The sequence below is a fragment of the Phasianus colchicus genome, chromosome Z (assembly GCF_987193195.1).
Source record: "Phasianus colchicus chromosome Z, bPhaCol1.hap1.1, whole genome shotgun sequence".
NCBI lineage: Eukaryota > Metazoa > Chordata > Aves > Galliformes > Phasianidae > Phasianus > Phasianus colchicus.
Window position 1 is genome coordinate 1,656,717 of NC_143476.1, and position 58,197 is coordinate 1,714,913.

Genomic DNA, 58,197 nt, shown 5'->3' on the forward strand with positions numbered 1-58,197 from the left:
GACGCTGGGTGATTTTCTCAGCACAGAAATACTAAGCTTTCAACCTCCATTCACTGCAACTTTATGATCTGCTGATTCATAAACCTGCCACTACAGCTTACTTCCATAAACTCAGCCTGAAACTGCTTTAGTGCAATCGTGTCTGGTCTATTAGCTCACACGTTATCTTGATCTTTTGAAGATGGCAGCAGCTGCATGTCCTCGACACAGAATAGCAAAATACAAAAACAATCCTCTCTATTCGTGCACACAATATCTGTTAACTTGCTGCATGGGATCAGATACGAACTCTGCAGCAGAAAGAAATGAATGTGTGTTCAGCCTGTTTGGTAAATAAACCCAGAGCTCAGAGCAGGGCTGTGTCACAGGGGCAGGTCTATGAGTCAGCAGATCACAATGTGATTATCTGATGAGAAAATTACTTATGGAGAGAGAATTTAGGTCTGCTTTAAGGGAATGCTTAAGCAAGGAAGTTTTAATTTCATTTTCCATAAATGTCCATGACAGAAAAATAAATACGTAAATAAATAAAATTAAGTGTACCTAAAGAAAGGGAAAACGAAAAAGATTAGAAGATTTTTTTTCCCTGGAATTACAAATTAAGAACCAGAAGATCTCTCAGTACATACTTCTGTTAGTTTATTTCCTTCAGCAACTACCCATGGCCTACTTGAAGACACACAGTAGGAAAATATTAAAAAATAAAGGACTTTACATACACCTACACAATCTATTCAGAGACTCTAACAGAAGAAATGATTTTCTTTCTGTAATTCCTAAATGCAAGTTTGGTATTCACAATAGGAAACAAAGAGCAAGAGAGAATAGTGACAGTCACAAGGTGGAAAACGAGATGCAAAGATTCACCACTGGTAATACAAGAAGACTGGGAAACGTTTTTAATGGTTTTCTCTGTTGCAATTCATGGAGGAAAAGCAAAAGTGGCCCAGTGTCTCTCCTGGAGACCACGCTGTTACTTACTCATGTAACTTGTTTCCTTTGTGTGTCATGTGCAAAGAGAAATAAAGCTCTCCTTGCGTGTGTTTAATTCAAACCTGGAGCGGCAGGAAGAATGCTGTTATCTGTCCCCAGTGCGCATCCTGCTGACTCAGACGTGTGAAGTCACAAGCAGAACTGAGGAAGCAAGAAATGCTTTCACTACAGCTGAGGTCTGCACATTCTGCACTGCGTCTGCTGGACACCATCAAAGGTCTCAGTAGGGGATGAAGGAGGATACATCTTCAGCAGCTCCACATCTGGCAAACTGTCTGGAAAGCTAAGTTCACACAGTTGAAGCTGCCTGAAGCACAGCAGCAGATGGCGTTACAGACAGATGCCAGGAAAAAAAAGTGTTATTTTCTGCAAACATATACAAGCACTGAAATGCTGCTAAGATGAAAAGGTTACTACATCATGCACTAGTTGCTTGTTGCTTTTTCAAGAACAAGAGCACAAGTTTAAACTTTTCCTTATTTCCTTGACAAATGGCTAAGATAAAATAAAACTATGTTTTAATTTATGCACTAAAAGAAACACTACAACAGCAAAAATGAACAACTTGGTTTTTATTTTATTTATTTATTTTTTTTCTCTCCCCCTCCTTTTTAACCTTAGAATATTATACAGGGAAGAACCACTGGTGTCCCCACACAATATGACATAACCCCACTGACACAGCAGTATTAGTTAATGTCTTTTTTTTAAGGCTGCCAAATATGCAAACAGAAACAGGCTAGACTTCTAATGTGGCCGAATATTTCCCTTTCCAGATAACAACTCCATTAATCTTAGAGCCAAGAAATCTGCAGCATTTTTTATTTAATGGAAGTCTAGATACACTATCTATGAGGTTTGTAAGTTCTTACGTATAAAGAATACAATAATTGTTAATCACAGGAGCCTCAGGGCAAGAACATTTCAGCAGGTCTTCATCCAGCTTCAGAAATTGCAGGCGTAAGGATCCAGGTCACTTAAAGGCTGGTCAGTCTCAGTTCAGTCCCTGGGAAAACAACATAGCAAAATGTTGTGATCAGCGGTGCAAAGTCCAACTGGCAGCCAGAAACTACAGCACCCTTCAGGGGCTGACACTGAAGTTCATACTGTTTAATGTCCTCATTATTAACCCCAATGGCAGGACAATATGCATTCTCAGCAAGTCTGCAGACAACTCTAGATTAGGAGGAACAACCAAGTTGGTACCTGAACAGAAGACTCAGAGCAGGTGGAGCCAGGCTGAGCAAAATTCTTAATAGATGTGCAGAACAGCAGGGGGAAAAAAGGCTGTGGACAGAGTTTGGAACACAGGAAATTCCAATTAGATATAAGGAAAATATTTTCATTATAAGGATAGTCAAACACTGGAACGTGTTCAGACAGCTTTTGGGATCTCCAGCCTTGGAGTTGTTGAACACTCAATTAGAAACCTCCCTGAGCAAACTGATATAATCAGACCCTCTCTGAGCAACAGATTGGATTAGATGGCATCCAAAGGTCTCCTTCAACCTAAATAATTCAATGATTCTATGATTCTAATTGATTTCAAAATTCTTCACCATTAGTATAGCCAGGAATCTTCCTTTGAAGCATCTAACCCCCAACTGCATAAGAGATGGGATACCAACTGCTTTACACATCTTTAGATCCCAAAGCCTGTTCTAAATGAGTGAGCAGAGCAGGACCCAGAGGCATGCTCAGAGTTTGCCTGCATGTCCCTGAAAGACTGATGTGTGATTGATGTGCCTGTGGCTGAGCGTGAGTGAGTCCATGTGGCATAGCACACTGGCTGTAAGGTTGCTTTAAGGCTTACCTCAAAAGACAATAGACTTAACCCTAAGGCATCTTCTGTCCAATCCAGTATGGCTGTTCCTGTCTGTTTAACAGAAAAACTCTTCTAGTGGGATTTTTAAACAAACAGCAAGGTATCTTGAAAAACAGGGAAAAGAAGTAACCATGCACAAAGAAATGCAGTCATTCACTGTTTTGTCTGGATATCATTTGATGGCCCTTCTTAGGTCAGTGTTCTCTTTTTACAGTCTCTTAATCTGAAAAGATATTTATCATACTACAGAAAACCACCTACACTTTCTCAAAAGTATTCAGAGCAAAGACAGAAATGGCTGATCTTATTAACATAATTTTATATATACGTGTATGCATATAGTAGAAGTTCTTTGAAGATGGTGTCTGCATATGCACTGACATTTTAAGTGGGATACAGCTGCATCAATCTGGAGAGGACATGTAATGCTTTAACATTAATTCCTAACTTCTTGGTAATATTTCCTTACACTTCTTTGAGCTCATTTCTACTGATATTCTCAATCTATATTGTAGGACACAGCTCGAAAAGTTTCCCTCTCTAAGAATACAGGTTAATAGTTTATTTGAAGAATGAAATGTACTGCAGTTTGTTTTGCATGGAATGGCAGGTTAGAGCAATAATGAACTCAGTGAAGGGCTATAAGCAGAGAGGAGCAATGCTGGCAGGATGTCACGATAGACCAGCACAGTGCAGAGGGATGTTCTTGTTGAGCACAAGAAAGACTGCCCAATTGACTTCTTCCATAACTTGATGAAAGAGTCAATAGTGTGCTGCAAGTTCTATTCAAGTAGAAAAGATTGTAGTCCCTAATGAAATAGAGGGAAAAGGAATCTAGAAGATTGAGAAATGGGAAAAAAAAAAAAAAAAAAAAGAGGTTAGATTTTAAATATGTAGACTGATGTCTATGGGGAGAATAATTCAAAAGATATATATCATTTGTTTGGAATATTTTAAAATATGTAGGGTAAAAATATTCCAATTTGTGCCTGAAGATCAAAATAGCTATCTGCTTGCAGTGCAACATTGATACATAAAGCACTGTGATTGTGGGAACCTGGAAGATATGAACACATGCTAGGAGATATAAAAATCTGTATTCCATTGGGCTGCACTGTGGCTGAAGAGCCCTTCTCTTTCCTACAGACTTTTAACAAATGAAAAATTAAACCTGCACTCAACACATACTGACATTTTTAGTGCCAAGGACACAAGTTAATATATGCTAAGGATATTTCTGATCTAATATTGGGCAGCCCTTTGGGTCATTGAGAAAATGACCTTTCTCCCTTCTACCACATATTTCCCAAATCCCTTTCTTTTATTTTTTATGCCATTGTCTACAGAAACATGTGGGAGAGGTTGACAGAACTGTGTTTGTTCAGTGTTGGGATGTGGAAGGGGGCCAGACCATATCTTCAACTGGCTAGTGGGAGGCTAGCAGAACAAGACTCATCACTTCTTGAAGATTCATAGAGAAAAAGACAAAGGACAAGAGACACTGCTTGCAAGAAGAGGAATTATGACTGGATGTTAGAAAAATATCTTGTAACAAAAATTGTAGTCAAAATCTAGAACAGGTTCTTTCATAAAGGTTGTGAGACCTCCATCCTTGAAGATACTCAGAGCTTGACTGGTTAAGCCTTCAGCACCCAGATCTAGCCTGTACCTGATTTTGAACAGGACATTAGATTAAATGACCTCCAGAGGTCCTTTACATCCTATATAATTCTGTGGTTCTAATAGACACCTGGAGGAGAAACCCACACATCTGATAGCTTTCCCAAACCAACAGTGCCCACAAGATGAAAATAGGAGACATATCTGGGGCCTAGTTCTGCAGGCAATTACATTAATCACTGCACGTAGTCATCAGACTCTTTTTTCCATAGCTTTCTCATGGCTAACAGTATTTGAAAAGTGAAAATCAAAAGCTGAACTATCTCCACTGGAAAAGAAGAGTACTCTTCTTGCTGCTTGTCTTCAGGCTTATTTTGACTATTTTTCATAAAAACTTTTGAACATAGGGAAAAAAACCTAGTAATATGCCAAATGTATGGTCTGTTTTCCTAGTGAGAAAAATTCCTATAATCTCGTAGAACTTGCTTAAGAATATCCCTTATCTCCTACTGATCAACTTTGGATTTGCAAGGGCTCAGAGGCAAGAAAGTCTTATTAATAAGAATGCACAATGAACATCTAAAGTACTTTTGCTCAGCTGTAGCAGTGTATGACACTAGCAATAGCAAATTAGGAAATTTTACTCAGGTGTCGTAAGCCTACCATGCAATCATAAAATTGGTATTTTCTGCCTAGGGCTCTCACTGCTATCAGGTTGAATTCAGCACAATGCTAAAAAAACATGTAAGTATCAAAATAGCAGCAAGTGTACCTCTCAAAAATAAATTTAACAAAGAGCAAGAAAAATCACAGAGCTCCTTCAGTCGAGGACAAGTTATTATACTCACAAACATAAATACAAACCCCTATATTAAAATAAGGGCAAGGTTGATTCACAGGTCCACAGGGATATTTATTTTATACTGTAGTGGGATAGTAAGTCATAAAGCAGTAAAAAATAAACGTGACATTCATCTGGCACAGAAATAGCTCTGTTGTTGTTTTTTTCTTGGTTTACCTTATGCAGCTATAACAGCTATATCCCTTGTTCCCATCGATGCTGGCATACAGACAGGAGTTTTGCTGCTTGCCCTGCCAAATCCAGTCTTCCAGTCCCATGGTTGCAGGAGAGAGAGCCTGGAAACCCTGGGCACATGTGACAACAGCTTATAATCACAGAATAGACAGAGGAAGTTCTGCTGTTACACTTCCACTACTGGAAATCCCTGAATTAGAGTAGAGATTAGTAGAGATGTTGGAATCATAGAATCAGAATGGTTTGGATTGGAGGAGACCTCAAAGCCCACCCAGCCCCAACCCCTGCCGTGGGCAGAGCTGCCCCCCCCAGCTCAGGCTGTGCAGGGCCCCATCTATTGCTCAGTTTCATCTTGATAACATCCTCAGTTTAATCTCCAGTTAGACCTTGTTCCTAAGGTGATGTTTCACGCTGTATCACTACTCTTCTCTATAGGTTAGAGACTCAGAGGTAGGAAAATGTAGGCATAGAGACTTTCTATTATTGGCTGATATTCTGACAGCAGATAAATTTGGATTGCTTCCTTTTCACAGAATCACAGAATTGCCAGGGTTGGAAGGGACCTCAAGGATCATTAATCTCCAACCCCCCTGCCACATGCAGGGCCACTAACCATCCCACCTAATGCTAGACCAGGCTGCCCAGGGCCCCATCCAATCTTGTCCTTTTCCTTCATGGATTCTTGAAATACTTAGAAATTCTTCCTGTATTCTTACGTGTATTAAGAGCTAGACTATGTATAAAAGGCAACATTTTTCTATTTCCCCTTTGGAACCAGACTAACTCCATTGAGGCTTATGCAGAGCTCATTCCCACAGAAGATACAAAAAGATAGGAGAAGTCTCTCTCGAGAAGGAAACCCTACCAAAACTGCCCAGATTGTCAGATACCCTTATTACTCCTACCATGTCCAAACACCTGCTACTAAATGACAAATTTAGACACCGCTGTATGGATCTGGGCTGGGTCACTTTATGGTGACTGAGTTTAGTCTGGTGGTGCATGACTAAATAACATTTCTGCATCTCCAAATCCCCACAGTATTGGCATATGAGAAGCAAGGATAACATTACAAAAGAGGCAGGGATCCTAGTCACTGGTCAGGAAAGACTCTGTAGACAACACTTCTGAAAGACACTAAGGCAGCAATGTCAGACTGTATTGTGTGTGACAGAAATCACTTCTGTTCCCTTTAGTAATTGTTCTGACTGTTACATGGACCCATGGACTGGAATGTGTATATACAAATTAAGAAGGTACCACCCTGGCTCCCTGCAGCTCAAAGTTCAGGACAACCAAGAGATAAAGACTGGTTCCTTCCCAATAGTATCAAAAGAAACAATAAATAGGAAGTCTACACAACTGGTGACATAAAAAAATAGTTGAAATACAATTTTAGTGCTTTTGAAAACTTACTATCACACAAAGTTTGGTTTCCTAGAATAAAGATGTAGTGAATTATGCCTCTTATTTAAATAAATTGGCAGAATTTTTTCCATCTGTGGGATCATAACATAGCAAATCTGGCTCCCCAGAGTCCTCATACCCTGTATAAGACAGCAATATCTGTAAGATTCGGCACAGTTTTGGATATAAACAGAACAGGTGCAATTCAGACAGAGACAAAGCCATAGAATGAACTTCCCACTCCTTTATCAGCTTCTTGGGGATTGGTGGCTTTTGTCCTTGGCAAATTGCACGTGTAAAGTTGTTTGAGAACTCCACTGCAGCCTTCCACTTTGCAGAACAGGTGCAGATTCATTCTGAGGGCAGAACATAGCAAGGCCATGAGGCTTTTTTGGACAAGAATACTTGCTGAATACCTGAACGCCCTACGTCACCTGCTGCCAACAAGCATCTGAAGACAATCAGTTCTTCACAGAGACAAGTCTCCCTTTGTGTAGGAAAGGTAATCAGTAACCTTGTTACTAGTCATTAGACTTACAAAAGAAATAGTTTATTGTATTTTATTTTGATTGAAAGACTCTAATACGTGAGATACAGTTTAATAATATTATGCCATGACATTATTAAAAATTATTAAACTTCCCTAATGAAACTTTCTGCTGATGTGAATAAGCTAAACCAATTTTGTCGCTCCTAGAGGAAAAGACTCAGGAATGTTTGGGTGTTATGAACAAGAACTGTACCTGATTATTTCATTCTCTATGAACATCAAGTCTACGTTTTTTTATATGTTGCTCTCAGCTAGCAATGAAAGCCATTTTCAGGTTATCAGTGCTGTCAAAGGTTTTCTAAGAGTGAGGTTTTTCCCTATTTGTATCAGTACTTGCCTCCAGGCAGGCACCTTCTTGCTTTATCAAAGATGCTAACATTTATGCTCAGCAAAGTAGAATGCATGCTAACCCAAGCAGACCAGATGATACTCCAGCCCACAGGTATCACACTTCAGGGCCAGTGAGTTTTGAGAAAGGCAAGAAAATTCTCCCCAGCTTGCTACAAGAAGGGAAAATTCACAGAGAAGAGCTCACCAACTGATGCTTTCAGGGGGGAAAGAAAGAAACAACCCAAATAAAATCAAACATATCCATCAAATAACTATCATCTAATTTGGGAACAGATATCCCAAGAATATGTATATATATATATGAGCAAAACAAATTGATCTTTTAGTTGTAAACACTGGAAGGAAAGAAAATATTCTTTTCTTGGTTGATTCCCACACTGCTCCACTGAGTAAAAGTGCTAACACAAGACAGGTAGGGAACACAGAAAGATCTGTAATGCTCAGTCTGACTCATCTTTCATTTTACGTTGAGATAAATTATCTAGGTGAATAATTAGCGTGACGAAACTGATAATGGCACTTACTGCCATTCTTACCAGTATCTAAACAAGGACTATAAGAAAGAAGAGGACAGACTCCTTAGCAGTACCTGCTGTGATAGGACAGGGGGAGTTTTAAACTAAAAGGAGAGATTTAGATTGCACATACGGAAAAAGATTTTTACAATAATAGTAGTGAGTCACTGGAACATGTTGTCCAGAGAGGAGGTGGCTGCCCCGTCCCTGCAGACATTCAATGTCAGGCTGGATGGGGCACTGAGCACCAGATCATTGCAGGGGTGTTGGACAAGATGACCTCTGCAGGTTTCTTCCAACTCAAACAATTCTCTGATTCTATAATTAAATCACGAGCTGTTTTTTGCCTGCAGGACAACGTGCTCTAAGGAGCAGAGGTAATGTTATTTGAATACATAAAAAGTACATCCTAGTAATATAACTTTTCTGAATCAAAAGTGGTCTAGTGAAGGTACAAATATCTGACATTATTCATCTGTTTTCTGTTTTGCCTCAGTCTCCTGAAAAGGTCTCCTCAGCACGTGGGGAAGGCTTTCACACTCTTTCTGGAAAACCAGCACATCTCTGTGACTCGCTGAAGTGCTCTACACTAATGCCCACGTCATGGGAACAAAAGCATGAAATGGAGGCCTGTATGCAGTGAAAGGGCTATGACTTCATCAGAATGCAGTGGGATACCTCACATAATTAGAGCCTATTAGATAACTGGAAGAAACCTCTTGTTTGCACAGCCTAATAAATACAAAAGAGACAATGCAGTCCAGCACAATCGGAAACAATCCAGATTTCTGGAGTGCACTGATGATCTTGACACAGGTGATCAAAAGATCAAGTGTAGATATCCTGACTAAACTCAAACATAAGCAGCAACAGATGACCCAGGACAAACACAGAGTCATTATTCCAACCAAAGTCCATCTGGAGGCGAATCTGGTGAGGGACATAAAAGGCAACAGGAAAGACTTCTACAGGTACACAGGCAGGAATATGAAAACTAGGGAAAATAAGGGCTCAATGCTGAATGAAGAAGGAACCCTTTGCAGAACACTGAAAAGAATGAGGTATTCAGTGTCTTTCTTACCCCAGTCCTTCCTGGTAAGACTGGTCTTTAGGAATTCCTGACTCTTGAGAAAAGAGGGAAGCTCAGAAGCCAAATAAAGACCTATCCTGAGCAGAGGACAATCAGGTTAGCATGCATTTCAATAAAACAGGACGTGAGCCCAAGGAACTTGATGGAATGCACCTAGTGAAGGGAGCTGCTCATGGTAAGGCCTCTTAATTATCCTGGAAAAGTGGAGCAGGTTGCCCTGACATGTGTTGGCATCACTATGCAAATGATATGGCTATGATGGCTTTAGATACTCAAATGAACAAAGCCCTGAGCAACTTGGTCTGACCCCAAAGCTTGTCCTACGGTGGGACAGAGACTTCCTGAAGCCCCTTTCCAATCAGATTACTGTGAGGTAGTAGCATCTCATGGTCACTTGCTCTCCATAGTCACTGGCATCACCTGGATAAAGAGAGGCAGGCAGTTGCATGGCTTTCATGCTCTGCTTACCTACTTAGGTGTGGAATTTCCACCTACAGGCATCTTATTTCACTTACAATATCTGATATTTTCTGTAATTTATTCAGCCGCTGTTCCATGAGCCTCTGTTCTCTGTCATTCCTATGTGATTTGTGCACTGTTAGTAGAGTCCTGAAAATTTCCCTTCCACCTACTTTCTAAGCTGTCCACAGCCTTTTTTAATCTTTATCCCACTTTATCTTATTCAACTTCAACTCCTCAAAAAAAAAAAAAAAGCCATGTTTAAGCTCTAAGAAGTGATCCGTGTATTTCACAAGTGTCAAAGTAGCTCACTAATTTCCATATGAGCAGCTATTGGAAACAAATTCTTCAGTCACTTTGCTAGGGCTTTAGGCATTCACAGTTGTTAGAACAAAGAAGAGAATCCCAGTCTGGAAGCCAAGCTGTAAACTTGGCACACAAATGGCATTAAGGAGATGAGCTTTAAAAGCCACATGCCTCAAAACTAAATACTGCAAGCATGGACTGTAAGACCTGTAAGACTTTATGAAGCATTGTATAGTTTCTAGCTTTTAAAAAGGACACATGCAACATCACGTTCCAAAAATAGTTTTGCTCATCTAGAAATAAGATGATTTGTAAGTAGTCAATAAATAGACAGTATTCAAATATTGCTATAAATGAAAAGGGTTTATTTTATCACTTTGAAAAAGGGTATAATTATACCCTTTGTCTTAAATTTTAAATATATTATGTACCTATATTTTTAATATATAGTACTTAACAACAGTGCTTGTATAAAGCTGGATTTTTTAGTAGGAACATAATTCTGAAAGAAAATTAGAGAAACATAGAAAATTACAGAAAAATAGGAAATATTTCAGTAGCAATTAGTGGCAATGCAGAATGCCTATGGGGTCCAGGAAAATGTGACAATAATGCTGATCAATATATTACTCCAATAACAAGCTGAACCAGATACCTCTAACTAAAAGCCTTCACCAAGATGTTTTTGGTTTAATTTGGTTCAGATTTGTTGTGTGAATTCCTTTTATCATATAGCTGTGTTGCCTGACCTGTACTTAGTGTAGGAATTCCAGCCTGCTGTGATTTTTGGTTTTGCTTTTGTCTTTGCTTATTTGTTCAATGAGTGCAAGAATGTACACTCACAGGAACTAATGAGATAATTTGTAAACCTGTCAGCAAAAGACATCAGCATTAATCTAGTGGTGGTCTGGTAAAAGAGAAGATAATCTCACATGAAACTTCCACATTTGCTCTGCATATTTCCTCCTTTATGCCTCTTTGCCTGTAGCACCACGCAGTGTGTAAACTCTGAAGCACGTGTGGTATTCCATCTCTAGCACTCCTATTCTTGGCATGAGTGTCTGCTTCAGAGCAGAGAGACTTTAGGAGACTTCTCAAGGATACAGCTGATCCAAAACCCACAGGGGCGATACGATTCTTAGCAACAATAGCATGTTTTTGAGGAAGCATTAAGTGGCAAAGTGGTACCCTGTCACTAATGCTTTATATATTTCTTTCTTTCTTTTTTTTTTTTTTTAAGAGGAACTGAAGAAAGCAACCCTTTGTCCAACTTCAAATCTCCTAGTTTTATTATTCAGCCTTTCTCTCACTGGCTTTATTGTTGTTGTATTTTTCCTACTGACATTCTCAGTAGAAGTATCTGGGAAAAAGACTGTACAAATGAGTGGAAGCAGAGGGGATATGAAAGACAAGAAAAATGGTTTTATAATAATCCATGAGGACAGTTTCCCACTGGGAAGAAAATCATTGGAGGGAAACTACTACATGAAATTGAGGTGACTGGGATGCTTGGATAGCTACCGTCTTATTTGTATTATGAGTTACCAGAAAATTAATGGCCTATTATGAGTAAGAGCAATCTACATCATTACTCTGTTAATTGGCACACCTTACTGGTATCTGCAGGGTTCCACACTGGATATTTGATGATTCATCAGTGGTGTGCACAACAACGGGCCTTTGGGATGGTAAGAGTTTTTTGCCTTGCACTGTTTCAGGGCCCAGAGATGAGTGACCTTTGTTTCATCTTTTCTCGGGTCCTTTGTGTCTCGTGGTACAGCCATCATCTTTTCTAAAACAAAAAACAGAGAAAAACGAATATTTAGGAATCCTTACAGATACTGTACAGATGGCTGGTTTAGTGACAGCTGTTAGAAGAGAGTTTAAGCCACAGTTCTATGCCATGTTGTCATTTTCTCAATTCCCTGAAGACCGACTAAATAATAAAGATGAAAAAAAAAATATTAATCATTAGGATTTAAAGAGAATCTTCACAACTGGCTTACACAATAGAGAGGAGAAAGCCTTGTAGGGAATAGGGCAGGAGAAGCCCATGGCATCATACATACATATTACGTATGGATTACATAAATCCATTGACAGTAAGACAAAACACGGCTTAAACTGAAGTACAGAAGAATCCTAGCAGACATGAGGAAGAATAAACAGAGCTAATTAAACAATGAGATGTACTGTTGGTTCAACAAACAGGATCTACGTCATCTGAGAGCTTCAATAACAAGTTAGACAGTGGTAAAGAATGATATACATCTGTGGTTGATCCTGTCTTTCTAGGCACTGATGGAGTAGACGGTACCTTAAGGCATCTCCTGACATTTCATACTTCATAACATGTATCTTCAGCTTTAAGTACTGGAAGTATCTGAGCTCTTTTTAACAGAATGGACTGCTCTTGAACATTTGTGAGCTGATGAAAAATACCTTATGAACTTTTTCCACGAGAAAAGTTATTTAATTAATGTTGCATTACTGCATATTGTTATTTTGCTTTATTTTAATCAACATTTTGGTTTTCAAGGGTTGGGTTCCTTCCACGTGAGGACTCATTTCCCAGTAAGTAGTAAAGCTTTGAGAAAACTTTCTGTGTAAAATTCTGACAGTAGAAAGCAACCTGATGTAGGAACCTGCGTGAACATTTACATCTGAGATGTCACTGATAAGAAAGATTTAGAGACCTTGGAAGTTATATTTTCTGCCACAAAGATTTCAGCGAGGCCAGTGGCAATATAAGTTACTACCATATCATCCAGATGATTAAATGCCACTTAAATGTTTTAAGGACAAGGAATAGTTCTGCTGCTTATCTATTCTGTTCATTATCTTTCTCCTTAGCTCGTAAAGCAATAGGATAACAATTTCATTTGTATGACAGTGATAACTGTCCAGCAGGAACAAGCCTGAGATCATCAATTCATTTCCCAAAAGCCATCCATTACTTAATCACAGCACGTTTAACACTGGGATAAAGCTCAGTCACATACATCAACCATGTTATGCTTTCCTAATTGGAGACTTCAGTAGATAGTGTTTACATTAACTGTACATGAAATTCTGTTAATGAGTTTCTGATTCCTCCTCATGTTTGATACTTATACAAACACTTTAAACGTGGGCAAATATTGCACAATGATATCTGTATGTCTGTAAATTCTCCTTCAACACATTGTTCATGTTCTTTTCATGTAAATTTGAAAGCTCACTCTATGGCAGTTTGTAAGCAGAAAAAAAAATAAGATAGGACTACTTCTATTCTTTGAACATAGATTTCTGAACAGAAAGTTACATCAATGTACTCACATTTATAGTGAAAGCCATTTGTGGGATTAATGAATCTCTGAACCAAGGAAAAGACATCACACAGGTGATTTGGATTATTACACATTACAAATTAATAGAAAGGCTGATAGTCATAGTAATTAACTCAAAAGCAACTCACAGATCGAGCATACACTGTGGCAAAGCCCACTTCCAGATGATTCATAAATAGAAGAGAGCAAACTGATTAATCATTGTCCTGTGAAAAAGGTTTGCCAAACTCTCTTATTGTACTTCTTTTCAGCTTCATCATTCCCTTGCATCTCTATTCCCCTTTCTTCACAGCAAGGACCTCCGTTATCTCCAGTGCGTGGACCTGCAAGGAGGTACTGTTGGCTGTAGCTTAAATGCAGCTCATCTACGATAGATGAGAAAGAGTAAAGCTAAAAAGAAGCCTAAAGCTTGTGGTTATACTAACTTTGATGAGAACAGAGTATGGATGAATGGTGACTGTGTGAAGGTCAGCAATTTCTGCAAAAGGAAAAGACAAAAAACATTAAAGACAGCACACCAGTACTGAGAAATCAGTCGTACAGAGTGATCAAAGGGAATGAGAGGAAACTGAGCATGAGACATATTTGTGACTCATTGCAATATAACCAATAGAATGTATTACAAATTAACAAGTCATTATAGAAATTGACAATCATACAGTAAGAGAAGCATAAAAGGTCTCAAAAAATCACATATGTAAAGCAGTTTATGTAAAACAACTAAAAAGATGTAGAAGAAAAGAATACTACAGTAAAATATCTATTTGTCTTTTCAAGAAAGTACAACAGTCACATTAAAATCTTCTAAAGTGAAAAAGATGACGTTGCTAAAGAGTGAGTCCTTCAAAGATGTATTCATGTACATGAACAGTCCCACTTTAACACATGGAAACACTTACGTGAGTAAAACTCTCAGCAAATGTTTCAGGAGAACTTTGTGTCTTCTAACTTCCCATTTTTTCTTACATCTATTCATTTACCTCCATCAGCATTAGCAGCAGTACTAATATTGGTTGATGTGCTGTAGTATCATTTACTCACAATTTCCATGTACTTCTATGGGTAGCAGAGGAGTTACTGAACTCAGGTAGTCCCTACGTGAATGCCCAGATCTTCCAGGAAGATCTTCCAGGTTGTGGATGCCCCATCCCTGGAGGTGTTCAAGGCCAGGCTGGATGGGGCCCTGGGCAGCCTGGTCGAGTACTAAATTTGGAGGATGGTGGCCCTGCCTGTGGCATGAGGGTTGGAGCTTCATGATCCTTGAGGCCCCTTCCAACCCAGGCCATTCTATGATTCCATGATTCTGTGATTCCAAGCCATGGTAGCATAAGCTGCTTTTCAGGGACAACTAGAAGGCCAGCTGTCTGCTCAGTTCCATCATTCTTCCCACAGAAATTGCATACCCAAACTGACTGCTAGCAGACAGTCAGACATCATATATTCACCATTTTTTTGCTACTGAAATAGAGGTTCAGTGTGATCCCTGTTGAGCAGACAGCCAGGTGAGCTTTCTGACTGCCTCTCACCACTCACACCATGAAGCAGAGTTATGCAAAGAAAATACTGCTGCCAACATCCAAAATACACCTGCAATTTGGGGCATCATCACATCCACTCTTACAGACAACACCCCCCAAATCCTTTTCACCTTTTCCCAGCAGATTCTCTTAGTACTTTTGCCCCAGTGTTTCCCTCGTGGAGGATTCTTACCCCACTAGTCTTGACAGAGAGTGGAAAAAATGTGATGAAGCAAGCATACTCACAGCGTTTGGTAGAAATCCATGGTGCTTTAGTCTGTAGGGGTAAAAATCAATGATGCTTTTTCACTTAGCAGAGGCATCTCACACATGATATATAGAAATTTTTGGCTCCGTGTATGTGATCTGAACACTAAAATTTTCATTTCTTTCTCCTGTTCTCCACTGCGTTACATTTAATTTTTCCTTAACTGAGCAATATTGTGCAGTTGCAGTCATTACAACTGTTCTCAGTCTGGATGTACCTTTGGAGGTCAATACTAATTATTCTGCCATACATCCCCCATTTCAGAACTGCAAGCAGCTTTCATGTCTTCTCTATGGTTCTTCAGTTACTCCAGAAAAAGGTATTAACTCACCCTACAAGTCTTGCCATGGGGCTGTTCTGCCATTCATACAAAGAAAACTGTCTTTCTTCTCCGCAGAGTGCAATGAATTTTTCATCTTCTCACCTCACAGTTATATCTCTCAAAGAATAAAAGTAAATACAACATTAGTGAGGAATCAGTAACAGTAGGTCAGCTATAAATACTTGTAAATGGGAAACATCTAGTGAACATCTTTGGAATTACAACATTACAGCGTTCTGATTTTAGGAAAGTTACAATTAAGCTCCACTTCAATACAACCAGCTCTATATTACAAACTCAACAAAAACGTATGGTGGAGCAGAAGTCCTACTCAGTGCACCTCGTGCCTTTTACCCAGTTATTCAGATACAGCACTGTCACAGTGCTGGCCTGGTTCAACCTGGTTCCCTGACTAAATGGCACAGGGGGACCCTGTGATGGGTCTAAAAACAAAACAGCAGCAACGAGCTAAGGGAGAAAATTAATTCACTAAGCATTAGAGCACAGTGTCAGAGAATGCAATAGAACACAATACAATTGGAATTGTAGCTGATACATTAAATAAACAAGAGACAGGCCTTACTCTAATGTTGAAGGTGAGACAGCTAGGGAGCATACACTGCAGAGCCAAGCAGAAAAAGAAGTCTCATGACTCCCAGTTTTCTCTTTTCCTTTAAACACAAAATGGAAATGGAACAGTGAGGTATTCTGGGAGATACAGTTCATTCTTTCTCTTCTGTGAAATGTACCTGGAACTATCAACAATCCATGGAACTGAAGCCTTAACTCTTTAACTCCCCGTGCATTACCTGATGTTATGATGTGGAATATCAATAGCAAAAATCTTGAAACCACAACAAGTGTGCCAGGGGACAACATCAGGACCAACATTGTCTATCTTCATTAATGACCTTAATTAGGGTTAGGGTTAGTTGACCTTAATTGGTATTCACCCAAAAGCTAATATTAAAATCCACCCCATCTTCATTCTTATTTTCATCTTTATAGGTCAAAAGTACTTAAGATAATCTGTGATCCTGAGCAGATCCCAAGCAGCAGCCCAAATACAAAGTGACGTAGAATAGAAAAAAAAGGATATGCAATAACTATTTCTCCTGCTATCATAGAATCACTGAGGGCGGAAAAGACCTGCAAGATCATCACCAATATTTCTCAATAAACCACGTCCCTCAACACAACATCTGAAAGTTCCTTGAATGCCTCCTGGGTCGGTGACTCCACCACCTCCCCGGGCAGCCCATTCCAGTGCCTGCCCACTCTTTCAGAGAAGTACTATTTCCTAATGTCCAACCTGAAGCTCCCCTGGTGCAACTCGAGGCCATTTCCTCCAGTCGTGTCACTAGTTACATGGGAGAAGAGGCCGAGACCAGCTGGCTACAACTTCCCTTCAGGTAGGTAGAGAGAGCTATAACGTCTCTCCTGAGCTTCCTCTCCAGCAGATTGAACAATGCCAGCTCCCTCAGCCAAGTTGGTAACAGCCTACACCACTCTGTTAAAGAGAGGAGCTGCATAATATTGTGGCAGATTAAAATTACTCAAGTACCCCAATAGGCAGGAAGGTAAATATTAAAACTAAAGTCCAGTGGGATCAAAAGAACCAAACATATAATTTCCAATCGTGCAAATTTTAATTTCATTATTAGGGAGTCCCAAACTTCATGGAAACCAGGAGGATTCACCTCTTAAATAGATTTTACTAAAGGTGTTTTATCACAGAGTTCTGCACTGAGCTCTCAGGTTTCCTATAAAGCTGCAAGGAAATCTGCCCCTCCAGCAAGTCTGTTACCTTGAACACATCCCATGTCACAGTGCATTTGGGAAGAGTGACAACTGCTAACTCTCCTTGTACACTTGTGTGTGCATTTACCCTAGAGGTCTCCCTGTAAGCAGGAAGCAAAGGCTGTCATTGCTCCAGATGTGTGATAATACGAGATCAATGTCTGAAGCAGCCTGTCTGACAGTGAATCTCTGCTTTGAGGAAGATGAGGAAGAAGGTTAGATATCACACGGACTTCTTCATCATTCACATCTGTCACTTTTATCTCAAGCTGTGAGTAACTGTCTTATTTTGTAGGTTTTCTTCACAGCTGCAAAGGTCAAGTCTTTTGCTTCTGCCTTGCTACACATTCCACTGGAGCCACAGATAAGGTGCAAGATGGGCACCTTATCAGATGTTCCCCCAGACAACAGAGGAGATGCAGCCAGCACAGCTGCTGCTGCCACATGGCATTTCTTATCCCCCTTACATTTAAAAAAAAAAAAAAAAACAGGAACAGCTTCAGCTGTCAGTGAAGTGCTTTCTGAGAAGGCATACTGTCTTGGAAAGAGTAAAGCCATACTGCCACATTATGCAGTACAGGAGATGAACCAAAGATACGCATACCCTGCAATTCACACCAAGATTTACTTACATACTAAATAGAGATATAGAGAGTTTTTTAGATGGCTTTCTTAAAGTGACTTCCAGCTCGAGGCAAGGCAAAAATAAGAGATACATAAAATGAATACATAATAAGCAGTTAAGTTAAAAAAAGAAAAAAGAACAGGGCTCAGATAAGGTCAATTTGCAATAGCTTAATAGGTTTGGGATGAAAGATGGGATTTGTGACTGTGATCAATCTTTAATACTTAGAGTTAAGGTCTACATGAAAATCTTTCATAATGGAAAGACTCATTGGTATGCCCTTACCTTTGTCAGCTGCTCACTTCTTAACTGTATATTGATGATCTTAAAGACAACTGCCATAGTCTATTTCAGGCTATGAGTAAATACATGGAGAACACTCAGTTCTGCAGTGCTGGCTGTCTTGTTATCTTTTTGGCAAAAAAGGCCGGTGGCTGAATGGTGCCTTTAGAAAGACCTGACATTTCCCTAGCGAGCCTGGAAAGGAACACGTTCTATCTTCTTTTCCCTACAAAGTCCCTGCTTAGCCCAGATTTTTGATTCAACAGAAGGGGAATGCAAGCTCATCAAATATGCCTGCAGCGTGTGGCTACAGCTCTCCTGAGCTCTAAAACATTACATCTTTTTCTGCGAAAGGTACATTTGGCATGCAGGTTTGTCCAGGGAATATCAGCTTCTGTGTTTTCCTTCATCATTCTATTCCATTTAGTCAGAGCTGCAGCCAAACAAAGAATGCCATGACCATTGCTACAAACATCAAATGATCTCTAAAAAGTCAGAAAGAAGATCTGAACTTTGAGACTAATGATGACTGATGATGGTTACTGCCTGAGTCTGTAGCCCCATCATCTGGAAACAGTGATGAAGTGAGAACATACATGCACACACAGCTCCAAGAAATTAGATTTCCTGCACCATAAATTGACCACTTTCAATGGTCATTTCTTTCTAATAACTTGCAACTTTCCATTCTGCAACAAAACATCATCCTTCAACCCAGTAGAGATCTGTACTGCTTCCTTTATGTTTTGAAAGTTACAGTTTTTATGAGATAAGAAGAGGCCAAGGGGAGAAGTTGAACATACTGCTCATTTTCTGATGATCCATACCTGTAACATACTCTGTGGGATCCTCTTACTTTCCACAGCATGTCATTTTTAATTGCCATATCATAAAATAGTTTTTAATGCATTGAACATTAAGGGATTTAAATCTCTTTAATGCTCCTGGATGGTAACCTCTCAAGGTTCATACTGAGGCCAGCTCCATATAATAAATAGAATGTGGGCAAAAAAGCAATAACAGAAATTAATGACAAGTATTGTAGAGAATATTTGAAACACTTGAAATCAGATCTCTAGGAGTTTTGCATTTCCAACAATAAGCCAAAGCAGTAAGTGAGGGAGGAAGGAAGGAGGGAAGGAATATTTCTGTTCTTTCCGGGGTAAAGTCATTTATTACTCTCCAAGCAAAAGGTTTTATACAATTTAATACAGGTCAATACTGTCAAGATGTGTGAAATCAAACCTATACAAGGAAGAACCCACAACAGCAATCAGATGTGCATAGGCTGGGGTAAAGCAGTAAGAAAACCATAGTATCACTGTACTCAATGGAAGGTTAATCTTGAAGATATGAAAGTGCTGTCAGCAGAGGTATATGCAATGTTTCAAAAACAGTAATGTATACAATGCAATATGAGCCAGTCTGGGGAACTTAACAGCTGTCTTATCCTGACTAACTATGCAATTTACAGAAATCTGTGATTATTTAAGAAATGTGGACAGCAATACCTATACTAGCAGGAGCAAATGGGATCATTTTAGCTAAGATGAAGATATTCCTATCAAATTATCTCCAAAGAATGAAGAGAAATCAAATTTACGTAATTGAGTTCAGCATATAGGTATTTGAAACCAATTAAGGTTATGTAGATCCTCTGTGTCATTAATGAGCAGCTTCAGATAAGGAAAAGCTCTCTCAACGCACCATTAACAAGCTCAGCAACACTTGTGAAATGAGCTGCAGCTTGGACACACATCAGTGCATCAGGTCATACAGGAGGAAATTCCTTTTCAGAGCACATTTTGACTGTTCTCACAAAACCAGTCAGAAAGCTCCCCATCTGTCTTTTCCAAAGGTATTTTTAGTATCCGAGACAAAGACTTGTTACAAAAGCCTATCAGAATCCTAGCAGTTGATAATTGTGGGGTTATTTTATTTTATTAAGGTTATTCTTTTTAGCTAGTTTCAGTGTCTGAACTAAATGATCTTCATTAGTTTGCAAATATTAGGTCTTGTACCTAAGTGCATGTATTTGTAAGTATCCCAGTAGATATCTATGATACATGAGCACTGACAAGTTTCCATGAATGATAGTGCTTAGAATACCAAATTCATTCTTGCTTACATAAAGGATTTTTTCTAATTCTATTTGAATTATTCTAAATTATTCTAAATAATACACAATCTTTTCTGCTTGTTATATGGGTACAAAAGCACGTCACTTGTAACCACTATGCTATTTTGCAATAGCATCTACGTCATCTCTGAAGTTTTGAAAACTTCAGATTCAAAAAGAAGCTTCATCTTATCTCACATTACTTACATGCCAACCTTAACTGTTAAGTTGCTCTGAGTATCCCATAGCCAAAGAAAATGCAAATTTTGCATATTTTTCCTTTTCATACATTCTTCCTCAATTCTAAAGGCATTTTCCATACAATAACAGAGACTTCTGTGTTCAAGCAAGTCCATCTGTTAGAAGTTACATAATTTAACAGATTCATCTTCTCAGGCTAAGTTTATACTCAGCAGCTTTCCAGGAGGAGTGCCAAGTGATCATGACGGCCAAGTTCAAGGCTGGGCAAGCTGTGGTCAAGGTCTCTATCTACTGCAGTTTAACAGTCACATCAAGGCTGAATCAGTCCTTCATCCAGTGAATCAATACATTAAAGCCAGACTCCAACTACAGCAAATCTCAAACGCACAAATGCAGACTTCAGCTCTGACCTGTACAACATCTGAATGAATGCCACAGGGTAAGCGGGTTAGATACAAGTCCTACAAAACTCAAAAAAATGAAAGACAACAGTCACAAATCACAGCAAATAAAGGGGATTTTAAAGGCTTAGCCTTCTTGCTGTTTGTTGTAGCATGTTTACTTAGGACTCTGAGCATGTCTTCAGTTGACAGATGAAAAACATTGTTTTTACTCATAATGAATAGGCATACAAGAATTCTGAGAACCTTGATCTTGCCACAGTAAACTCAAGAGACTGGAAACTCTTAAAAAGCACGGTTGGGAAAGTTTTAACAATTCCATAAGCAGGAAGACAGTTCTTGACTCCCTGATCAGACTGAAGCAGGGTGGCAATAAATCTCATCAGCTCAGGATGAAGAGGAGGTAGTACTGTCTGGACACCAAAGGAAAAAGAGGACTACATGGAAAAGTTTGCACTTCAATAAATGCCTGGAAAAAAAAAAAAAAAAAAAGAGGAAACGACGAAATCTGAGAATAAGGCACAGAGAGGAGTGAATACAGCTGAGATTCATCCAAGCAACAAACTTAGGAATGAATCGGTGACGCTGGGGAGATGAAGTCAGCTATGCCACCAAACATTAAGATAGAGATGGTAAACAATACAGAAAACAGAATCAAATGAAACTAGACCTTTGACTTCTAAAACGTCCCCACATAATCACTGCTAAGCTTTCTTTGAGCAAACCTAAAACTATGCCTGCTTTCTTGTTAACCTAGGAAGAAATCAAAGCTCATAGTCCAGAATAAAGTTTCAAGCCAAACTGGATTACCAAGGTAAAATCAAGAATCTGTAAACAAGGGTAGGAACATCAGATGAAAAGCCAGAAATGTAGTTAAAAGGCAGGCAGTGCCCAGGGTTTGAGATAAAGGGCACAGACTTCACCTACAGACCAGTTAATTGACACTGCGCATGCTACTGCAACTGAAGAGCATGGGAAGCCTCCTTAGCCCTCTGATTGCTATTAAATCTTGGTAGAGGAGATCCTAATAGAAAAGAAATTAGCTTCAAGCCAATTACAAATGAAAATCCTTTCATTCAGCTGCATTTACCACACTGTACACTGATATTCTCTTCCAAATAATAATAATTTTTAAAAAAGTATGATTTCAAGCTTTATTTTCTTTTCTACTAAAAGCTTCTAATAGGAGAAGGGAAATTCTGATCTTTCTATTGACATTAAACTTGTCTGCAAGGCCCATAATTTGACTTAATTAGGGCACAGATTTCCATTGCTCTGGCCCCACACCATCAGGTTGAGTCGTGTGTTAAATGCAGCATATTTCAGACCAAAAGCCAGATGCCTTGACCATGCAACCCCTACCGTGAGTCTTCTACTGAACTCCATGAATTCATGTATGGCTGTAATGCACCCTGAGCTTTCTGAGTTCATAGGATGACATTGCTTAGGCATCTCATACTGCTGCTGAGACCTTCAGCTCCAATTCTATCTATCTGATCCATACTGAATCTTCTTCATTAATCTGTCAGTCCATCACCAAGAAAAAGCCCAGTCCCTCTGCACATGGATGCAATAAGGGAACCCCAGGTTATGAAGGCAATATTTACCAGATGATTTTCTATCCAGATGATTTTTCTCACTTTTACATAGGACCAGCCTGACTTCCTTGCTAGCATCACAGACGTCACGCTGCCAAGGTCTGTCACCTCTTCTGGAAAACACAAGTGCAGCAATGCTTCTTCCTTGACAGGGGGATAGGTAACAGAAGGAGGCCCTGGCCTTGCCCCATCATCAGTCACATAAGACCTCTACAGAGGAGTTGGGGCAGCTTTCATGTTGGCTCTGTGGTGGTTGGAAACAGATCTAAACAGCTCTGTCTTCAGTTAGAATTGTCACAAGCTCTCAGGACGATTTCCTTCAAACTGCTCTCCCAAAAAAAAGCACTTCCACACAGTAAGCCTCAGTAACAGAAGAGGTCTGTCTTTCCAACAGAATTTCTGTTTCTTAGCTAAATGCCATAGCAGTACTCTTCAGAGCAGGAAATCTGCCACAGTGATTGTCTCCACGCCACAAATACGATCAGGTAGAATAATGCCCTCTGATCTTTAACTTGACACAAAACTATTTACTTGTTGAAGTAGATAGGTAGGAAAGGAGCATTTCAAAAGACCCAGAGCCAGTCATTCACAACCTTTAAATGTGCGTCTGCATAATCTGGAGTGTGTGAGCCACAAAAGTGTCTTAAATGGAACCTGCCTTCCAGGAAGAGATGGCAGTTTGACTCAATAAGTCACACTGCAACTCTCAGCAAAACAGAGCATACACAGCTCAGTGCTCAACTCCTTTCCTGACATTAAAGGCTACAAGTGAACATAACCGAACAGCTAGAACTGCCGTGGATCTCTGCTCTAGGCATCATTCTCACCTGTTGATTCAGTACTGCAATCAAGTTTAAGTTTCCTTCACAAAAACTCCAGCTCCCATTTAGTACCAGTGATTATGCCACTTGGGTTATCCTGACTTTGTCTAGAAGTACAGCAAAAAGCTGGCATGTTGGGAAATTATCCAAATGGGAGTACCCCTTCAAATAAGGGGTCTGCATAGTGTTGTGCAGGGATCAGATGCTTCTTCGGTGCTGCATAACTTGGGGTTCTTAGCATCTAAAGGGACATCAGTTATTTATTATTCTGTCCTTTTAGCATTCAATCTAATAAACAGCAGGTCAAATGGTACCTTACAGACTCTGAGTGCCTTTCATACCAGGATCCTAATGGACCAGTTCTCCCCCAGCACCAAATACACCAAGAGTACAGAACAGAGCAGTTAAATTGTTATCTTCCTCAAAATACGTAAGTACCTACATCCCAGGCCTACAAGAACTACACTCTATCTATGAGAACAGTACTGCATGGAAGGATTTGTGTGCCTCCTTAAAATAGAATTTCTGTTCTCTAGAATCAGCCATCCAAAAATTAGACATATCATCTTAAATCAATATTTAGATTCCCTACATATTCAGCAAAGAGAAAGGAGTGATTAAGGATAGCAATCCATACCTTTTCAAGACAGCCATCTGGGATGGGAAAGATTAAGCTTCCTCTGTAGATGCACTTAGAACGTCCATAGCAGCCAAATCTGATCTTCAGCCAGCTTAACTTCACACCTAACGGTTACAGGTTTGATGTCAAGTGAGATGATTTGTACCCCAGTTGGTACTGACAAGGAAGTCAGAACAGGCTGGAATCAAAGTATTTGAAGTGCACTAAGGACAAGATAAGTAGAGCCATCTATATTGCTACATAAAAACATGGGAATTTTAAGAAATACATACATCATCTGGTACTGACGATCCATTATTTTGCTACGCCTTCAGTGCTCCACACAGTTCTGCTGGATTTTCTTCATCTTGTAATGAGCGACCCATCTGTGGACTCAAGACCAGAGAAATGTATTGGTAAGGACTGGGAACCAAAAAAATCCATTTTTGACTAGCAACTATTTCTATAATATTTAAATTTTATTTAAATTTTTAAATAAAATATTAATATATATATTATATATTATAATTAAATATTTAATAAATAAAGAATTTAAAACATCCCTTTCTTGCTATAACAGAGTGACTGAGTTACTGGCCCACCATTAACCTGAGCATCTCCAAATATACTGCTATGCACACACAAGCATAAACAGAGATTATGTCAACCTCTTATTTAAACAAACTTGAATATAGGAACTCAAGAAAAATAATTTATGATTAATGTGGAATTGTAAGTATTTACAGACTCCTTCTCTAGCTTACTTTTAGAACAGAAATTCTTGCTGATGTTTTCATGATGTCCATTCTTACTTCTTCACTTCCACTTTGCCTTCTTGCTTTCAAGAAAACAAATGATAAAATATACTATTAAGCAATTAGTTCTCTGCTTAGATGCCTCTGCTTGCAAGTTGTTCTACTGCAGGATTTCTCTTTACTCCACAATACTACAGTTTGCCAGGTTTTCGTGTTTGCCCTAGATAATTCCCAACTGCAGTGAACACATGCTAGAAAACCTTAGTTATACTGTATAATCAATGAATACACAGACATTATAATTACGAAACACAAGAGAGTTTGGCTAAGCAGATTATTACATACACCAAAGAAAGAACAGATAGAGTGCTTACGCTTACCTGGGCTTGCTGTAAAACTCCAAAGAAGGGATCTCCAGAAAAAGATCCTTCCCCACTGGTAGTCAGCTCTTAAATGGGACCAGGAGAGGTGCAGCCAGGCTCCACTCCTTCCAGCAGCACAGCTGAATTGCCTTCACCTGTGCTCCCAGGGCTGACTCATTGCTCGCCTCAGGTGATCAATCAGAGGTTCAGGCCATTCTTCCCATACATATATACACCATAAAAATCAAACTACAGCTTCAGAAATACATGTAAGCACACTGCTTACACATCCTTGCTTCTCGGCCAGGATGCTGGGTTTTACCCAACCTGAGCTATTGCTCCCCTCTACTCTGTCCTTGTGAGGCCCCATCTGGAGTACTGCATCCCAGTACAGTAAGGATGTGGAGCTGCTGAAGCAGGTCCAGAGGTGGCCTTGGAGATGATGAGAGGACTGGAGAACATTTCCTGTGAAGAAAGGCTGAGGGAGCTGGGCTTGTGTAGTTTGGAGAAGAGAAGGCTCTGGGCAGGCCTTATTGCAGCCTCCCAGTACTTGAAGGGAGCTTACAAGTTTTTACACAGTCTGCTAGTAATAGGACAGGGGGAAATGATTTTAAATTAAAAAGGGGGCAATTTAAGTTAGATGTTAGGAGGAAATGCTGTACCCAGAGGTTGGTGAGGCGCTGGCACAGCTGCCCAGAGAAGCTGTGGTGCCCCATCCCTGGAGGCGCTCGAGGCCAGGCTGGATGGGGCCCTGGGCAGCTGAGCTGGTGGGGGGCAGCCCTGCACATGGCAGGGGTTGGGGCTGGGGGGGCCTGTAAGGTCCTTTCCAATCTAAGCCATTATATGATTCTATGATCTTCCAAAGGTATGTGAAGGTTGACGTGTTTTTGCACCTTTTTAATCATTATAAATTAAACCATTTCACAATGTTAGATTAAGGATGATACTTACTACAATGGTTGTGCAAGAAGTGCAGATATGAGATCAGCCAGGGGCTTTTATCCCTCACCAACTCTTGATTAAGGTGAATGCCAGGAAGTCCATGGAAAGCAGTGACTTCATAAGGTGACAGCCAAAAGCTAGACCCTCAAATAGGAAGGATCTGCATAATTCCTTCAAAAGACACAACAGTCTAGCTGAAGTTTTGGCTCTGAAAGCATTGCCCCAGCAATCTTTGTACTGAGATCTGCAGCAGTGAATTAAGGCTATATATTTTTATATATAGTTAAATTATTAAATTATTAAATTATAATTAATCAAATTAATTAAAGGTGATATAATTTAGTGTGTTATCATGTACAAATAAAAAATCCCAGTTGTTATATTCTTCGAGATAAAGATTTTTCACATGCTTTGAACCATTAAAACAAGGACATCCAGAGGTTCTAAGGACAATAATAGCATACACTACTGAGGGATATTTAAGAAAGTGTATAGGTTATTAAACCTTGTTCAAAGCATGCAATTAAACTTAGTGCTATTTTCTTTTCTACTCAGAACTTAATATTCAGATGAAAAACTAACTACTAAATGGGATTATTACATTTCTAGTATTTCTAATGAACATGCAACTTTCTTTCCAACAACCAACACAGAAGTCTGTTTTTATATATTATCATTCTGAGTTACATTATCCAGTTAAAAATACCCCAGATGTAAGGGAATCTATTCCTTTGAACACAGAAAATAGGCAGTTATAACAATTCAAACAACAAAATGTTCCCTCATGTTACAGAAGAAGACTTGAGAAACCAGCAGACCATCTGGCAAAAAAAAAAAAAAAAAAAAAGTGTACTTTACTAACTGTGAACTTGTGGAGGCTTTTTTTCTTAGCATAAAACCAGCCAGCATTCCTTTACCCATTAACTATTTTGAACATGCACTGGAAATCAAGGGCTGGCAATGAAGATAAACATGTCATTTTTCTACAAGGGAGACATTACAAAGAAGTTGTTCTTATGTGGTAAATAATAGAAACTCACAGAAGAGTAGGATGAAATAGGGCAGTTCTTCCAGTACTTTGCTGCATGGCTGAATACGGACATCAATCTGCCAATCTTCTTTCTAACTTCTGAAGAAAACACAATGGCTCAGCTGTGAAAAGTTTCCTGGACTATCAAGTAATTGGAAGGAAAAAAAACCAACAAGAACGAAGACTGATAATGCTCTGTTTTACCTAACATAGTAATTATAACCTCATATGCTGTTTTATTCCCTCACAATTACTTGGCCCTGTGCAAATGGTTTCAATATATTGATATTACAGTGAAAAACAAGTAGATAAAACAAGGTTTTACCAACACATCTCCTTTAGAAGCCCTATTTATTAGTGTGCCATTTTCAAATTTAGTGATAACATATTTTAAGCTAGGAAGAGAGTCATCATCATGCTAATATCTATTAATCATTGTAATTATGAAAAAACAATTAGATACATGTTGCATCACCTGACTGAATATCCCTCTGATGCATCTCTAGTTTACATCTACTGACTTTCTGATTAGCAAAAATAAACCAAATCAAGTAAGACCTCTCATCTGTGGCTTGGTTTCCAAATTATATTCAACACCTAGCACGTATATCTTCTGTTACTGCTGGTCTGTATTTGTGCTGTCTATTTTCATGTCACATCACCAAAACCTTTTTTCCTTGAGCTTGTTTTTTTAAGTGTTAAAGATGATGCCTCAGTTAGATGGAGAGCCAGCTCCAGGCACAAGAGATGTACCAGCAGAACCAGAGATACTAGGGTAGCAAAGTACAGGATCCAGACCTCTTTTATGCCAAACAACAGAAACTTTTGTAGAGCACTGAATTCAGGCCATGCAGCACGCACACAAATGCTGAACAACCGAGTCAAATACTTAGTTTTTAATGACAGTAAATCTTCATGTAGGTGTTCTTCAAGGTACTGTGACACTCATTTCAAAACTGACTTGTTTCTACCTAATTCAACTCTGTGGCTATTTGTTATTCTGGTTGTCACACTGCTGCATCACTCTAGTCACAGGCCATAACCTCAGTGACTAAGGACTGAACAAACAGGACACAAAGCTGCCAGGTGGCCAAGAGAAAATGAGTTTTCCTCTAGTCACAGCTAAATAGAGTGGATTGCTGAATGTTTGGAAGAGAGCACCAAAGAGAGAAAACCAAGTTTTAATCTGCTTCTCTGTCTCAGAATTTGGAACTGACTTTGTTTCCCGACAAAGTTATCCACAGACAGTGTGGATAGAGACAAAAAATTTATCCAAAACCCATAGGAAGTTAAAGGTGTTGTCTTGCTCCTACCCCACCCCCCCCAAAACAAAACTAAAAAAAAAAAAAAATGGAGAATAATGAAAGAAGCTCAGAGAGGATACAGTCCCTGAGGAAGGGCAAGAATTCAGTAAGAAAAGCCTGGTTAAATGTGAGGCAGGTGTCTGATATTTTGAAAAAGATAAGCATACTGATGTGGATCTGAGATTCAGCTGCAGTCAAAGGCTTTAGTGAGAGAAATTCTAGAGAGATGTCAAGGATGGATTGTTGCATGATGAAATCAGAGGAGAGTTCAGAATACCAATAAGTTTAGGAATGGAATGCCTGGAAAGAAGTTAGAGGAGTGGGGGGAAGAAAGGGTCACGGGTGGGTTTCCTTTGTGTAGGAAACAAAGAAACTGAGTGCAAGAAAGGCATCCGAAGACACTAGAAGATTACATGGAAACAAAATAGAGAAAAGCAAATGAGATGTTTGTATTAGTGACAGGAGGAAAGGAAGAGTAAGTGGCAAGAGACAGAAATCAAAGCCAAGAGAGTGTGTATAGTGTCTTTTATCATAGAATCCTTAGGGTTGGAACAGACCTTTAGAAGTCATCTAGTCCAACTCCTCTGCAATGAACAGGGACATTTACATCTACATCAGGTTCCCCAGGGTCTGATCCAGCACACTGCCTTGAAAGTCTCTAGGGACACAGCATCCACCACATCTCTGGGCATCTGTTCCACTGCCTTACCACCTTCACTGTAAAAAACTTTTTCCTAATATCTAACCTAAATCCATCCTTTTTAAGCTTGAAACCATTTCCCCTGGTCCTATCACAACAGAGCCTGATAAAGAGTCTATCACCTTTGTTCCTGTAGCTCCCACTGAGATACTGAAATGCCACAATCACCTCAGAGCCTTCTCTTCTCCAGGCTGAGCAGCCCCAGCTCTTTCAGCCTGTCCTCATAGGAGAGGTGCTTCACCCCTTGGATAATTCTTATGGCCCTCCACTCAATACAATCCAACAGGTCTACGTCTCTCCTGTACTGAGGACTCCACATCTGGACACAGGACTCCAGGTAAGGTCTCACCAGCGCAAAGTAGAGGAAGGATCCCCTCCTTCACCCTGCTGGCCACACTGCTTTGGGTGCAGCCCAGCACACGGTTGGCTTTCATGACTGATTCATGTCCAGCTTCCCATCCACCAGCACTCCCAGGTCTTTTTCAGCAGGGCTGCGCTCAATCCTTTCATCCCCCAGTCTGTACTGCTAATGGGTGTTGCCTCAGCCCAGGTGCAAGACCTCGCACTTGAATTTGCTGAGGCTCTCCCAGGCCGAGTGCTCAAGCCCGTCCAGGTCCATTTGGTGGCACCCCATCCCTCCGGTGTGCTGACCACAGCCCACAGCTCGGTGTCATCTACAGACCTGCTGAGGGAACACTCAGCCCCACTGCCAATCTCACGGACACAAAAGAACATCAGCCCAGCAGCACCCGGGGCTCCGCAGCTGCGGCGTCAGCCTTCCGCCGGGCGCGGCCGCGGCCACTCGGCGCCTCCGGAGCTGCGGCCGCCGGGCCGTCAACGGGAGCCGCGCACTCACCGCTCGCCCGGCGGCGCCGACGGCCGCCCTCGCCGCGCGGTCCCGCGTCCGAGCGGCTCGCGGCTTCTCCTCGTTAAAGCGGCCCGGGCGATCCTCGCGCCCCGCCGCCTCCGCTCCGCCCCCGAGGCTTTTTCCAGGCGAGCCCCGGCGACGTCCCCGCCGCGTCGGCCGCTCTCGCGAGAGCCGCCCGGCCGAGAGCCGCGCGGCCGCTCCGTCGCCTCGGGGAGCCGTGAGTGAGGGAAGCGGCCGGAACCGCGCCGCGCCTCGCGGGCCGTCGCTGCGCTTCTGGCGGGAACGGCTCCGAAGCGGCGAACCTCGGCGGTCGAGGCGTCCGCACTTCGCGGTGATGCCGGAGGACGTGCCGCAGTGTGGGAAGTCTCCACATAACGCTCTGGGACGGCGTCTCGGATAAAGCAGACGTTCTTCGCAGTTGCGGTGGCGGCCTCCTGCAAGCAGGAGAGCCCGAGAAAGCAGGGTTCCATCTTTCATCCCCTCTGCCCGACGCTGCTCTCTTTCTGCCCCGGTTCCTCACAAATGCAGGCAAACACAGGAAAAATGTATTTCTGCAGAGTTTAATGTCGCTGCAGACGAAGGCAGAACGTGACAAGTGGTTCATTTGTTCACATCTCACTCTTTCACTAACACTGCAAAATCCAGTGCTTTGTTTTCCAACTGCCGACTGCTCAACCCTGCCAAATACAGAAATGATGCACCGATCTGTAACATGAAACTTGGCTGGCAGTTATCCTGGTCAGCTTTTATCATTTCCACGTAGACTTCATGGGTTTCCTCATTGCTGCAGGTTAATCGTAGGCTTTGTCAGCAATCTGTGTCAGTGGCCGTACGTTCAGGTGTTGTGATGACAGATAATGATGAATGCCCGTGATATCAGAGGTGACTGTTGGTGGTACGGCAGCAGAGGCTGAACCTTCCTACAAATACTCCATTACGTTTTGTTGTCGTGCCAGCAGATGGCAGCAGAGCTGCAGTTTCCATCGAAATCAACAGCAGGCATTACTTTTGGAGCGACCTACATCGGAGTGTCCAAGTATCCGTATGCACTTGTGTACAGCAGTGAAAAAGTCATGGAAAAAGCCCCCTGCAAGGAATGCGGGGAGCATTGCCTTTGCCAACCCCTGAACAAAAGATTGCAGTGTTTTTCTCAGTAATGTCCCAGACGTTTCCAATGGGAGAGAAGGAATCTGTGGGACTGACGGTGGGAAATTCAGCCTCTTTTTTCATCCCCAACAGAGCTGAAATCTGGGCGACCAAAATTACCATGAGGTATCTTGGCAATGTAGAAGCCAGTATCCTACACTAGGGTAACCCGTGAGTTCTGCCAAAACCCCAAAGCATTGACTGCAAAATGCTACAGTGGAGGAGTGGAAAAGTGGAGAAAATCTTGTTCCTGTGTCCTGGGAAACTCTAGCAGCTTTGTGCCATGGTGAGAGGCCCTTTCTCTAGTAAGATAAGGGCACACCAATTTTGCTGGAGAAGTGAGATCGTGCTTTCTTGGCAAGTAGAAGAAATACAGAAATAAATTTAAAAATTCCTCAGAAATACTTTTGGCTGAGACTTTTTCAGTCCACATCTTTAACCTTTTGGAACACTTTTAATTCTTCTATTTTTGTTGTTGTTGTTGTTTTGACATGGCTTTTTTTTTTCATTCCCATTCAGCATTTTGGTCTCTTATCTACTTATCTGTTGGTAAAACGTGTGAGTGTTTCCAAAACATGTCTAAAGACAGAATTAGTTATGCCAAGGATGAATACACAGCTGGAAAGCCTATTTCTTCCTCCATTAGTTTTGGGCTTGTTATGATACATCCTTCATGAGACAAGTGCTCACAGCAGAGTTCTGGCAGTGTCTGTTTCTCCATTTTCTCTCCGTTTCCTAGTACCCAGAGCAGCTGTTTTCTCAAATCAGTACATTTGGACTACATGTTGTCTTCCATCTGACCACTATGCACTGAACAATCAAGGATTAACCAAGAGGAAATCAGCTTCTCCATGCTCGTGCATGACCTGAGATTTGAGCTGTCCTTTTCAAGACATTCACAGCTGTCACTTACAGTCAGGATTCTGGTGCAGACCTGCTTAAACAGCAAAGCAAGGTGTGCTTAAATGCCTGCTTATCAATGCCTCTGATAGAATGCATTCCTACATTTAAATATGCACAAAAATGTTTATGGATTTTTAATTGTTTGTATGTATTCATGTCTATTTCATGGATTTATAATATGTAATTATATATAATTTATGTGATTTACATAATTATTTAATTAATGTATTTGTAATATATGCATATATGCATTAATTCTCTCCTCCTTCTACTGACCAGGGATAACTACATACTGGAAAATACTCACAAGTCTGCCAGCAGACTGCTGCTCACAAGGTCACATCCAACCCCGCAGTTCAGGTGGACAATGCAGTCGTGACAGCAGCAGTAGAGGAGCTGCTAAGGTGGAAACTCGACCAGCAGTCACATTTCAGCTTGGATCCATCTCTAGAAGAGAGACACCAGTGATACTATCAACACAGAATTAATGCATGGGCAGTCACTGCAATGGTCTGTGATGGCAGCTGAGCTCCAGGTGTGAAAGGTTTATCTATTGCATTTCTTAATTCATTATTATGTGAATATTACTTACAGGTTTTGAATTGCAGATTTTGGTTTCAGCTGTTCAGAAGGTCAGTGCTCCCAAACACTGAACCTACAAGCACAAACTGTGAGATGGTTTTGATACCTCCTATGGGCTCTCTGTACATGGAAACAAACCAACAAATGGGCCCTGCAGGTAAACACAAACCTGCTTTTAGCACCATCCATCCCTGTGCCGAACATCAGAGGGGATCTGCTCTGTGTCCCACATGCAGAAAGGCAGTCTCTTGTAGGCATCTGGAGAACTAGATGCTCCAGGAAATCCATCCGTTCCTTCTTTCTGCTTAAAAAAGTTCTTTTGGCTTAAAAATGGTCTTTCCAACATAACAGCTGGGTAACTTGTGTTGCTATTTCATTCATTTTGCCCTTCCTTTTGCTCTCCTTTTCGTGCTGAGTCAAAGTAAATTTCACTAATTAGCCTGAATGTGTATCTGTGTCAAACGGAGGCAGAACAGAGATCAGGAGAAGGAAGAGATGCAGAAGCTGGCTAAATTCCCAGCAGAATTAACTTTCTGTTTCTAATGATCAGTGAGAAATTAGCTGGTAACACATCTGAGGAGCTGCCAATCTGGGTTTGTCCAGCTAGCTCAGCACAGGTGATACCAGCAAGCAAGCAATGACATAAAAATACTCAGCATGAAGTGCCTTTTGCAAAGAGTTGCCAGAGCATTTCAGATCAGTACAGACTGTTGGGAAGTTTCTATCAGTGCTGTACTATTTCATCAAGGATTAATGTAAGTGCAGTGCCATCATTGCCCTCCATTTACTGAAGGTGCCTCCACACATTCTGGTTGTTGGCAGACACTCAAAGATGTGGAAGGTTTGATAGGTAAAAGTGCAGCTCCCTCCTTTTCCATGACAGCTCTTTGTTCCTTAAACATTCGTATGTGATGTGTTACACTTTTAAGATGTTTATTTTTTATTTTTCAGATTGTAGAGATTGATGGTTGTGTTTGTCTGTTTGTTTTTCCCATAACTAAATGTCTTAAAGAAACACAAATAGTTTGAAAACCATTCTTCCCAGAATGCATCTTCCAGGTAACAGGAATAACAGTTCTTATTTAACCTGGAGCTAGAAAGGATGGAACAGGGAACTGGCAGCTCTACACTTTCTTATTTAACGAAAATATATATATATATAGCTGAAAGGAATCATGTAGTATGTAATGCAGCTATCAATATATCTGGGTGCTTTTTTTTTTTTTTTTGGTCATTTACTGATCTTTCTTGTATTTCAGATTGATCAAGCAATCCACCAGCTTTGCAGAATTATGCCTACCCCGCAAGCCAGAAATGCTTCAAACCCATCAGAAGACATCTGTAAATACCTTGGCACAGCCCTTCTCCAGATCAGCCCAGTGAGGGCTGAAATAACTCATGATTCCAGCTGACAACGTGCTGCTTTCTAACAGACGTCTTGCAGGAAGGGTTCTTTCCTTTGTCATTTGGCACAAACCTTTTCCTGCAAAAAATTAAAAATAAATTTCACTGCCGGAAAGATGTGGAGATCATCAACACTGCGTTGCCTCTTGCTCCCAAAACATGCTGACATGACTAAAAGGTCACAGCACTTCTATGGTACATTGCTTCATCAACACACTCACATTCACACTCTTAACATAAAATGAAAGAAGTTTGTGTCATGGTTCTCCAGAGTGCAGAATTCTGTACTTAGCTGCTAAAAATGAGTGTCTCACAGCTGAACCTTGGCAGAAATCCATCAGGGGAAGAAGGGCCTTGAGGCTGTGCAGCAATGAGGAGGGCTGAGTTCCTCTCCAGTGCTGTTTTCTAAGCCAGAGTCCAAACCAAGAGAGCTTGCAGCACTGGAGAATGAGCTACAAACGGCCATTTGAAGCATCTCTTCAAGCACTTCTCATCTGCCCAGAACAGAAGGCCACAATCAGTGTTAATTCTTTTTCAGGCAGCATGGGATTTCTGTCTGCCTTGGTATGCAGCAAAGACACTGGACTTTGGTTTTTAATGCACCCAGAAATGGCATCCTCTTACTGAACCTGTCAAAATTATTAGAAGTACTTCATGTTAATAAGGATTCCCTAATCTTTCAAAGTCTCTGCTTTACAAAGTTATACATATAGAAAAAAAAAAAAAAAAACAAACCCAAAACATATTTGTTAAATAGAATGTTTTCTACATTTTTTTTCTTTAAATCTCTCCTATGGTTTAAAATCTGTCCCTTAAACCTTCCTTACGATTTTGTAGCATGCAGGTTATGCATTTGGAACAAAGCAAATTCTCACTTGCATAATCCCAAAGGCTGATGTCAGCCTGTTTGCAGCCTCGACCTTGCATGGAGATGATCTCTACTCATAAGGGTCACTGGAAATCACAGCAGATGCCCTGGGAGGTGTTTGTGTGTCCCCATTGACTTCCATTACTCTTTTAAAGTAATGAAGAGGTAAGAAGGATAAGTGTGAACAGCCATGCAACAAATAAAACTGGAAAAGACAAAAGACCCCAGAAGCTCTGTTGGCCCCTTGCATCAGAGCCAGAAAGAGTCTGGAAGACAGTGAACTGTTACCTATACACAAGAAAGAGAAATAAAACAGCCCAGAAAAGTAGATTCTTCTGGCTATTCAGATATATGTTCTTTCCCTGTATTCCTTCTTTTCTCTTAACGCTAAAACTGTCGATAAATAAACACAAATATTAGCTTAGACAAAACAATTCTGGACATCGCCAGGCCATGATCACGTGTCAGCAGTTCCAAGGATAATCTCAAGCTTTCAAGTGAAGAGAACTGGAATAGACTGCTTTTATTTCTTGCTTTTATTTATATTTCATATGCAAAGATATCTTCTGGGACAATAAGTAGGGATAATAAATGGAATACTTTGTATCAGTAATTAAAAGTACTTGCTTACTGCTTACAAAGAAGTACATAACTTACAAAGTACATTCGCCAGATGAAAAACAAGGCATCAATACATCTGCATTACTAGAAGCAAATATATTGCACTGACACTTGTAAACCATTTTACTTGTCTCACAGTAATTTTCCAATAAGAAAACAAAGGAAGAAGAAGTATAAAGGCTCCTTGTGCTGCTGGTATGTAAATCACCCAAGCAATCACAAGTGAAGATGAGAATGGTGAAAGCTCACTGCTGATGTACCGAAATCTTCATGTGTTATATCAAACCTGCAAGGAATGCAATGGACAAATGACAAGCTCACGTCTCTCTTCTGACAAGGTTTTGGCTGCAGTGACAGCCTTCTTTCTGAGTCAAATCTTACCATCCTCCCAGCAACAAGCTCTACCTGCTGAATGGCATATTGCTGGGAGCATCCTTCCACAATCCAGTAATGGTCGGAACAGAACTGTGAGCTTGATTTCTTGGAAAATCAGGCTGTGTCTGAATATATTCCAGCACAGAGCAGGAGAAGAGACGGTACTGAGCAGCATGGCAGCAGGTAAACAAGGCATCGTGTGCACTTTAGAAAGTAAAGCTTTCCTGTGACGGACAAGGGAGCAAGATGGGGGAAGATGGAGAGAATCAAAGACTGCGGCCCTTGGTGGGAAGGAAAAAGCTAACTTCAGTGTGGGACACAAGCAATAAGGACAGGATTTGGAGAGTTTTCTGCTTTCTATTGAGGTGTTCAAACTAGCAAATAAGTGTTCAAATGCTGGCACAAAGCAGGAGCAAAGTGTGTGGTCACGCTTGCCGAAGCAGCAGCTCACTGCCAGGGACCCTGACAAGGAAGTCTTGGGAGGAGGCTTTGGATGTGATGCCCCCAGACAGAGAGTGCCTGCGGCAGAGTCTTTGCAAATGTCAGGCGAGCTGAAGAGGGCACATGTCTTGTGGAGGCTGCGGAGAAGGAGCTCAGACCATGCTTCAGGCATAGGACGGGCTGGAGGAAATAAGAATACTGTCTTCTCGGTGTGCTGCTTTTTGCTCTTCCCAAACTGAAAAAAGTCCCCAGCACACCCTCCTCTCTGGTGACACCTTCCTTACCGCCGTTTGGAGGAAGCCAGAGGTACAGCCATGAGCAGAAACAGGACGTGCTTCGTTCTCAGGGCAATCACAGAATCACAGAATCGTTCCTGTTGGAAAAGATCAAGTGCAGCCATCAGCCCACCACCAGCATGTCCACAACCACAGCCCTCAGTGCCAGACCCACATGTCCCTTGAGCACCTCCAGGGGCAATGACTCCACCGCCTCCCTGGCAGCCCATTCCAGCACCTCACCACTCTTTCTTAGAATTTTTCTCCTAGTATCGGATCTGACTGTGTGGGTTCCAAATGCCCCAGGCAGAGGAAGAACTCAGTTTGGATTCCTCTCACATGTAGTAGAAAAGGGCAAAGGAAAGGCAATCTGCACACACCATCTCCTCCAGCAATTTGTAAACCTAGCAGATCTGCCCCATGCTTTATTTATGAGTGAGTGCAATAGAACATTTGGCCTTGTGTCAGCTGGAGGAGCTGACTGCTGAACTGAATGGAAGATTTCAGTTTTTCCTTGCAGCCACAGAGATAAGCAAGCAGTCTGAGTCAGAACACGCTGGTCTTCCTTTACAGTTAAACAGTTTGGGCCCTGATGACTTCAGCTGTTGAAAATAATGCAGCCTAGTCACCTCCTTGGACGGCGACAGCAGTGGAAATGTGAAATTGCTGCCTTCCCTTTTCTTTTTCATGATTTAGACTCTAAGGTTAGTGTTGCTAGCTAGGTTTGTCATGTTTCCAATTTTATTAGAAACGTAGCAGCAGAGCTCCAGATAGCAATCAAAAGATGTGAAGCTTCTATCTTCATGTGGGCTGAACTCTTAACCGTAAACTTTTCAATAAAGGAGATTATTTTGTATGCCAGCATTTTCTACAATAGAGATTTGACATGTTCCCACATTGCGTCCTTATCTCTAAGTTGGAGAGAGATGGATTTGAAGGCTGAATCATTCTGTGGGCAAATAATTGGTCTGATGGTCACAGCCAGAGGTTGTTATCACCGGTTCTGAGTCCGGGTGGAGGCCAGTCGTGAGTGGTGTCCCCTAAGGGTCCATCCTGGGACTGGTGCTCTTCAGCGTTTTCATCAATGTCATAGGCAGTGGAAACAACACACGGAGGGTGGTGAGGCACCGGAACAGGTTGCCCAAGGAGGCTGTGGATGCCCCATCCCTGCAAGCATCCCAGGCCAGGCTGGATGTGGCTCTGGGCAGCCTGGGCTGCTGGTTGTGACTGCACACAGCAGGGGGATTAAAACTATGTGATCATGGTGTCCTTTTCAACCCAGGCCATTGCAAGATTCTATGATTCCATGACACAAGTGTACCCTCAGCAAATTTGCTGATGATACCCAGTGAGGTGGTACAGCTGGCAGAGTAGAAGGGAGGGATGCGATCCAGAAGGACCTCCCAGCATGGAGTCCCCAGTCACTGAGACAGTGCCGGGCAGCGGTGCCCAGCAGCTGCTCCCTGGCAGGGGCTCTCCCCCAGCTGAGGTCATTCCCTGCTTGGAATTCCGCATGGAACCGGAACCCCAGAGCCGAGTGCATCACAGAACATGCTGCGTTTGGGGGCCTGCAGGGCTGCCCTGCGTGCTGCCTGGTCCCCAGCCATTCCCTGTGAGGTGACACTGCGCTGTGATGTCACAGTGGTACCTCGTGCGCCCTCGTGGCAGCGGTGGGAGCGGTGGCTCAGTCCGCTTGTGGGACCCGCAGGAAGCGGAACCAGAGAGAGCGTTGCGTCTACCTGGAGATTTCCTGCTGTCATGGAGCGGCTGAGAGCCCTTCGAGGTGAGTCCCTCCACCTCTCCGCACGCCGTGACGCCGCCCGAGCGCACGTGTGCCTCCAGAGTCAGTTCAGGCCGCGCCGGCAGCACCGTCCTCGCTCTGCTGAGCGCAGCTGCCCGCCGTGGTTTCCCCGGCACCCCAGCAAGGGGAAAGCTCCCTCCCCCGTCCCCGCCAACCGTGGGGCTGGAGGAGCGTTCCTCCCAGAGCCGGCCGGATGCTCGGCCCTGGCTCCGAGCGACACCGGCGGCAGCTGCTCCGCTCTTTGCTTCCAGGTCTCTTTGCCTGTGTGGGCTGCGTGCCCAGACGTACGCGTCGCAGGGAGAGAAGCAGGGTGCCGAGCCCTGTCCCTGTCTCCGCTGTGACTGTGCTGCAACAGCGCCTGCAAGACCGGGAGGTGAGCTGGGGACGTCCGGCCGTGAATCCTTGCCGTGGCGCAGTGCCGTGGTCCTGAGGGTGCCGGGCCGCGGCACCACACCGGCACGGTGATGGGTGGCAGTGGGCGGCTCCCCGAGAGCAAGGGCAAAGCAAAGCATGACTGGTCCCTGTCCCCAGGGTGATCGAGCACAGGTGTACCGCGAGCTGGAGGGCGCCCTGTGGGAAGACGACAGCCGCCCGCCGTGCGGAGTGGTGAACCGGCTGCTGGCAGAGGTGTCCCGGGACCTGACGGCAGCCCAGGTGAGGGGTTACAGCCAAAGGCAAAGGGAGCCGCTGCCCGTGCTGGTGTTGTGCTGGTGGACGGCGGTGGCTCAGCCCTTCCCAGGGTCTCAGGCAGTCTCCTGGACGGTGTGTCACCAGTGACTCCTTTTCAGGGTGTCAGGGACAACGTGAGGACGGCTGCCAGCAACGTCCTGGTGGCTCTGGCCCGGATGCATTTCAGCTTGGTGATGGCTGAGCTCCAGGGCCAGCTGAAGGCCATCGGGGAGAGACCCAAGGATTTCGTGCTCATCACCCTCAGCAAACTGTTCGGCATCTACGGTAGAGTGCTCTCAGCCACCCTACACCTATGACAACTGGGGAAAGGGGTCTTTCCTCTCTGGGGGATGCAGGGCTTCGCCCCCTCCTCTGTTGCTGCCAGGGCTCTGACTGTGGACCTCTCCTTCCTCTCTGCAGCTCCACAGTGCATCCCCTTCACGTGGCTGATGCTGGCTGGCCTGCGCAGTGTGGTGGGCCAGGTGAGGAGCGGCCGGACCCTGCGCCTCGCTTGTGCTGGTGAGTGCTGGCTCCAGAGCAGGGGGTCTCAGGACAGCCCTTGCATCCTGCCCTGTAGACTCTCACAGGCTCCCTTTTCTCTTGTTGGTTTGGTTTTGTTTGTTTTTTCTTTTAAAATTAATTCTTCGTTTATTTTGTTGTTTCATTTTGTTTTCTCAGTTGTGAAACAATGGTCAGAAGGAGTCCGGGTTCACTTCTGCTCTGGAAAGCAATGCCCCCGGCCTGCCGTGCAGAAAGAACAAATCTACGAGAATCTGCACCTGCTCTTCTTCTCCGTGCTGACAAACTGGCAGGACTGCAAGGAGGAAGAGGTGAGCACTGCTGCATTCCCAGCCCAGGATGGCAGCAGGGACCTCCGTGTCAGCAGCTCTGTCTGTGCCCAGTGGGCTGAGAGCAGAGGGGTGATGAGAGGGAGTGGGCTGGCTCTGCAAAGGGCCCCAAACTGCGCTCGGGGCTGCATCTCCGTGCCAGGAAGCAGCTGCATATCACAGCACTGTGGCAGGGAGTGCTGGGGACGAGGGTGTGGGGAAAATCTCCCTGCTGTCCAGAGCAAGCTCATCTCCTGCTGGGCAAGGGGGTATGGGGAAGGGGAAGGAAAAGAGAAAGCCCTCTCTGTCGGAAGAGCAGACCTTCAGTCTTTGATGCCGGGCCTCTGCCGTTCCTCTCCAGGACAAGCAGGCCGTCTTCGGGGCTGTGACTGCCATGATGGCTGTCCTCCTGCAAGAGGAGCTGCACCGAGAGCACGTCTGGGAGCAGCTCCTCTGGCTCGTGCGCCCCTATCAGGAGGTCCAAGACATCTGCAGAGTGACCAAGGTGAGATGTTGTGCAGGGCTCAGCGTGGATGTGGGGCCCATGCAAATGCCACGAGGGGTCAGGGGGATGCGGGGAGGAGGTGGGGAACCCTTGGAGAAAGAAGGAACAGGTGATCAAGGGAGGTCTGAGGCTTCCTGAGCTCTTCCGTCAAGGGAAGAACAATGGGGACAGGAACCAGGAGGGAGCCAGGAGTCAGTGGGGCCCATCTTCTGGGGATGGGAGGCTTCACAACCACCACCGTGGGGCTCTGAGTGCCTGAGGAGCTCTGTGCTAACAACCAGGCAGACCACGTTTAGTTGCATCTGATGAGGGAGAAGAGGGATGCTGGGTGGGAAATGCTTGCAAACGATGCCAACAGGGCTCGGTTGAAAGCAGAGAGACTTTGGGTGCTGCTGAGAGTTGGGGGACAAACAAGAATGCCAAACAGTGTGCAGGAGCTTCCCCCAGTGGAGAAACCATTGGAAAACAGTTTCTTCGCTCCCAAGTGGCTAGATGTGGCTTCAGCGCTTTTTTCCTCTCCTGGTCTCTTACAGAGCCTCACTATCTTCCTGGAGGCCTTAGAGGGAGTTCAGACCATCATCCCCAAGGACAAGTTTCTGGCCATTACCAGTGCCATGTTCTACCAGGTAAGGGGAGCCTATCCTTGCACCCACAGCAGTTTCCCTCTTGTCCAAGTCTCAGGAGGACTGCAGAGCTCTGAGCCTCTGACAGGTGCTCAGCTGTAGCTCCTGCATGCCTGAGGCTCCTCCAGAGCCATGCGTGTGCCCCCAGGGATGCTGTGGGGCAGGCCGGGTTTTGTCTGCATGTCCTCTCCCTGAGAGTGCCCAGGGAGACGAGAGCTGGCAGCACAGTTTCTTTCCTGTCCTCAGTGCTGATGCGATTTTCTAAAACGGACCTTGTTCCCACAGCTCTCTGATGACACCAGGCAGCACAGCGAGGCTGATAGCACAGAGCTGACCCGCTGCATCCTGCTGCAGGGTAAGGAGAGGAGCTTTGGCAATGCTTGGCAGTGCCCTGGCCAAAACCTTTCTCGCCAACCTCAGGAATGGGCATGTGTTTCTTGCTAACACAGCACGGGATTTTCTCTCTGCAGCCCGGATCTGCCCAGAGGAAGCAGTCCTGTTTCTGCGGTTGCAGCTGGGCGATGAGAGGGAGGCTGGACGCGTGGCAGCCCTGGGTCTGCTCAGTGCTCTAGCTTGCTCTGATGGTCAGTACCATGGGTCGCTATTTCCAGGGATCCCTTTTGCCATCAGGGTTGTGTCTCCATGCATGCTTCTGCACATCTCTTGCAGAGTCTGTGATGACGGAGAAGCTGCCCCAGGTCGCAGAGGCTTTGCAGTGCGTGTGCAGCGACCCCAGGATCCAGGTGAGCTGCTTTGGGAAAAGAAAGGTCTGTCGGAGTGGTGACGGGCAGGGCTGGGGTGACTAGACAGGTGCTGGGGCATTGACCACAGGGTCGCGATGGCTCCTCTGGGGAGAGCAGGCAGAGTGGAGCAGGCAGGTCCCTGTGCTGCACTTGGAAGGCGCACCACCCGGTGCTACGGCCTGGCCCTCACCTCAAGAGCCAAGGCTTGTCCTCTGCTCTCGCTGTCTCTGCTCGTGCCCAAAGGGCTGTCCCAATGAGCACGTAGCTTCCCTTTGCCTTCTGACCTGGAAAATCAAACCCATAACTGACCCCTGGCAGGTGAGGAAGGCCATTCTGCGTTTCATCGGGGACCTGCTCAGCACCGATGCCCAGAGCTGCTCATCCTGGGACGTAGTGGGGCATATCTTCAATGAGTTCAGCCGCAGCACGGGAAGAAGGGTAAGGACAGGGGGCTGCATCTTCTTTTGGAAGGCCTTTGCTGCTCAAAGGCTGGCACAGAAGCACCAGTGGGACCACACCTGAGCCAGCTGAGAGTAACTGGTGTTTCAACAACAATGTTGTGCAGGCAGCTGGAGTCCTTTCTGCCCAGGAGGCCCAGGAAGAAGGAGCTCTGCAAGAGCAGTGCATGAGCATCCTGGGATCGCTGGATTTCTCAGTGAGAGGGATGACCAAAGTAAGTCACACTCTGCCCTGCTGCCGCTCCTCGCCTTCGCACCACGTGTTCCTTGTCCCATTGCAACACCCCAGGTCTCTCCTCCAGCGTGCTCTGAAGCACACAAAACTCAGGGAAATTCACAGAGTCCTCTTCATCTCTGAGCGGAGGCAGGAATGCTGACACGCTCAACTGCCTCGTTCCCTACAGCTCCTGTGGCCGCGGCTGCTGCTCTATGTGGTTCCAGCTCAGTACACGGGCATGCTGATCCCGATCTCCCGCTGCATCCAAAGCCTGGCTGAGAGAGAGGACCTGGCAGCGCGGGAGGTAGGAGAGCTGGATCCACACTTCCTCAGCTCCGTGTTTCAAGGTAGGAGCAGAAACTCCCCCAGGGAGCTCTGCTGACCCGTATTAGCACCCAGAAGGGACAGCGGAGGGACATGTGGCAGGGCACTCAGCACACCTTTCTCCCCGCAGGCCCCCTGCTGACTCCCCAGACGCTGCTGGTGCGCCTGTTGGTGAGTAGATGCTCCAGGGGCTGGTGTCACAAGCCCCGAGGAGGAAGCAGCATGGCCGAGAGCGCCAGTGTCCATTTGAGCCCCGGGGCTGCCATTCTCTTCCCAGGCTCGCAGCACCATGGGAAAAGTTGTTGGCTGCTCCTTGCCCGCCAGGGCAGAGCCGAGCTGCTTCCATCCTGGGGGGAAGCCGCTGCTCTTGCTGCAGAAGTGACCCTGCTTCTCCTTGCTCTTGCTCAGGTGCTGGCAGGGAGCCCTTTTGCAGGCAGCGAACTCCAAGCTGCTGCCTTGCTGCTCATGCGAAACCTCCACAGCAGGATCCACAGAGCTGTGGGGGCCATGTGGGCAGCTGAGATCCCCCTGCTGCTGCAGTGCCTTGAAGGTAAAGTGCTGGTGGAGAGGGGGAGGCGGAAGAAGAGAAGGGAAGGGGAGGGGACAGGAGGGGAGGGGAGGGGAGGGAGGGGTGGGTAAGGGAAGGGAGGGGAGAGGAAAGGAAAGAAGGGAAGGGAAGGGAAGGGAAGGGAAGGGAAGGGAAGGGAAGGGAAGGGAAGGGAAGGGAAGGGAAGGGAAGGGAAGGGAAGGGAAGGGAAGGGAAGGGAAGGGAAGGGAAGGGAAGGGAAGGGAAGGGAAGGGAAGGGAAGGGAAGGGAAGGGAAGGGAAGGGAAGGGAAGGGAAGGGAAGGGAAGGGAAGGGAAGGGAAGGATGAAAATACAACCTGTGGCCCACTGCTTGCTCTACTGCAGTTCCCATTCCAGGGATACGGCACTGAGGCCCAGGGACCTTTCCCCTTGGGGTCTACCCATTCCAGGAGATGGATGGGCCCTTCACCTCCCCTCAGGCAGCAGTCCTGGAGCAGTTCTGTGTTCCTACTGGGAAAGTGTTTGTGGGGAGGGACAGGTCATTGTGGAGGGGGCGCAGGTCCCAGCTTTGCCCAGTGCCCAGGCCAAACCAGGTTTGCAGCAGCTCTTTTGTGGCTTGATCCCAAGCAAAGGTCTTTTGCTTCCTATTGCTGTGCAGGGAAATCGGAGAGCTTCCTGGACACTGCAGAGTGGGAGCACAATCTACTAAAGGTACAGCATTGCCAGGAGGCGTGGTGCAGAGCAGTGCTTGCCTGCCTAAAGGTGACCTGCTCTCATATGAGCCCCCGCAGGACAGGAACAACCTCTAAAATGCTGCTGCAGAGCGGCCGCATGCCTTTGCAGCACTGCCTCTTCCCATTCGTCCCAAGCCCAAGGCGGCTCTTAGGAGAAGAGCTGCAGGTGGCTTTAATGGAGGGGATGCTGGGGCAGCTGAGAGAGGGCCTGTTCTTCCAGACACCTCTCCCCAGAAGGCTGCAGCAACTTGGAAATGGGGGAAGAGGCAAAGGGCAAGGGAACATTGGCTTCTTCTGTTCTCCAACAGTTTCTGAGGGCTTCTCTGGAGACGATGGAGGATGACGCCTGGACAAAGGGCCTGAGCTGTGAGCTGAGCCGCTGGCTGGGCAGCTCTGCCAGCAGCTCTGCAGAAAAGGTGGGTTTTCCCCCGGGCTCTACCCAGCAGTGCAGCTGCAGGTGTCCAACTGGGGCTGGGGCTGCGGCTGGTGCTCTGCCCACTCGTCCCACTCATGCTGCTTCCCCAGCCCATGTCCCCCAGAGGGCCTTTCCCTGCAAGCTGCCCGGGGACCGGCTAAAGCTCGGCCTGCGGCTGCTCTCAGCGACTCCCAGGGAGCGTGGGTGCTCCCTTCCCACCTGGTCCTCTGCCAACAGGTCAGGCTGCTGCTACATCTCAGATTCTGACTTCCTTTTCCGTCCCTTCCCTTCCCTTCCCATGCAGCCTTTCCTGTACAAGGCGCTGGGGACAGTGCTGGGAGCCTGTAAGGCAGTCCTCCACATTCACGTCCAAGAGAAGCTGCTGCAACATCTGACGGAAGCAAACGCGGAGGAGCCCTCTGAGGCCCAGGTGAGCTCTCCCCTCCTGCAGCTTCTGTGAGCGTCCCCAGTCTGTCTTCTAGCCCTGCTCCGGACCTTTCTGATCTCCTCACTGCTGCCGTTTCCCTCAGGCGAGGACTGGCCCAGCCACTGTGCTTGGCTGCACCAGTAAGGTCACGCCTGCGCCAACTGCCCCTTGTTCTTTTGTGCAGGGAATGATCTCTCTTGTCAGCCATGCTGCTGAGGGCAACTTCCACCCAGTCCTGGACACACTCATCATGTTTTCGTCCAGGCTGTGCAAGGGCCGGAATGGAAGGATTGCCAGGAGCAAGAAGGTAAAGCGTTACGGGTTTCCACCTTGGCTTTCTTCTGCCTTATTTTCACAGCAGCTCCTGCCTTGGGAGCCCAGCTGCACTGTTGGGCACTGGGGGCCGCTGAGCAAGTTCTCAAAGCACTTCTCCCCACACAGATGGAGCTGGACAGCACGAGAGCTCATGCCACACGCAGCGCTCTCATGCTCGCCTATGGCAGCTTGGCACTGCGTGCCAGCAAGGAGCAGCTGCTCGCCCGCCTGGAGGTAGACATTGTGGGCAACATCCTGCTGCTGTACAGCTGCAGCTGCCGGGTGAGAGCTTGAAACGTGCCAGGGTGTCTGTGCCCAGCCGCAGCCCCTCCTCTGGGGAGATGCTGAGATGGGCCTTCTCTTTCTGAAGGTCCCCTGGGGAACGGTTTGTGCCCAGATGAAGACCCAAGCCTTCCCTTAGCATCGCCCCCACGTGTCCCCCTTGCAGCCCTCGGCCCTTCCCGCAGTTCACAGAATGTTCTTCTCTCTTGGGCCTCAGGACTTGCGGAACAACCTTGCACTGGTGCAGAGCATCACCGACTCCAGCTCTGCCTTCCAAACCGTGGGTGATTCCGCCAGCCTTAACCCCTCCTTGAAGGGCAAGCTGCTGGAGATCCTGATGGTGAGTGCCTAGAGCCAGAGCTGCCTGCAGTGGAGTTTTGGGCTGTGCCACGAGGCTCGATTCCCTGGAGGCACACACGTCTCCAGCTGGTGGGAGCCTCAGGTGCTGGCAGGCAGCAGCTGTGCAGCGGGCTAGGTCCAGCAGCTGTGGAGCTGCTGCATCCTGCAGTGGGAAATGTGGGAGTGATGGGGCTGGCGCGTGGCAGTTGTGTCTGTCTCTGGGCTGGGTGGAACAGCTCTCGCGTGCTTCTTGCCCGCTTTGACAGTGTCTCTCTGGGACTTGCAGGACTTGCTGAAGAAGTATTACTTGGGCGCCCCTGTCTCCCCAGTGCCCCTCAAGGTGGTTCTGGCCCTGGAGCAGTTGAGGTAAGGGCGCGAGCCTCTGGGATTGCAAAACAGGATGGTGCTCCACCTTCTGGGTAGCTCCGAAGGCCTGGAGGGGGCAGGGGGTGAGGAGAGAACGGCCCTGGTGCTCCCGTCCCGTGGCGGGGAAGAGAAGGGGTCTCCTTCCCTTCAGAGAGGGAGGTGGTTCACTGCTGCCAGGGAGGAGGCGGGCACTGCTGGAACTGAAGACGGTGCTCAGCAGCAGGAGCTGGGGGTGTTTACTTTGTAGCTGTCGATTAGGAGAACCTCGGATGTTGTCTGAACCAGTCTGGAGAGCGCTGCTAAAGGCCCTTTCTGCTTTCTCTTCCTTTTTTCCTCCTGTCAGCAAGCTGAAGCCCACTTTTGGAAACAAGGACATGCGGGAGATGTTGACTCTGTGCTGCAAGAACATCGTGACGCACCCTTCAGCAGAGATGATGCTGAAGATCAGGAAGTCACAGCACGCAGCGCAGTACCTGCAGGTAACCTGCCGTAACTTTCCCGGCCACCTCTCAGCAGGAGCCCTACCTCAGCACACACAGCCTATGCTCTGGCAGCAGCCGTGATGCCACACCTCAATCTCCTCTTCTGCTTTCAGCTTCAGCAAACATCGTTGAACGCTCTGGGCCGGCTCATGGTGGTCCTGCTCGAGACAGAGCCCAGCTGTGACTTCTTCCAGAACATAGTCCAAGTGAGTACATGTGGGGCAAGGGAGAAAGTGTGATGCCTGTGGATAGCAGGGACAGAGATCTGGCGAATGAGAGGATGGTCAGCGGGGGATGAATCTCCTGCTGATATGCCAGCTCGCTGTGAGCTCAGAAACGGGCAGAGAAATGGGCCCTGCAGGGGGAAAGGCAGGAGCCAGCCCTGGCAGGTCACAGCTCCCGGTTTAGGAGGCAGGAACATCTGTAGAGAGCAGGGACAGCTGTGCAGGGGGGAAGGGGAGGGGCTGCATGGAGCCACAGGGCAGCAGGTCCTGAGGATAAGTGCTGGAAAAGGAGGGACAGGGAGAGGGGTGGCAGGAAAGAAAAGATGTCCGCAGTGAGACAGAAGCCTTGCCCCAGGTCCTGCAGAAATCAATCACCTCAGATGATGTGTGGGAGCGCAAGAGGGCCCTGCAGACCTGCTCCCAGCTGCTGGCTGCTTCTGAAGAGCTTCGAGTGAGTAAAGAGCCCCACCGCATGCCCCCTGCTCCCTCCCCAGAGCCCCTGAGCTGGAAGGCGAGCTCCGCCCAGCTGTGCATGCTGTGCCACCGTGTGTGGGGAAGGCACAGCTGGAAGTAGCTAGTGAGAGCCGGGGCTGCCTACAGCTTTTTTCCTGCCTCTTGCCCCTGCAGAGAGGAGATGCCTGCAAGCACTTTGGCTCCCTGGTGGGATTGCTGGCGCCTCTGACGTGCGACCCCATGCCCGCATCCCGCCAGTTGGCTGTCTCCTGTCTGAGCTCCCTTCTCCGAATCCAAGGCAAGTAGAATGGGTGTGCACCAGCCCTCTTCTCTCCTCCCCTAGGCCCTGTTTACAGGAGGGAGAGGCACTGTGTGCAGCTCTCTTCTCGTCCCCACCCCATCCTCTGTCTCTGCCCCAAGGAAAGCGGTTCTGTTTCCAGAAGCATGACTTTCCTTTTCTCTCCGTGCTCTTTCCAGCCAAGGAGACCGACACAGTCATCGAGATGGGAGACATCAGGAGCCTGTGCGAGGGGCTGCATGCCTGCAGCACCACCTTGCAGTTCCAGACCTCATCCAAAATCGCAAGGGTAAGTGGGCCCAAAAAGGGGCGGTGGGATCTCAGTGCGTAGGCTTCTGCATGACCCTAAGCTGCCCCCAGCTATGTCTGGCCTTCAGGTGCCCAGTGCAAGGAGCTGACTGTATGATGTGCATTTGTGTGTATGTTGACTGTGTGTGTTTGTTTGCATGTGTGACTGTGGCTGCTGGGAGGTAGGCTTTGCATGTAAGCAGACGCCATGGGTGGAGAAGCTGAGAGAAGGCTCAACTGCCTTCTGTAAAAATAGCAGGGTACGGACAGCAGGAGCGTTGTGATGGCTGCCTGAGTGCCCTCCAGACTGCTTTATGTTCTGAAGAGCTGCCGCAGAGCAGTGATGGGATCTCTCCTGCTTCTCGTTTCTCTGCAGATGGTCTGCAGAAACTTCCCCGTGGAACGCGCCGTCGACTTCATGATGGCCATCAAGGAGGCATTCAAGAAAGCCAAAGGAATGCGCGTGCGTGCTGCTGGGAAGTGGATGATCACCTTTCTGCAGATGTACAGAAAGGACATCTGTCGGGACGTAAGAGACTTTCTTCCACGTGTCTTGGACTTTTTCTGGCTGTTGCATGATGCCTTGTGCCATTTGCTTCTTGTGCGAAAGAAGCACAGCCTGAGTGCAGAGCCAGGGCTTAGACAGGGGGGCTGGCGTGACATTTAGGCTTAGGCCTTGACAGCATGTCAAGGGAGCGGGCACTGCTCCTGCGCTGAATGTCCACGGTCACTCCCTGCAGAGTCAAGGATGCAGCAAGTTGTTCCTTCTCCCCTTCCTCTTTCAGGTTCCACTAATCCTGTACATCTTGCGCAGCTGCACATCATCCACGCAGCAGAGCGCAGTCATGCCCTTCCTGTGCCAGGCGGTGATCATCCTCACCCGCTGTCACGCAGAAGTCGTGATCGACAACTTCCGTCGGCTGCTTGGGCCCACAGACAGGTATCTGCTCTCCTGCCTTTGCTGTTGCTGCGGTCAAACTTGTAGCTGGGGATCCCGGGACAAAGCAGCTTTTCTTTTTCCCTCTCAAAGTCTGTTTGAGGTGAAAAGAACTCACTCACAACTTGAGACTCTCCTTTTTCTAGTGAGACGTGGAGAAGAATGAGAGAGTTCTGTCTTCGACGGTGGAGCCAGTAGACCAAAGAAGAGAAAGGCAAAAAGAAAAAGAGAAAAGAAAAGGAAAGAAAAGATGGGAAGAGGAAAGGGAAAGAAAGGGAAAGAAAGATAGGGAAAGAAATGAAAAAGGAAAGGAAAGGAAAAAATGAAAGGAAAAATGAAAGGAAACGGAGGGGAAGGGAATGGAGCGGAAGGAAACGGAGAAGAAGGCAAGGGAAGGCAAGGGAAGGGGAAAGGGAAATGAAAAAGGGAATCAAAAGGGAAATTTGAGAGGAGAGGAGGGGAGGGGACAAGCAGGGGGAATGGGTGAGGGGAGTGGGTGGGGAGAGGAAGGTAAGAAGGGAAGGGAGAAGGGAGGAAAAAAGTGAGGAAGGGAAGAGGAAGAGGAAAGAGAGGAGAGGAGAGGAGAGGAGGGAAGAGGAGAGGGAAAGGGAATGAAAAAGGGAAATTTAAAAGGAGAGGAGAAGAGGAGAGGGGAGGAGAGATTGGGGAGAGGGGAGGGGGCAGAAGGAGAGGGGGGGGAAGAAGGAAAGGGAGAAGGGAAGGAAAAGGAGGGGAAGGGAAGGGAAGAGAAGAGAAGGGAAGAAGGGAATGGAAGAGAAGGGAAGGGAAGGGGAGAAGGGAAGAGGAAAGAGAGGAGAGGAGAAGAGGAAGAGAAAGAGGAGAGAAGGGGAAGAGGAGGGAAGAAGACGAGAGAAGAGGAGGATGAGAGAAGAGGAGAGGAAGAGGAGAGGAGAGAAGAGGAAGAGGAGTGGAGAAAAGGAAGAGGAAGAGGAGAGAAGGAAGAGAAAAGGAGGAGGAGAGGAGGAAGAGGAGAGAAGAGGAAAAGGAGAGAAGAGGAGGAGAAGAGGAAGAGGAGAGAAGAGGAAGAGGAAGAGGAGAGGAGAGAAGAGGAAGAGAAGAGGAAGAAGAGAGGAAGAGAAAAGGAGAGGAAGAGGAGAGAAGAGGAGAGAAGAGAAAAGGAAGGGGAAGTGGAGAGAAGAGGAAGAGGAGAGAAGTGGAAAGAAGAGGATAGAAGAGAAGAGAAAAGATGAGCTTAAAAATGTATTATTTATTTAAATAAATTAAATACCAGAATCCTGGCTAAGATGTGAAAAGGGTTTTTTTTTACCAAGTCTTCATTTTAATAGCTGCTATCTCTTATCCAAACCAGTTACAGAATCACAGAATCACCGAATGTTGGGGATTGGAAGGAACCCTGTATGATCATCTAGTCCAATCCCCCTGCCCTAGCAGGAACACCTAGATCAGGTCATACAGGAACGCATCCACACAGGTTTTGAATGTCTCCAGAGAAGGAGTCCCCCCAGCCTCTCTGGGCAGCCTGTTCCAGTGTTCTGTCGCCCCCACCGTAAAGAAGTTCTGCACTGGACTCTCTCAAGCAGTTCCCTGTCCTTCTTGTGAACGGAGAGGCCCAGAACTGGACACAATACTCCAGTTGCGGTCACCTGGGCAGAGTAGAAGGGAAGGAGAACCTCTTTCGACCTGCTAATCACAGCCCTTCTAGTCTGCCCCAGGATGCCATTGGTCTTCTTGGCCACAAGGGCACAATGCTGGCTCACGGTCAGCCCACTGTTCACTGGGACCCCCAAGTCTCTTTCTCCTACACTGCTCTCCAACAGGTCAGTCCCCAACCTATTCTGGTACCTGGGGAGCTGTTCTTACCCAGACGCAAGTCTCTGCACTTGCCCTTGTTATATTTCATTACGTTTCTCCCTGCCAAACTCACCAGCCTGTCTAGGTCTCGCTGGGTGGCAGCACAGCCTTCAGGCATGTCAGCCACTCACAGTTTTGTGTCATCAGCAACTAGACTCACTCTGTTCCACTGACCAGAACTCTCTGGCTTCTTTCCTTTAGCTGGTTCACAGTCCAGCTCACTACTTGATCGTCCAGACCAGACTTCAGAGCTTTACAGATTTCTACATATTCTCATGGAGAAATCTAGAGAGATTACAGGATGTAACACTGAGCTTCCAAATGAATAACCAAACACTGATGTTTTTCAGAAGACCAGCAGCTGTAGAGGACCAAGTAGCCTGGTAGCAACAGAGTGCACGGAATAATTGGCTGAATTAAATGAACTGCAGTGTTTCTTCTGGAGTACTGCAGGACTTGCTGACTGATTATGGGCATCTTATGAGGAGATATCAGGAACACTTAAATTTTGAGTTAATCCACAACATTTTATTTCCCTCTCTGGTAATATTCCAGAGATGTCATGCAGCCTGGAAGAGAGGAACAAAGTGAAACCTGAGTAGCACCTTCTGAAACCTGAGTGTTTCTTCAGTCTGTGATTCTCTAGTTTGAAACATTGGCCAACTGTCAGGTGGTTTTTCAAGGTCCATAAGAACGTGTGAATTCCCAAGTGACAGACAATTTGCTGATGGTCCATGGAACCAGGCTTCCTCCTGGCCTGTGGAAGTCAAAAAAAAAGAGAACATGAAAACCAGATGTGTTTCCCTGCCCATGGCAAACACCAGCCTTTCCATCCTTACAGTCCTTCATGCCATTAGCACTGATTCAAAGAATATCCCACACACTTTTGCCATGTCTGGCAGAGCTTTCAGCTCTTTCTATTGCACCCGTCTTGCTTTCAAGTCAACAGAGCCTGTTTCAAACAAGGAAAAACAATCTTATACCTGCTGTGCCATGCTCATGGAAAGAGCAATGCAGATGCCAGCAGCTGCTGCCCACAGGGACAGCCAGGCTGGACTTATTTTCATTACATAGCTTTGTCCTGAAGTCCTTCTAGAAACTGGGACATATCTCCCTCTGAGCAGCAGAGGGCAGGAGAGCTCGAAGGTGAGGGCACACTCTCCCCTGCTTATCTGGCACTCAAAGAGAAAGAGAAAATGAAAACCAGATGTGTTTCCCTGCCCATGGCAAACACCAGCCTTTCCATCCTTACAGTCCTTCCTGACATCAGCAGCAACTGAAAAACATCCCACTCTAGTTTGCCATGTCTGGCAGGGGTTTCAGCTCTTTCTATTACATCCCTCTAGCTTTCAAGTCAACAGAGCCTGTGTCACTCAAGGAAAAGCAATCTTTTACCTGCTGTGCCATGCTCTTGGCAGCAGCAATGCAGACGCCAGCAGCTGATGCCCACAAGGACAGCCAGCCTGGACATATTTTCATTACATATCTTTGTCCTGATGTCCTTCTAAAAGCTGGAACATTTCTCCATCTCAGCAGAAGAGGGCAGGAGAGTTCCAAGTTGCAGTCACACACTCCCCTTTTTCTGGCACACAAAGAGAAGATGAAAACCAGGTATGTTTCCCTGCCCAGGGAAAACACTAGACTTTCCCTCCTTACAGTCCTTCCTGCCATCAGCAGTAACAGAAAAAACATCCAACTCACCTTTGCCATGTCTGGCATGGGTTGCATCTCTTTCTATTGCATCCCTCTTGCTTTCAAGTCAACAGAACCTGTGTCACACAAGGAAAAGCAATCTTTTACCTGCTGTGCCATGCTCAAGGCAACACCAATGCAGATGCCAGCAGCTGATGCCCACAAGGACAGCCAGCCTGGACTTATTTTCATTACATATCGTTGTCCTGATGTCCTTCTACAAGCTGGAACATTACTCCATCTCAGCAGAAGAGAGCAGGAGGGGTCCAAGGTAAAGGCACACTCTCCTCATTTTCTGGCACACAAAGACAAAGAGAATATGAAAACCAGATGTGTTTCCCTGCCCATGGCAAACACAAGCCTTTCCATCCTTACAGTCCTTCGTGACATCAGCAGCAACTGAAACAACATCCCACTCACCTTTGCCATGTCTGGCAGAGGTTGCAGCTCTTTCTGTTGCATTTCTCTAGCTTTCAAGTCAAGAGCTCTTCTGTCACACAAGGAAAAGCAATCTTTTACCTGCTTTGCCATGCTCATGGCAGCAGCAATGCAGATGCCAGCAGCAGATGCCCACAAGGACAGCCAGCCTGGACTTATTTTCATTACATATCTTTGTCCTGATGTCCTTCTACAAGCTGGAACATTTCTCCATCTCAGCAGAAGAGGGCAGGAGGGGTCCAAGGTGAGGGCACACACTCCTCTTTTTCTGGCACACAAAGAGAAGATGAAAACCAGATGTGTTTCCCTGCCCATGGCAAACACCAGACTTTCCATCCTTACAGTCCTTCCTGACATCAGCACTAATTTAAAAAACATCCCACTCACCTTTGCCATGTCTGGCAGAGGTTGCAGCTCTTTCTATTGCATCCCTCTAGCTTTCAAGTCAAGAGCTCCTGTGTCACACAAGGAAAAGCAATCTTTTACCTGCTGTGCCATGCTCACGGCAGCAGCAATGCAGATGCCAGCAGCTGATGCCCACAAGGACAGCCAGCCTGGTCTTATTTTCATTACATATCTTTGTCCTGATGTCCTTCTAGAAGCTTGGACATTTCTCCCTATGAGCAGCAGAGGGCAGGAGGGGTCCAAGTTGCAGGCACACTCTGCTCTTTTTCTGGAAAACAAAGAGAAGATGAAAACCAGATGTGTTTCCCTGCCCATGGCAAACACCAGCCTTTCCATCCTTACAGTCCTTCCTGCCATCAGCAGCAACTGAAACAACATCCCACTCAAGTTTGCCATGTCTGGAAGAGGTTGCAGCACTTTCTGTTGCATTTCTCTAGCTTTCAAGACAAGAGCTCCTGTGTCACACAAGGAAAAGCAATCTTTTACCTGCTTTGCCATGCTCATGGCAGCAGCAATGCAGATGCCAGCAGCTGATGTCCACAAGGACAGCCAGCCTGGACTTATTTTCATTACATATCTTTGTCCTGGTGTCCTTCTACAAGCTGGAACATTTCTCCATCTCAGCACAAGAGGGCAGGAGAGTTCCAAGGTGAGGGCACACTCTCCTCTTTTTCTGGCACACAAAGAGAAGATGAAAACCAGATGTGTTTCCCTGCCCATGGCAAACACCAGACTTTCCATCCTTACAGTCCTTCCTGACATCAGCACTAAATTGAAACAACATCCCACTCACCTTTGCCATGTCTGGCAGAGTTTGCAGCTCTTTCTATTGCATCCCTGTAGCTTTCAAGTCAAGAGCTCCTGTGTCACACAAGGAAAAGCAATCTTTTACCTGCTGTGCCATGCTCATGGCAGCAGCAATGCAGATGCCAGCAGCTGATGCCCACAAGGACAGCCAGCCTGGACTTATTTTCATTATATCTCTTTGTCCTGATGTCCTTCTAGAAGGTGGGTCATTTCTCCATCTCAGCTGCAATGGTCAAAAAGGGTCCAAGTTTAGGGCACACTCTCCTCGTGGCCTCTTGCACTCAAAGAGAAAGGGAACATGAAAACCAGAAGTGTTTCTTTGCCCATGGCAGACACCAGCCTTTCCATCCTGACAGTCCTTCCTACAATTACCTGGAATTGAAACAACATCCCCCACATCTCTTTTTTGAACTTATTCATGCATGAATAATAATAATGAGATTTTTTTCTGTAAATCTTATTTCTGCATGGAAACCATCTGATAACCAGAGCTTTTTTCTCTAAAACAATCCAGGAAATTTGCATTGCTTATCTATGTACGCAAAATGGTTTTGCCATTCATCTCAAATATCAATACTTCTGGCAAAATAATATAGAAAAAGTATTTACAGACATTTTTGGACATAGATTACTTCTGGTCAAGTGGGAAAGAATCCCTAAGCTGCAATCATGAAATTCTTTTATCACTTTCTCTGATTTAGCCAGTGTTACTAAAAGGGAAATAAGACACAGGCTTTTGATAGCAGCTGCCAATTTAAGAATGATAATAAGGTTTATTATTCTTGGCTAAGATCAAAGTCCCGCATTTCAGGTTTATCTCCAGCTCATCAAGTATAATTAACAGTTTTGGATAGCCACATTATTATATAGCAATATTGTCTTCCTGCAAGGAATTTCATTGTTTTGACACGTGCCACAGGTTGTTAATAGATTGCCTGATTACCATTTATTTTTTATATTGGCTTATGATGACTACAGAAAACTATACAGCAGCACCATAAAAACTTTAAATCCTATCCCATGTATCTGCATTCATACGAAAATTATATTGGAAAGCATTGGTGAAACTAAGATTACAAAATAAAGCAGAGGACAATTTCAGTGAAAGCCTGCAGGTTTCACAGCTCTGCCCATTTCAAACCCCTGAAGACACCCACGGGTTTCCTGCTGTGGGACACAGTCACTCACCTGCAGCTCAGCACTGCCTGCTCATGCCTGTGCACACCTTCAGGCTGGAACCAAGGAAATCCTCAGCAAAGACATCAGTACACTTTTGTTATGATGACTTTCATAAAGAAGCATCAAATATTTCTTCACGAGAAATACTGCAAGTCCCTTTGACACTAGCCCTTATTTTAAATGTTTAGATTTGTGCTTCATTCAGGCGTGCTGTCACTCCCAAAAAGATTTTTATTCTTTTGTTTTTCATTCTGAGGAACACAGTGATTTCTGCCTTGTTTACTGACTGTAGGCACAGCAATACTCCTGCACCTTCAGGGAAACAGCAAATCCATCTCTTTCACACCCTACTTCTATCAAGCTCATTCACCTTACAAGGTATTTATTGCAAGCAGCTCTTCCAAAAACGGAGATTAACAGAACCTGCAACCCAGGACACCTCAGTAAGGCAGTACTTTTCATCTCCTGAAGGTGTAGGTAGACACAGAGCTGGAACATCTTTTCCAGAGCTGTGTGATGCTATCTCATCTGTGTTCCTTTACTGTTGACTCAGTTTCACTTCTTATCTAACCTGGTTGCATCCCAGGATTTCTGGTGCCAGAAATAAACTGACAGCTTTCATCACTAGTTAAAAGGAAACTGCAATAGGAAAAGCCATTTTTCTGATTTCTCTGTTGATCAAAGATGCTTCATGCAAGCCTGATGCGGTAGAAACAATATCAGCTTTAGAATGACAGTCATTAGAGCAGAATCCTTTCACTGATGAAATCCCACAGTCCTGATTCATACAACACTGACACTGGAGGACACAGTAGTTTAGATGAGAGCGCATTAAAAATGACTAAGTTAAGGTCTCAGCAAAGAGTGACAAGTATGAAAAAAAGAGGCTGCAGAAACTGCTTCAGTTTGGCACTCTGGCATAAAGTATGACAACACACAACCTGCCTGTGCAGTTCCAGAAGCAGAAGAAAGCCGTCAACCAAGACTTGTTCTCATCTGCTCTGAAAGTCCACTGGGACAAGGCCACTTTTCTCTGACGTGCTTCCAGAAGTATCACTTCTGAGCACTGTGCCAGGGAGTTACAAGATACTGTTTGTGTGTACAGAGGAGAAAAAGACGTCTGTCTGGAAACAGACTTGGTGAAGGAGAAGCAGCATTTTCCAGAGTACTTCAGAAAGAACTGAGCACTGCCCCAAGAGCTTCAGAGCGGCAGGCTGTCACAGTGTGCCAACCAGCTCAGCTGTGAGTTGGCACTGAAGCTGCACCACAGGGAGAACAAAGCCCCCTGTGCACCCTTGGAGAGCCAAGGGTTGGAGATTCATGAACCTTGAGCTCCTTTCCAACCCGGGCCATGCTGTGATTCTGGGATTCTCACCTTTGCCTCATCTGGCAGAGGGAGGCAGCTCTTTCTCTTGTCTCCCTATGGCTGTCAGGTCACCAGGGCCAGTGTCACACAGGGAACTGCAAACACTGTGTGTGCTGTGCCCTGCCCATGGCAGCACAGAGGCAGCTGCCAGCAGCTGATGCCCACAAGGACAGCCAGCCTGGACTTCCTTTGATTCCTTCCCTTTGGATCAGCGTCCTTCAGGAAGGCGGAACATCTCTCCAGCTGAGCAGCAGAGGACAGCAGGGCTTCGTTGTCTGGGCATGTTCTCTTCTGGCCCTCTGGCCCTCACAGACACAGGAGGAGGACACAGAGGCTGCTGTAACACAGCCAGCCCTGCCTCTCAGGTCAGCTCTCAGGCCATCCTCTCTCCCCTCAGCAGCAGCTCACTGTTCTGCACTCCTCTGGCCTGGGCTGGCAGAGGTGTGCAGCAGTTCTGCTGATCTCCCAGTGCTGGCCATGTCTGCAGTGCCTGTGTGAAAGACACAGGAAGCTGCCAGCATTGCACTGCTCTGCTGTGCCCCTGCCATCACCGAGTTTGCTGTCAGCAGCTGCTGCTACACGTCCATTCAGGCACAGGCCTTTCCTTCCTGGCCCTCTTTCCCCCCCTCTCTCCTCTGCTCTCTCTCGTGCTCCCCTTTGGCCTGGGCTGGCTGAGCAGTGCAGGCCTTGTTGTTGCTCCCTGGGCCAACTACGTCACGGTTCCCCGTGACTCTGCCAGCTGCTCTGACACAGCGACTGCGTCCTCAGTGTGGATTCCAGAATGCGACAGACGTCCAGAGAAGACTTCCAGGGCTGATTGGAACATGCTGCCATCAAGAACTGCCATGGCTCAGGCCCCCTGGGAATCTGCTCACAGCGAAAGCTGCTGTCACTCTGTGTGGGCACAGCCTTGTCTGTGTAGGCCTGCTCACACTGCAGCCCCTGTCTGCACCAGAACCGTGCCGATCCACCTTCTCTTGGCCTCCTTGCCTGCATGGAAAAGGGCAGCTTGGGCTGAAGTCCCTCAACTTTCCGATGGCCGAGTGAAGTCTCTGAGCCCTGGTGACCCACTCAGCTCTTCAGCCTGCTGACCTGCTCTGCTGGGGCTGTCTTAAAAGGCAGAGGGCACGTTATCCTAATGTCCCCACATCCATCCCTCTTAGCATACTGTAGGCCAGTTCCTAAAAGGACACCTGCACAATCTCTCTGAATGTTAATCAACACGTAGTTGGTCTGTGCACTGCAGAAATTGCACCTAGGTTTTCAGTGCTGATTAGCTATGTGTTTAGTCAGAGGTGCAATGGTTCTAATGGTGAGAGAAAGACATTCCCAGTTGTCATCAGGTGGAACACACTTCAGACTGGAATCCTCAAGCAGACTGCAGTCAAGCTTTCTTAATTATTCGTTGTTCTTATCAATTCAGACGCATCTCTTAATTCCTGCTTGAATGAACATTCTGTAATAATCTGCTGAGACAGTGCAAGGCTTGACAATGAGACTATAGTTTATGAAAGCAGCACTTTTTACTTCCTTTACATGTTCTTATCTGAATGCTAAATGCAACATCAATTCACTTCTCACTGGGTTGAACGT

At 45.4% G+C, this 58,197-nt stretch overlaps 1 protein-coding gene and 2 long non-coding RNA genes across 14 annotated transcripts; 1 reads left to right on the top strand and 2 right to left on the bottom strand.

The window, feature by feature from the left end:
- Positions 1 to 2,107: 2,107 nt before the first annotated feature.
- Positions 2,108 to 30,904, bottom strand: LOC116240230 (uncharacterized). Of its 10 annotated transcripts, XR_016461714.1 has the most exons (12): positions 27,154 to 30,904; positions 25,190 to 26,284; positions 24,819 to 24,892; positions 24,348 to 24,447; positions 24,073 to 24,253; positions 15,598 to 15,703; positions 15,245 to 15,275; positions 13,907 to 13,959; positions 13,610 to 13,804; positions 11,762 to 11,944; positions 5,457 to 5,584; positions 2,108 to 2,280 (listed from the first exon to the last, which is right to left on the bottom strand). It is a non-coding gene; the product is annotated as an uncharacterized LOC116240230 (long non-coding RNA). The 10 variants fall into 10 exon arrangements; XR_016461713.1 differs by lacking the exon at positions 2,108 to 2,280 and having other exon boundaries at positions 5,006 to 5,584; positions 26,123 to 26,284; XR_016461709.1 differs by lacking the exon at positions 2,108 to 2,280 and having other exon boundaries at positions 5,009 to 5,584; positions 24,819 to 24,888.
- An 8,036-nt stretch (positions 30,905 to 38,940) lies between these two features.
- LOC116243119 (maestro heat-like repeat-containing protein family member 2B) lies at positions 38,941 to 49,134 on the top strand. 3 transcript variants are annotated; one of them, XM_090131563.1, is made up of 28 exons: positions 39,220 to 39,385; positions 39,521 to 39,619; positions 39,779 to 39,930; positions 40,289 to 40,432; positions 40,966 to 41,058; positions 41,341 to 41,410; positions 41,526 to 41,639; positions 41,725 to 41,798; positions 42,117 to 42,236; positions 42,364 to 42,471; positions 42,661 to 42,820; positions 42,928 to 42,968; positions 43,206 to 43,347; positions 43,983 to 44,035; positions 44,367 to 44,474; positions 44,778 to 44,903; positions 45,085 to 45,207; positions 45,342 to 45,497; positions 45,715 to 45,837; positions 46,123 to 46,202; positions 46,546 to 46,681; positions 46,798 to 46,890; positions 47,264 to 47,359; positions 47,536 to 47,659; positions 47,839 to 47,948; positions 48,324 to 48,476; positions 48,733 to 48,887; positions 49,031 to 49,134. In XM_090131563.1, the coding sequence occupies exons 1-28, from the start codon at positions 39,277 to 39,279 to the stop codon at positions 49,080 to 49,082; spliced, it is 3,114 nt and encodes a 1,037-aa protein (XP_089987689.1). In that variant the 5' UTR covers positions 39,220 to 39,276; the 3' UTR covers positions 49,083 to 49,134. The 3 variants fall into 3 exon arrangements, with proteins under 3 accessions (XP_089987691.1, XP_089987689.1, XP_089987690.1); XM_090131564.1 differs by lacking the exons at positions 48,733 to 48,887; positions 49,031 to 49,134 and having other exon boundaries at positions 48,324 to 48,721; XM_090131565.1 differs by lacking the exons at positions 46,798 to 46,890; positions 47,264 to 47,359; positions 47,536 to 47,659; ... (2 more) ...; positions 48,733 to 48,887; positions 49,031 to 49,134 and adding an exon at positions 38,941 to 39,085 and having other exon boundaries at positions 46,546 to 46,789.
- A 2,924-nt stretch (positions 49,135 to 52,058) lies between these two features.
- Positions 52,059 to 53,109, bottom strand: LOC149912180 (uncharacterized). Its single transcript, XR_016461762.1, has 3 exons — positions 52,830 to 53,109; positions 52,419 to 52,704; positions 52,059 to 52,299 (listed from the first exon to the last, which is right to left on the bottom strand). It is a non-coding gene; the product is annotated as an uncharacterized LOC149912180 (long non-coding RNA).
- Between the last annotated feature and the right edge of the window lie 5,088 nt (positions 53,110 to 58,197).

Coding starts and splice junctions, on each gene's coding strand:
- LOC116243119 (XM_090131563.1), top strand. CDS start 39,277: ATGCATTTCAGCTTGGTGATGGCTGAGCTCCAGGGCCAGCTGAAGGCC. Junction 41,640..41,724: donor TGCTCTAGCTTGCTCTGATG/GTCAGTACCATG, acceptor CATCTCTTGCAG/AGTCTGTGATGACGGAGAAG. Junction 44,036..44,366: donor GGGAGCACAATCTACTAAAG/GTACAGCATTGC, acceptor GTTCTCCAACAG/TTTCTGAGGGCTTCTCTGGA.